Here is a 72,089-nt window from a genome sequence, read left to right as displayed (position 1 = left end):
AGATTACATAGACACACGTCTCATACATAACTGGGATCACAAGGTAGTTCAACATGTCCAGGGGGAATAGAGCACCCTTGCTCAATTCCTTTTTCCCCTTCCACCTAACTTTACAGGGGCCTGGAGCTGCAGTTCACTTACTAAATCTGACTGACTTAATACAAATTTAAAGATTGCCTCTTTTATTTTTTGGCTGTGAGTCCTCTTCTCCACTGGGATGTTCAGAAATTCCCAGGAACCTGCTAGCAGCTACTCATTACTTACTTTTTTTTCCAAATAAAGCTCTGGAAAGTAAGAATGTAAAGAATATTTATAATTTTGATGAAATTGAAACACGTAAAATTTCTTTCAGTATATTCTTAGTTAGAAACATACAATTTATTTCACATAGTGCCCATTTTTCAAGCAAAGTGAGTAGTTCAGTGAGCAAGAGAAATAATGATGACTGGTTTTCCATATTAGGAATAATTTTTTTAGATGGTATGTGACTGTTAAATAGGTACCAAGCAAGGCTTTTCTTGATGCTAGGTCATTCTCTGTGTCCTGCCCATGTAGGTTGTTGGTGTTTATTGAAGTGAAGGTTTCAGTATGAGCTCAGCCTCATTAATCTCTTTTCTGCTGGGCTAATTATAGCTATAAAGCCTGTAATACTCAGGCACCTCTTGCCCTTCTTGCTAATTTCAACCGACATAGTGGATGGACTCAAAACTGCAAGGAAGAAGATACCCAGAGACACAGAAAGAGAAAGCACTATTGCGTAAGCCTTATCTCCGTCTCCTTAGGGAGCCACATTAAAAAACATTTCTTGACTATGTGAATTTCAAGTGGAGGGATTTCTTCCCACAAATAGCTAGTTGGTTTTGTTCTTTTGCTATTTTTTACTGCCATGAAAAGGTTTGTTGATTAACATAGGAATACTCCAATGAGAAAATTTTACTCATGTGAATAAAAACGTGTTGGAACAGAATCTAAGAAAGCGTGCTAATTCCTTTGGGCACACCAATATTACCAACATCAGCATCCCTATCCTGAGGCAGAGCTTATTTGCTACTTAACATTCCTGAATGTGTTGTGCAACAGACTAGCACAAAGCGACTCTGTCCAGATGTTCAACATCAAGCAGTTGGAGCTGGCAGCATGCACTGTGCACAAGTAGTTTATGTATACACAAACCTGACCTACTTGAATATTATATAATAAACAAACCAGAATCAATGACCTAATTGGTCAATGCACTGAGAGCATGGCCATGAAATCACATGGCTGATATATTTTTGTCCATCTTCACATGAAAACGTTTGTGAAGGTCTAACTCAAATGGGGCTGTGATCAGCTTTTCATTACATACACGTTGCTTTTGTTAAGTATATGGGAAAGAGCACTGGATCAGAAAGCTGTGGAGTAGCTATTACAATTTTGTTTAAAATACAGTGTAAGCACTTAGCCGTTGTTGGATGATACCAATAAATTTAACAAATATACTTTTATATAAATTACTTCAGAGATGCAGATTCCAATAAATTGCTAAAGCACTATATAGAAAAAAACTTAACAAACAATATCAAGCCCATAAACAAGCCTGTTTATATCCTATATAAACAGAATAATATTTTTATATTTCAATGGATTATTTGTCTGAGTCATTACAAAGAGTCATTCAGTTTAGATTACAAAGTCTGAAGCTGGAGTTAAGGTTTTCAAAGCTACATTATTGTTGCTTTTAATTTTACCATATTCAAATGTCTCACTGCTGATTCAGACATCAAAATATTAATACAGAAATATATATTTTTGAAGAATTTTAGTACTTTGAGGGTCCCTGACATTCTTTGCTTGTCAGTTGCTGTGCTCAAAATCCTTTCCTCCAATTCCAAGCCAGGTGTTGATGTGAATCCCTGAAATATTTTGAAGAGAGTTTATATCATCCTTCTGCATCAGAATGAAGGGATCATTTTATCAGTTACAGCAGGGCATGTAACTGATAGAGATTTTATCAAATATTGAAGGTTTAAAATCCAGTTCAATTTTAGAGGAAGATTAGGGCAGTGGGTGCTTCAAATTATAACAGTCAGTAGGATATAAACACAAGTCAATTAAAGTAAAGAATTGAACCATTAGGCCATTTTTTCCCAAAGGTAATTAGCAAGTATACAGATATCTCTCATAGACATCTGTGGAGATATGGGTAAGAATGCAATTAGACTTGTCTTTGAACATGAAGTAGTCCTGAGCTTTCAACAAGTATCTGTGGCTGAACTAAGTAATTGATTAGTCTATTTGATATAATTTTGGAATCAGCAAAAAAAAGTACAAGGCAACAATGACGATAAATGGAAGATCAGAGGAGTTTTTCTGTTTGAGTACTTCTTTTAGCTGAGATGATAGTTGTTTGTCCCCTTCCCATTTCTAAAATAGTGTCAATTCCAAAAGGATGAAGAAGAGCCCAAATAAGAATAAAGCTAACAATATGTAAAAGTACTTATATCTCTATAAATTACAACAAGAAATGAATAATTGGATTTTCTTTGAGGATAAACAGGCTAGGAAAACAGGAATTCAGACCCTAAATTCTCCCTGTCCTGTTCCTCATACTGCTAAGATATTCTTCATGCTCTCAAAATTTCAACTACCCTTTTTAGGACAGATGCCCCTTTTCAAGTATAATCTAAGACAGAAAAGAAAAAAAAAAAATAAAATATATATATATATAAAAGAAAACAACCAACACACCCCCGCCTCAAGATTGTCCTCATTCTCTCAAATTAAACTTAAAAAAAAGCAGTTCTTGAAAATTTCCAACTGAGATAAAGCATTTTAAGTATGTCCCTATATGTCTAGGACCTAATAAATTGGAATGAACAAGGATTGAAGGGAGGAGAGCATGGCAATATTTTGGCAAAGATTTTTCAAATATTTTACATCAGCTCTGAACTTCCATTAGGAACCTTGGATTAGGCATGTGATCTGGGTGCAAAGAACTCAAGAACACAGATGAATTTAGATCTGCAATTCTAGTCAAGTTCAATTTAATATTAGAGTTAGGAAAAAGAAGATTTAAAGTCAATGAAGTTACAAGAGATGAAGTGTCTTGCTGTGCTAAAGAGGGAAAAGTGGGAGGATTACATTTTCAAAGCAATAATGATTTCTGTTTTTTTCAGTGTCCCCACAACTTGTTTCTTTTAAAAGTACAATATTCCTGTGTTACACCAGCACCAGGAATCTGAGATATTTCTGTGATTACTATTCCTACAGACTATGAAAAAAGGTGGAATTAGCTACTTTAAGCTGTGTTTGGTTTTTATGTCTATTTCCAAATTTTCAGTAAACTAAACTAAATAAGACACAAGGGAAAAGAACCAGATGTCCCCTTTAAAGACAAACCTCCACCAGGTAACTGGAATTCAAAACCACTTTCACAAAAGTGTCTAAATAGTTGCTATCAACAATCAAACATACAAATCCTAATAGAAGAAAGAAGGTCCAGCCAGCAAACTCTCCTATCTCTAGAGATGACAAATAGCAGACATGTAGACAAGAGTGTAAAGTACAGATAAGCAATACTCCCCCTCTGCACCCAGTGATGTGTGTTTCAATCAGCACATAAACCATGTAGTGAGTTTGTGCTAAATAGGTTTTGGTGAATTTTTCCTTCTACTTATTTGCCCAGTCCTTTCTGAAGCCACCTAAAACCTTAATATCCACTAAAACTTGAGAAACAGAAACAGTCCAGTCATAGTGAACATGATTTTTTTTCTTCACAAACTCATTAGCGAAAACCAGACAATATTCAGGAACACCAATAAATGACTAGTCAAAACAGGGACAACTCAAAACAGATTTCACTAGGCTGAAGAATTCATTGCCTCAACTTACCTGCACATCTAGTGCATTAGCAAAAGTGGAAAAAAAAAAAAGAAAGAATAAGCACACAGTTATAACAGTATTTAATAGCATACTACCTGACTGGACTTCTGCATTAATTAGATTTTCAGTGATTTCATTATCTTTTCCAGAAAAACCAAACAATTCTTTTATCTTTTTGTAATCTAAGTAAAGGGCAGCAAGAATGCATGCCCACTTCAGAAAAGTTTCAAACTTTCATTATACCTCTGTGAAAAAAGTACATTAACCCAAGAAAACTTCACAGCAAAACAGAATAATGCTCTCTTCACTATGAAAAACTCAGACAGTAATGTTTTATGTTTTCTTTTCATACCTACACTTTCTACTTAGTAAATTAAAACCATTGCATTCTAATTATTGAGTAATATCTTTCTCTTTGCAAAGTTATATTGGTTACCAAATAACAATGACTAAAATTGAAGGAAGAATAGGAAAATAAGACAGTAAGCTGGCTTCTATAAACCAATGTTTTATATCACACCTTTGACAACAAATGGTGATTTCTTATAAATAATACATTATTTTTAAGTTCTGCTTTATGAGAATATACAATGCATGTGGAAAAAAATTTTCAACAAAAATCTATATTTAAAAAACCCTAGTGATTTTATACCTAAGCATGTCAGATGTAGTACGAAAAGCAATTTATAAAGATTTGAAGTATATTTGTAATATATTGATAAAAGTGACTTTATAGGAACAAGAGAATTTTATATATATATCATATTGCAATGTAGAAATATTTGCGGAAGTGAGCCTTTTGGCAAAACTGTAATCTAAGAGGCACTAGATAATAGAGGAAGAACCACTGCATAGACTGTCAGTGTGACATGACTAAATGGTAATTAATCTAGAGACCATTAATAATCAGAAAGGCAATTATACTAGAGAGTCCATATTAAAAAGTAGTTGAGTGCCATTCACTGGCTAAATTGATAGTATTATTTATAGAGTAATTTAGCATTGTTATGTGTTGAATAATGTTATGAAGTATCTGCTATACATGTTATTCAAGTAATTCTTCCCCATTCTGATTAAATAGTATCTATTAAATATCAGTAAAAATAGAATGAGCTTCTTCCTGTCCTGACATATAGCTTTAAACCTATTATACTTTCCTCAAGTTTTTAAGTTATGCCTGTATAATAAACTATAACTGAAATAAAAAAAATAAAATATGTCTTTTCAGTGTCATTACTGTTTAACTGAAGACATTTACATATCCAAGAATATTATCTGCTTTTTCACCCAGGTGGTAAAGGATTTCAGGTTGTTACTGTGTTTGATTTCCATAGACAGTATAAGCTAAAGGGATATTGTCATTTCTTGTTTAATCTACTAACCATTCTGTGCAGGTAAGAGGGTTGCAATGGCCAAGTTGATCATTGGTGCACGACTACATACACCTGCACAATATTTATAGACGTGTATCTTCTATCTGTCTACAAACAAAGGCATGTCTCTGCAAAGAGACAGGCTCTCACTGGACTCAGACAGGGGTTACCCATTTCTCTGTTCTACAATATTTCACACACTTACCACTGGTAAGAAACAAACTACCAAGTCAACCATCTGTCTAAGGGTAGGATGTATTTGTAGTAATCTTAACTTCTTCACAAATTAACAACTTCATAGTACTATTTTATGCTACTACTACAATACATCACTTAAATATTTTTGAGCAGCATCCCAGCACACTGGCAGGATTTTATCCTTGTGTCTGCCTCCTCCCTTTCAGAAGGGTTCTTCAATCTTATGTAGTTCCCTGTCTTTGAAACAAGCACTGCTGAAGGAACTTCTCTGACTCTTGAAAGGGTGATAAGCCTACACGTCATCACTGTAATTGCTTCAGGGTACTTTGAATTATTTGTATTTTTTGAAAAATCAGTGAAAGACTTGTTACTTCTCTGCAGGTTTTCTGACTAGTTCCTCAATGAAGTTCCTTTTTCACTGGATTTGACCCCAAATTAAACATTGTATAATGTGTAACTGCAAAGCTCCTTATAAATGAATGCCCAGATATTGGAATCTCTGAGGTAACATACTGCATGGCTCAGAAAAAGACTTCATACCAAAAACTCTTACTATCACTAATAAGCAAGATACAGAAGCTTATTAGAAATAGTAAAACGTCATTGTGAGGTAAATATTTTTATATGTATATACAGCTACACACACAGACACATATAGAAAATATACACGCGTATATAGAAAATATACATACTTTTCCCCCTCGCCCGCTCCAACAAGAAAAAGAGAATCAGACACTGGTAGCTTATATATTAAAATAAGTAAGGTAGACTAAAAAAAAAAAAAAAAAAAAAAAAAAAGACGACTGAGGAACAGCCTCTAAGAAAGTCAAGGAAATGATAAAGCCTTTTCCAAATGCACTGGGACAAGAAAGCCTAGCAAAGAATCTGGAGGGTCAATAGATTACCAAAGGATAAAGAAAACATTCAGAGGAGGTAAGGCTACACCAGAATACTAAGGGAAATATGTGTCTCCTTATTTGCTGTGCTGAAATCTGGAGAGATTCCCCATGCCAGAAGCTTTTATTTCCAGGGGAGGTGCCGAACAGATCTGTGTCAGATTGAAATGTAAGTAGAAAAGGCTTTAAAGCAAACTCATAAAATGAACAGCAACAAGTCACTAGGGCTAGAAGGTATTCAGTTTAAAGAGTTCTTGACCAGCCCAGAAATGAAATAACCATTTGTGGAGTATAAAATTCACACTAAAAATGCCTTGGATCAAGAGGATTGCAAAGTGGTTAATGGAGCACAGTTCATCACCAAATGTGCTGAAATTTAATGCATACACATGTTTAAAAATTCAACCAGATTAATTTTTTATTTTTTTTTTAAAAAAAAGGAAGAGGAAAAAATGCTTCAAGGGGCTACCAAATGTAAAGAATTCTCTGTTGATGAAGCCCTTTAGCCCAAATTACCAAGGAGTGCAAAAGTACACCTTGGGTATAGACGGGGGCAGAGGCAGGATAGTAGGCTACATAGGTCTTGTTCTGACCCTATGCATGTAGGCTTGTTTTTTGGTTTGTTTAGTTTTTTACTGTTTCAGGAAATTTTACTAGCTTAAAAATGTTAGTCACTGAGTATTCTTACTGACTCTGTATTAAGTATAGCACAGAACTACTCATTTAGCCTACTGTGTCTCAAGCCATGTGTAATTCCTAATGTTAGGAATCTCTAATAATTTGCAGCTAAACTCCTAATAAATCGTTGAACTTTTCACAGATGTTCAAAGACATTTGGAAGATTTATTTTCAAAAGTCATATAATTACAATGGAGAAAATTTAATTAGAGACTCAAAGATGTTCTGTAATTGAACCCTGCAGCACAATCTTCCTTCCAAGAGAAAAGAAGCTTACTTTGCTTGACAGAGTTGAACCGGTATAAAAAGGTAAAACCAACTTCAGATGCAAAGGCTTAGAGATAGTTGTTTGTTACCTATAACAAATAATTGTATTTGAAACCCAATTTATTTTAACCTTTGTGCAGGCTTGGGACAGCTTACAGATGCAGCTCTCTGAGTGTTCAGTGCTGACTCAATATAAGCTCAACAATTCTCATGTAACGCATAAAATGAAGACTGGAGTGCTAATAACATATCTCTGGGCGTTCATTTATAAATGTCTTTGCAGTCTCAAGTTGAAATTTACAATTCAGGGTCAAATCCAGGTAAAAAAGGAAAGAGGAAAAGCCTAAGCTTCTTTGGCATCCATCCCTAAAGCCTGTATTTCACAAGAATGAAATACATATCAGATACAGGATGCTCGGTAGATTTTTTTCTACTTTCTAATCTTCTCCTAAGGCTGAGCTCTGACTCTCTTTCATCTATGTGCAGGTACATGTGAGAAGGCTGAGGAAATGCTGAAAGAAGTTAAAAAAAACCCAAACCAAACCCATACCCTATGTCAAATTGACATAAATAAACTTCTTATATATGTATGTATATTAAAACGTGTGGGCATGAAGAAAAACAGGAGAGTAGAGTCCACTTACCTCATCCCCACAGACATTTATGATTTTGCACTATTCACAAAACAACTTGTTATCTCCCACATAAATTTTTATTCCTTCTTTTAAATTTTTTTTTAATGAGGAGAATTATCTTGGAAACTTGAGCAGCATCTCTTGAGCTTAGATTTAAAGCTGAATAAAATTACATGGCATTCGATGGTCTTCAAGCAGTTTTACAAAACTGGTCAGGGTCTTGCTAATGAACAAGTTAGAGAATGGCAAACAGAAATATGCAATAAGTATTTGCCAAAATTCAGCTGCATTGTAATGTCCAGTTATTTCATGAAATATGATCCCTCTTAAATAACACCTGGAGTTGGTTCAAATTGCAGTAAATCAAAAACTAGCGTAACTAAGAAAAGAAGAAAAAATAGAGAGATGCAGCACATAGGCCTTTAAGGTTTAGACCTCAATGTTTTCTTGGAAATGAAACCTAAGAGGAGAGATTGAGAAAAACTGAATTCATCATACTTATATATTTGCTGATGAAGATTTAGATCTTCTCAGGTATATTCCTTACCTGCAACAAAGGAAGAGTTAGACAGATGACTGGTTCTATAAGTTTGAGGTGCAAATCTGGAATAATTTTAGAAAATATATGGAATTTCTCTAGTGTGAGACTGTTGTCAATTAGAGAGAAAGACATTACAGTTTGATCTCTAATTGCTGGTGGATCTCTGGACACAACAGCATTATCAGAACTTTTTAGCAGAATTTGACCTTCAACATCTATATTTCTTCATACTTGTCAGAAAACTTAAATTAACTACTGAAAATAGCTTCTCTGATCATTGTTATTTCAGCAAAGCAGGTCAGCAGCTTGTCAGGTCTCTCATGCAACCTTCCCCTTGTTACAATTCTAATCTATCAAGGTAACTTCAAGGATAGTTTCAAATTATTTTTCCCCATGGTAGCATTAGGTTGACACAACAAAAGCTCAGCATTCTCAAATGCTTCCCATCCTTTGTCATGAACAGATGGCACAATAAAGACAGAACCATTTCCTTACTCTGAAAACTTAGAGGAAGTGGAATTTGTTAGGAAAAACAAAATTGATGCTATAAATATTTCTGAAGCTGCTTATAGTTTAGTAGTCTAGAAGTACAGTAGCAGCAATATGCTTCTTGGCTTCTGGTACTACTGTCATCAATACATGATTGGAAGTTAAAAGAAAAGAAAATATTAGAAACAAACCCCTTTATGCCTCAACTCAAAACCTACCATTCCTTTTCTTAACTGGCTGAGAGTCTTAAAAAGCCCAGGTGGCCTTTGTACCACCATGCAGTGGGCAAAAGAACCGTTGAAAAGTGGATGGGTGATGAGCTCTGGAGTGGCAGACACCCCAACCAATATCAATCAATACACTTCTCATTGCCACTGTAAGATGGAACTTTTTAAAAAGCTAAAATATTCCTGATTCCTTGTAGGGTGGGCTTTAAGCTGCCTTTGCTTCCACTCCCTCTGGTACCTCCATGAGGCAGAGCACAGCAGTGCCTCTGCTTTCTAATTCCTGCTCTGCTACTCATTACAGTGACAAGGAGGCACAACTGCACAGGACACCCACAAGTTTTCACTCTCTCTAAAAAAACACATTAGGCTATCATCTCATCCACATTAGTAAGGAACCCTCCTTAGCCATGTAGCACAATGCCGGTATGTGTCCTGCTCCTCACTGACCCTTTTAACAGATGGCCAGGGCAGGAATCACAATTTAGCAAAGCCTAAATCCAGACTACCTAGAAGACTCTTGAGTGCTCAAAAAATATATAAATAAATAAATAAAAAAAATTAACCTATGTGTTTCCCTGGCACCATGGGACTCTTCATAACAAGAATGCTTTGTCAACAGGCAAAAGAAGACTTTCTTGCCTTTCTGAGTGCAAGACTAATTACCAACCTACCTAGAAATTAAGGACCATAAAACCTCATCACTTCCAGGGCAGAGCATCTCTCTCTCCTCCTTCCTTCTCCCAGCTAAATTTACTGAAATATCTGAAAAGGACACCCTCACTTCTAGAGCTGTACATAGTGCTTGCACTTACCTTTTTTACACAAGAGCATAAAGGAACAAATGTATAGATAATATACTTTTACACAGCTTAACATATTCCTGGAAAGACATCGGAGAATAGGGTGCTGAGTGTGATATGGTATCCAAAAGAGTTTCTCTCCACCTAGTAACTGAGACTCCTCAGTACTCAACTTTAGCTGAGACAGTGAGTCTTTAAAAAAAAAAAATCACATGGGAAATTCTTTATTCTTGCTATTTGACAGGAGAATGAATATATAGCACTTAACAGTGAATTATAGGATAAAACTAATAAAAAAGGCTGAGCTGACTAAAGGAAATACCATGCCAATCAATCTGCATTAAAAAATACTCTGACTTATGCAGTGCAAAATCCAGGCATACAAGACAAATATGCTTACACTGTATCACCTGGTCATTATACAGTGCTTTGTTTATGCATTCAGTTTTCTTTTGTGATTAAAATTTTGTGTAGAGAGGTTGCTGAAGAGAAAAAAGAAGGAAAGAAAGAAAAAAAGACAAGAAACAAAAAAGAAAGCATTGCTACCATACAGGAAAGAATAGGAACTAGATGGGATGAGTCTTTTTAATTTTTGTCAATAGCAATTAAAAACCATACAAGTAAATGATTAAAACAGGAAAATCATCATATTTTATATTTTTTGAAGCAAGATGAAAACCAAAATTAGATTAAAAAAAATGAGTCATTTTGATTATGGAAAACAGTACTATAAAAGCTCTTAAAGTCATGGTTACTAGGAGAAAAATCATCCATGTTAATTAGGATATTTTCTAACTTTGCATTTAAAAGAAAGATTACAACATATTTTATATTGATGTTCTTACACAGAACATTCTTCCATAGAGAATAGCTCCTATATTAATATTTATGATATGCATATTGGCTTTTTGAGTTGGCTACAGTTTGTTCTCCTGCAAAATACTTTAGAAATGCTACGTATCTCCAATTGCCCTGTAATTCCATCAATTATATTAAGACAGCTTTAGGGGTTAGTTCAAATCTTGGTGGCTTGAGGGCATTCTTTGATTTTAATAAAGAAGCCTATGCAAAGAGCAAGCCGTCAATCTAATTACAAGTAGGTCAGAGCTAAACTAGGCCATTTTTTCTCTTGGCCAAATCAGAAGCCAGAGGAAAAAGACTAGGCTAAAAGGGGTTTGCTACAAATGCCAAGCAGTAGTTACACAACCAAGGAAATAAATCAGCCAGTGGCTTTTACAGAGCAAAGCAATGGCTGCCTATGAGTATTTAGGATCACTTATGGGACCAGAGCCATTGCAAATGTCCAGTTCCCCACAAGGGAAAGGAATGCATGGGTAGAACTGGAGAGATTTCATTTTCCTGCAGATTGCACTATGTAAAGGAGGGGGAAAGGAACAAAGTGGCAAATTTGAGAACTTCCATACTATAATATACCATTAATTTATCTAGTATTGTGTTATACATTTCAGTCAATAATTATTACATAAAAGAAAGGATTGAATGCTGTATAATTTATCTAGCTATACTTTCACATTTCCTGTTCACATGTATCAGAAATCTCCCCCACACCAACAGTCATAGTACAACATAGCTTGAATCAAGAGCCTGAAGACTTCTGGCACAGGGAAGTTCCATCACTGCATAACTAAGCATGATTCTGAACGTTATTTGGCATCCCTTTTTTTTGACAGATAGTAATTTTTCTGATGCAAGTCACCATTATTTGGGCTATCACCTACACTACATTATTTATACAACCACCTGAATGCCTTAAAATCTCACTCAAAATGAGGATCTTGAAATAATAGACACTTCATGTGCAGCTATCAGGGAGGAATCTGTCCAAAAAGGCCTATTTTGGAACAAGGCAAAATAAATGAAGAAATGGAGAAAAAAAATGGGTAGACTTGCTCATAGGAATAAAGTAAAACAGAAAAAGAGCAAAAAAGAAAACCAGGTCAGTCTTCTGTTGTCTGAAGGGAACTTTTGATTGAAATCAAATAAACACTTCAACAATATGTGTTAGGATAGCAGTCATATATTCGATTTAATTATCAGGTCTTTCATAAAGCTAAATACCTCACAGGAGACCCTTAACATCCTCATTGACCTGATTCTGGCAGAGCTGGAAGACCAGTAGCATGATGGAGACCCATGCTCTGCCCTCTGATACAGTGTGCTTCTCGCACCCACTATGACTTGCTGATGCAGTTCCTCCTTGTGTTCTTGGTGTCATTTAACTATATCCTTACTACTAACACTGAGAAATAAGTAGTCAACCTCAAAACAGAGTGCATAAGAGTGGGAACAGTCTTATGGAATTGCTTCCTCCAGTGTATCTACAGCTGAATACTCTAAAGCTTTGCTTAGATCAGTAAATTAGCACTGCAGAGAACATTTCCAGGCACTAGGACTCAATCATCTATACTGTTAAGTTTTTAGGTTGCCCCAGACACAGTTTTTATCCAGATGAACCAGCACTCTCCAAGCAATTCCTGTACGTGATTTGGTACTTAGCAGGAATAAATTCAGAGGCAGTCACTGTGTTTTGAAAGCTAAAACAGGGTAACATCACTGTATTGGGTCTGGCTGAGATGGAGTTAGTACTCCCCATAGCAGCCCTCATAGCGCTGTGCTCTGCATCAGTAGCTAGAAAGATGTTGATAGCACACCAGTGTTTTGGCTACTGCTGAGCAGTGCTGGCACAGCATCAAGGCTGTCTCTCCAATATTTTTGCCCTCCCCTCAATGGCAGGCTGGGGCAGGGCAAGATCTTGGGACGGGACATAACCAGGACAGCTGACCTAAACTAACCAAACAGATACTCCATACCATACGACGTCAGCTCAGATATAAAAGCTAAGTGAAGGGAGACGGAAGGGGGGCATTTTTGTCTTCCGGAGCAACCACTACGCGTACTGGAGCCCTGCTTCCTGGGAAGTGGCTAGACATCGCCTGCTGATGGGAAGTAGAGAGTAACATAATTTGTTTTTTTTCTTTGCTTTCGCGCGCGACCTTTGCTATCATTTTATTAAACTGCCCTTATCTTGACCCACGAGCCTTTTGTTATATTTTCTCTCCCCCGTTCAGCTGAGGAGGGGGAGTGATAGAGCGGCTTTGGTAGGCACCTGGCATCCAACCAGGGTCAACCCACCACAGTCCTTTTTGGCGCCCGAACAGGGACCTGATGTACAAAATGTACTCTACACTGCAGCTGGGGAACATGGTCTCACGTGGAGCCTGTGGCAGAAAACACCAGGAGAAACCCGAGGTCGACCATTAGGGTTTTGGAGTCAGGGGTACCGAGGATCAGAAGCTCACTATACCGCAACTGAAAAAGAGATATTAGCAGCATATGAGGGGGTTCGAGACGCTTCAGAAGTTGTTGGTACAGAAACATATCTCCTCTTGGCACCACGATTGCCCGTGCTACACTGGATGTTCAAAGGAAACATCCCCTCTACACATCATGCAACCAGCGCTACGTGGAGTGAGTGGATAGCATTGATCATGCAACAGGCTCGACTGGGGAAATCTAACCGCCCAGGAGTTCTGGAAGAGATCATAGAATGGCCAGAAGGCAGAGATTTTGGAGCATCACCTGAGGAGGTGACTCGTGCCCAAGAGGCACCACCATATAATGAGTTATCAGAAGATGAAAGGTGTTATGCTTTGTTTACTGATGGATCCTGTCGTGTGGTAGGGAACCATTGGAAGTGGAAAGCTGCTGTGTGGAGTCCCACACGACAAGTCATTGAGGCCACTGAAGGAGAAGGCGAGTCAAGTCAGTTTGCAGAAGTGAAAGCCATCCAACTAGCCCTAGACATTGCTGAACGAGAAAAGTGGCCGGTACTCTACCTCTATACTGACTCCTGGATGGTGGCTAATGCCCTATGGGGGTGGCTACAGCAGTGGAAGAAGACCAATTGGCAACGCAGGGGTAAACCCATCTGGGCAGCAGCATTGTGGCAGGACATTGCTGCCCGTGCAAAGAAAATATAACAAAAGGCTTGCAGGTCGAGATAAGGACAGGAGAGATCATTCACTATTACCGTCACGGGCAAAACAGACTCAGTTTGGGAAAATTAACTCAATTTATTACAAATCAACCAGAGCAAGGTAATGAGAAATAAAACAAAATCTCAGAACACCTTCCCCCCTCCCTTCTTCCCGGGCACAACTACACTCCCGGATTTCACCACCAAGCCCCCCCAGTGGCACAGGGGGACAGGGATGGGGTTTATGGTGATCACACATTATTTTCTGCCGCTTCACCTCCTCAGGACGAGGGCTGATCACGCTCTTCCCCTGCTCCAGCGTGGGGTCCCTCCCACGGGAGACAGTCCTCCACGAACTCCTCCAACATGGGCCATTCCCACGGGCTGCAGTTCTTCACAAACTGCTCCAGCATGGGTCCATTCCACGGTGTGCAGTCCTTCAGGAGCACACTGCTCCAGCATGGGTCCCCCACGGGGTCACAAGTCCTGCCAGAAAACCTGCTCCAGCGTGGGCTCCTCTCTCCACAGATCCGCAGGTCCTGCCAGGAACCTGCTCCAGCGCGGGGTTCCCACGGGGTCACAGCCTCCTTCGGGAACCCACCTGCTCCGGTGTGGGGTCGTCCACGGGCTGCAGGTGGAGATCTGCTCCACTGTGGACCTCCCTGGACTTCAGGGGGACAGCCTGCCTCACCAGGGTCTTCCCCACGGGCTGCAGGGGAATCTCTGCTCCGGCGCCTGGAGCATCTCCTCCCCCTCCTTCTTCACTGACCTTGGTGTCCGCAGGCTTGTTTCTCTTACATGTTCTCACTCCTCACTCCAGCGGCAGTTTCTCTCCGTCCCAACTTTTTTCCTTCTTAAAAATGTTATCACAGAGGCGTTACCACTATCACTGATTGGCTCAGCCTTGGCCGGCGGCGGGTCCGTCTTAGTGCCGGCTGGTATGGGCTCGGTCTCTCTCGAACACAGGGGAAGCTTCCAGCAGCTTCTTACAGAAGCCACCCCTGTACCCCCCCCCCCCCCCCCCCCCCCGCTACCAAAACCTTGCCAGACAAAACCAATACAATCACAGACAAGGACACAGGACATTCTGGCAGTTGGCTTTAGGGCCACTGAACACTCCTAGAAATATTTGTGTCTACACTAGTAAACAGAGTTGCAGAAGAATACACAAATAGGTTAGACTAGACCATTCTAGACTATTTCAGTTGGAAGGGACCTACAACGATCATCTAGTCCAACTGCCTGACCACCTCAGGGCTGACCAAAAGTTAAAGCATGTTATTAAGGGCATCGTCAAAACGCCTCTTAAACACTGACAGTCTTGGGGCCTCTCTAGGAAGCCTATTCCAGTGTTTGACCACCCTCCCGGCAAAGAAATGCCTCCTAATGTCCAGTCTAAACCTCCCCTGATGCAGCTTTGAGCCATTCCCACACGTCCTGTCACCGGATCCCAGGGAGAAGAGCTCAGCACCTCCCTCTGCACTTCCCCTCCTCAGGAAACTGTAGAGAGCAATGAGACCACCCCAAGAGAAGTAGATCTAAAAGAGAAACAGTTGGTGAGGATTGCATGTTCACACTAAACCCTCCAAAATGCATAGACTACAAAACAGCTTCACTTTCATCAACTGAACAAGCCTTTGCTGTGAGAAGGTGTTACATACACTCTGGGAACATCTCTTCTGGGTTAGTTTAATTTGAAGAATTTGTACACCCCAAGATGATTCCTTTGTGTTAACTGAAGTGTGGTCAATCAGCTGGCTGGGGGGGTTTCTTCAGAAGTACACTCCTGATTCAACATAAAATATGACGTGGGCACACTTTAGGTTACAAGTATAAACCGCATACAAATACAAACCATTAGAAAATGAAAAATATTTAATGTTTCCTATTGTTGTGGTTTAATCCCAGCCAGCAACTAAGCACCACGCAGCCGCTCACTCACTCCCCTCCACCCAGTGGGATGGGGGAGGAAATCGGGAAAAAGAAGCAAAACTCATGGGTTGAGATAAGAACGGTTTAATAGAACAGAAAAGAAGAAACTAATAATGATAACACTAATAAAATGACAACAGTCATAATAAAAGGATTGGAATGTACAAATGATGCGCAGGGCAATAGCTCACCACCTGCCAACCGACACCCCGCCAGTGCCCGAGCGGTGATTCCCCGCCCCCACTTCCCAGTTCCTAAACTAGATGGGACGTCCCATGGTATGGAATACACCGTTGGCCAGTTTGGGTCAGGTGCCCTGGCTGTGTCCTGTGCCAACTTCTTGTGCCCTGGCTGGGCATGAAAAGCTGAAAAATCCTTGACTATAGTCTAAACACTACTGAGCAACTGAAAACATCAGTGTGTTCTCAACATTCTTCGCATACTGAACTCAAAACATAGCGCTGTACCAGCTACTAGGAAGACAGTTAACTCTATCCCAGCTGAAACTAGGACACCTATAAATGGGTAATACACTTGCAATTCTGACTTATGTACTTTCAGATATGATGCTAATTAAGAAATGATTGAGTATATCAGATGATATCTCAAGAATATATAATGTTCCTCAATTTTCTGTTAACAGGTAGATCCCTTTGCAAAAATCATATCAGAGAAGCAAAGATTGCAGTCTTTACACAAAACTACTTTGTGTTAGATGACCAGAAATCAAATATCCAACCTTTGTTTAAAAATAATTATAATAATAATCTAGGCTACAGTCAGTCAATTAAAAAAATAGTATTCTTGAGATAAAAATCAGTGCTCAAACTAACCTACCAGTGGGAACTCTGCAGTATAAAATCAAAACAAATTATCAGATCAAATAAACTGAACCTTAACTTTGTAGTATAAGGTTATCACAGATGGCTGTTTTGCGAGATTTACGAATGGAACAGACTGAAAAACTTCTGTGGAACATGATATGCAAAATAAGACTCAAATAGATGTCATTAAAAAAAAAAAAAGTCCAGTTACAGTGAAATAGGACAAGATGTTTTGCCAAAATCATGAGGCCATATTATTCTGTAAAGACAAATAAAAGACAATCATAAAAGTTTACATCAGGGATTTCTTCAGGTCCCGAAGTCTTTAGTTATTAAGCTAGGTGGTAGAAAGTTGTTACTGAGTTTTGGTAGACCTAGTTGTTTTCTGAATGCATAGCTAATACAATGTTAAGAACTTGCAAGTAATTTAAGAAAATAAGATATGATATGCTACTGCATTAGAATTTGTGCAAAATGTATCATTGCAATAGAAAATTTGAAAGTCTATGTTTATTTCATTTTTATTATAAATAAGTATTGAATTTAGAAGTTTAAACTTGAATACTTTGAAGACTCTTGTTTTATACCTCTTGAAATACTTTTTGAGGGTATTTGTTCTTTCACTCGAGACAAAGGTGTAGATAATGTTCTGAACATATATTTGCCTCTAGTCTCTCTTTCCCCATTTCAACTGGATTAATGGTATTTGTATGAATTAATTCCCAGAATTTCTAATTCTTGCCTTCTCCCAAAGTCTCCCAAAGCTTTATAACCCATTTTGTTCTTATTTGAAGTCTTTACAAAGCTCTGTGAGCAATTGCTAGAAATAAGCATTAGTATATTCCAGTTATTCCATCCCTTGTATGTGGTCCCTTTCTGTTGCATGTACAAAATACAAAAAGACTGCTTTCTTGATGGTAAATGGGTGATTCTTCCTCAGATTGCTTCTGCAGTAGGAAAGAACGCTGTACGTTGGAGAACAGGGCCTTTTGCTCGTCCTTCCATTTTACATTGTTTTCACTCATGCTCACTCCAGGCACTGCACTAAATCTGTGTTATAGTCTTTCCTCTAATGTTTGTATTCCTCTCTATCCAGAAAGTCTAGAAGGTTACGAATGCAGGCTATGCTATGTATTATGCATTAGATACCATATATAAAGAAAGGATGGCTGAATGCCTTTTTCCTATTAAATTATTAGATATTTTAAGATAGAAAATCCCCTAGGTATTATTATTAAATATGGATGTACTCTGTCATTCCATCATATCTGAACTCATTTTTCAATTATAGATTTAGCATGGTTTTTGCTGCATTTTTTTACAGACTTTTTGTTCTTACACATATTTTGTTATTCAAGCAGTGTTGGTGCTCTTAGAAATGGCAGCAAATAAAAACTTACAAAATACAGTTTCAAATACTGTAAAACTGACTTTTCATTACTCAGGGTTTATGCAAGTGTAATTGGCACCTGATTCTTCCATGCAGTCTTTAGCATTCATAAAAATCATCACAAGAAGGTCCCTGATGAAGCTGACAGAGAAGTTTCCTCTGCACTGATATTATCTAGGAAGGCTCATATGGACAGAACTATCATACAGAGTTGTATGCACCTACTGAGACAAGTGTTAGACAAGTGTTCACAATACCTTCCTTTTCTTACCAACTCTTTTCAATTTTTTCTTTTCTATTCACTTGGCCGGTTTTGTAGTTTAGGAGCTATTTACTCATATCAGATGTAGCAAACTCACTTCCAAAACTATATTGTGATATGCATGATTATAGCAGAAAAGATGAATTGAAGATGATTTTTTTTTTATTTAAACTCGTCCCTTTTGTCATCTCTTCCTCTGAACATTTACTTGGGCAATGAAATACTAATTGCTTTATAATTTCTGTCAAAAATTCCCTCACAAATTACCTGGAGTTGTCACTATTTTAAAAGCAATGTCTGACAGCTGATAAACATTATGTGTTATTTTGTTTATTTGAAATTCCATTGATTGGATTTTAATTTCAGAAGTAATTTGATAGTATATTAGTAGATTGTATGACTGTTAAGTTTATGAGTTACTGCTTGCAGCTGTTCTGCAGTTCTTCCTCAGGGTTAGCAGTTCAGTAGGAAACTATCACCTTTTAATTAAATCTAATAAGAAATAGAATGAAACTGTTGTGTTTGGTGGTTTTTTTTAAGTTTCAACATAGTTTTATCTTGATACTTATTTAGCAAGTTGTTCATGCAATAAGTGCATTTATAGCATTTTAAATGACAAGTTGTGTTGCACACCTTGAGCAGAACTCGTGCAAGTGCTTGAGAGACCTGAAACTCCTTACAGGAAATTTTAACATTTTAAAGTGGTCACAGACTTAGCTCTTAAAGAGACTGCAGTAGAAGCTGTGCTAGAGAAAGTTAACAGCATAGCTCCCAAACAGGTCTGTGAACAGGAACTTGGAACAGAACATAGACTTTCCAAAGCCAAACCAGCTTACCAGCATTTGTAGGAAAGCATCTTTATTCTTCAGAACCTTATTATTGGGCTATACCTCTTAGATGCAGGAGACTATTAGGCTATGCAGCCAACCATCCCAGTGTTTATGGTCTGTTTGATCCCATTCTGACTACAAAGATAGCCTAAGATTAACTTTTAGTGATCCCTTGCAAGTTTTGTCATTCATGATGCACTGATACTCCCACTCACATCTTATTTCACACTCTACTACAATACAATAGCTATTTCCATAATACAGGGCAACAGAATCACCAGTACCTTAGGATAGGGAAATGCCAGGAAGTCTTGTACTTTTAGAGGCATTCACATACAGATATTCGAGTGAAACAGGTTTTGAATTTCTTTTTTTGTTCTGGTCTAACAACTAGACAATTTATTCACTTACCACAAAACTGATCTAATTCCTGTAATTCTTCCCCACAGCTGAATTCTTTTATCTTGAACACAGACCGTTTTCATTCATGTGAATTCTTCTGTTTGGGTGTGATAACTGCCTCTAACATGTTGCAGTGATGCTAACTGGGAGACCATTGTACATCAAGGAGTTAATGACCCACACAGCAGTTAACCTGAGTAGCTCTAGGCCTGTGCTGGGCTGCACTGCCCCTGGCCTTCAGGCAGTGTTGTGAAGCCCATAGCCCCTGTCTGCAGGATGAGCTTGGCCAGCTCTTTGTAAAAGGAGCCTGCAGGTAGCTCCTACTTGGTACAGACAATCACGCCACCTGCATTTTGCTAAAAGTGCTTTTGTCTACAAGTGCAACAAGAAGTTCTTATATGAACATCCTTTCTGTTTGACACTAGAAGTGATGAACAGAGTTGTTTTCTTGTAAGAAAATCCTATAATAGCTCAAATGATCAAAATGGGGTAACCTTCTTTGTGGATAGGGTCTGCATGGTGTGCTGTGCCCTGATAGAGAGACCATTCAATGCTGCATAACTCAGTGTTCCCATTATTTAAAGAAGGGATGTAAAATTATCTATGTTATTCTGTCTTTATAGTGTTAGCTAGAAAAACTACCATTTTGAATGATACTTTACAGTCTGAATGCTTTTCATGCTGGGATCATAAGGAACCAGCACCTTATGGTCCAAAACACATGTCCAAAATATACTACTATTTCACAAGTATCACAAGGTGCAGGGAAATTGAAAGGCATCTCAGCAGCCAGTTAAATACAAAAATTTGAGTACAATTCCTGCAGGCATCTATGGATGTTATCTCAATATTGCCAGACAACTCATACCTGCTGCTTGTTTGCAAAATAATAACTTATTTGTTCAATAGATGTCAGTGGAAATTCTAGAGAAAAAAATTATTAAACACACCTTTATGTTTTTTGCATTGTAGTTTGCATGTTGCTTGTATTGCATTGATGGATTAATCTAATCTTAAGAAGCAACAAGAAACACGTTCCTTTAAATGATTGTAAGGTTTACTGTACTTAATTTCTCGTAACATTGAGCCATTATATTCAGAAACTGATTGATATTTTCCCTTCATGCTTCTGTCCCCAGCTGTTTCTACAACCTCTTTATTGATTGCACTTAACACAAGGGAAAAGGATCATGCAGTGGCATAGGCTGACAAGCACGTCCTGTTTATATCACACTGGAAACTTGGAAGGTGAGAAGATGGTGATTTATCAGAACCACAACTTTTCAGAGTGATAACTCCTTTTCAATAAATCCTCCAACAAAATAAATAGCGCGTGTTTTTCCTGCCATCTGATCTGCATGGTTCTTAATTGCTTATGTGAACATAAACGTATGGTTTACCAGGATTCCAGATTATTGGAGTTTTAAAAAAAGCATAATCTTGGGTTGAGAAAAAGAAAAATGTGTACTTTTGGTCTAACCTGGGATGGAAAGTTGAGATGAAAGATTAAGTCATTTCTATTATTTCTATTAGAAGTAACTGTTATTTCTTCTGGAGAATGGGTAAAGGAAATTCCCCATACTAAAACTTTTAAACTTCACATTTTGCAGGCTCAATTTTGCAGTCAGATTCTTCAGAAGATCCCTTTCTATCGATTTTCCTTTCTATCAATATCCACATCTTTATCTTTCTCCCTCTTTTTTTTTTTTTAGATTGCATCTATTTTCCCGCCTTCCCTCTAGAACTCTAGTTTCCAGGATAACCTCCTTCTCTTCTTTCAAGCCTCTTCACTAAGGAGACACAGAAGTTATTAGCTGATAGTTCCTGTATGTGTTGGGAAAGACAGGAAGATCATCTTCAGATAACTGCTTTATTTCCACTATCCATACAATCTAAACAAACAAAAAACCCTCTCAAGTATACATACATCATATCCTTAAAATGCCTCACTGAAACATGATTTAGGCAGAAGCAGAGCATTCTGTTCACAAATTTTAGGCTATGTCCTAAGCACAGTGAAAAGACTAGTTTGACAGGATTATCAGTTTTCAAAAGCACTGGCAGTCAAGCTCCTCAGAAAGACCTGAAGTCTATCAAAAACTATTTGTTGTAAAATTCTGTTTCCAGTTTTCTATGCATGTGTTGCTGTCTGTTTTCAATTAAAGATGGTGTGTTGGTTCCTTCAGGTTTACCCATACTGTGCACGTGGAATATAAAATAATACACATTCGAATTTTAAGCAACTAAAAATGATGAACATATTAAACATTAAATATGCAGCATTCACAAAACTATTGTTTAGAAAAGTCTCTAATGTTTAGAACCGTTGCAGAATATTGAGTCTAAACTGAATTTAGCCTATAAGAAACACTTTCATAGGGCAGAAATCATTCTTACATGGAAGTAACACGGGCAGAAAGAGCAGAGGTCAACTACAGGAGCAGTACTGAACCACAGGACTAAAAGGGACATCCTGTCCCACCATATAAATTCATCACTGTTACAAGAAACTGAAAATCGTTGTTCTTTTTTCAGAAATTCATGCCCAGGAGCAAGGTCAGGATGCAGCTGGATTATTTATTTATCTATTTCTCTAGAAAGACTTTACAACATTATCAGAAATGCATGGAATATCTAACAGTCTTAGGAAAAAAGTCACTATCACATTTCCAGATCAGTGATTTCAAAAGCCAGAGCCTGCAAATTCTGGGCATACAATGTTACATATAGGTAAGGATTTGCATAGAAAGGACTTTGCAAAAGGAGATCACAATTTCTTGTTCCGTTTTCAAAATTTCTATCATAATCCATTCCACGCTATCAGTTATAAAACCTGATTATTAAAATTGTAATTGTTTTAAGCTAAATTTACAATTACCTGCTTTGAAAAACCTTGTGCTTTTAATGTTTCAGCTAAAAATATGTCTGAGTTATTTCAATAGTTGCTTCTTGGAATCCAGAAGGAATTTCCTCTCTTTTCATATAATGCTTGATGCAAATATAATAAAAGTTATTAAAGTGGCAAATTATGACCATCTTCAATGCCAGCATAAGTTGTACATTTTCCAAAGAATTAATTATTTCCCACTTGTTAAAGCATTTCCTTTTTTATCTACTGTGAAATTCTTAAAAGTGCTTTTGAACACAGTCTTTGAGAGTGTCAGACGGTCACAGAAGCTCCATTCATAGCTTTGGCATTTCTTCTCATTGAAAGCACACAGCTTTTCTTCAGACAGTCTAGGCTACATCCTCCCAACACATGCCTCTCCATCACTCCAACAAGGCAAATCAGCCTGCGCTTAGTTTTCAGTGCTATAGATTTCACTGAAACCCCTGTCCTAAAACTATGACACTGAATAAAGTTAACCACTTTGGCTCTTAAAGCGCTCTGTTGTATATTTGGCAAGGGTGAAATATAAATGCTAACTGAAGTCTTCCTTAACACGTTACTTGAGAAAGAAAAGAGAAACTACAACCCCATTCTCCCATGCAAGCATTCCCCAGTTCCACCTGGGCATTCAATGCACTGTTCTTGCCCAGCTGAAGTAGAAACATCTGAGCTAGTGTAGCAGTTTGGGCTCAGAAGCACATCCTTTTCCATATGTACTGCATGACTTTACCAGCCCAGATTGGTGCAACCTAAGAAATTTTGAGCACCAGTTATTCATTTTTCTTCTCTTCACAAGTTAATTTTGGACAAGTGCAAGACTATATTTTGTATTAACCATGTTTTGACACATTAAGGTTCCTTCCCTCCAGTATAGTAATAATTTATCAGGTATTCCTAGTAATTTCTCACACTGTTAGTTACACAATGTTAGCTGAAAGTAAGACCCATGTACTAAACTAGTCACAAACCAGTAAAATCTTATTTCATGTTGGTGGAGACCTCAATACAAAATGCATTTCCAGAAAAATTATTCTCATAGAGATGTGCCATTGGGTATACACAAATGGAAAATTAAAGAGGGCTTGCACTAACTGTAATATGAACAATTTCAACTGAAAAATCAAGGATTTATAACATAACAATGTGGAATGCAGGCAATATGAAAAGGACAATTTTCTTTAGCAGTCTGACATCAGGATTCCATTTCAGTGCTATTCCTCCCCACAGCTGAAGAGCTAGAACAGAAGCCATGCATCTTCAGATACTGATTTGCCAGAGGAAAACAAGGGCAATAGAAAGGGACTGCAGTTCATCTCCCATAGTTGCATTACTCTGCAGGTGACAAGACAGCACATCTGCAAGCTCCACCGTTCAGACCAGGGATGCATTTTGCCTTTGTACCAACTTTGGTGACTGTAAGGTTCACAAGAATTGTGCAAAGGTAGAACTACTAATGTTTTTTACCACCTCCTTGTGGCCTTATTTATCTCTGATTCTGAGCCAGTCTTTTAGCCAGCAGTCAATAAGTAGAGAAAGACCTGTAAAGTGAAGTGTACCAAATTCCATTCACAGATTAAGTCGGGGCGATCTAACGAAGTCTTTCCAAAGCACTTGTTAATTTTACCCATAGTTAAAGCCAAGAGTTGTCATGGGGACATCATAAAAGATTTGTTCAAGTCAGTTTCACAAGTCATTAGCTATCAGCTGAAATCCCTATTTCCTTAACTCAAATTTAAGCCATTAAATCATACCACTGTCAGTTGAAAAAGATGACAAAGATAACCCCTCCAAAGCAGCAGCACATTCTTGCATTTTCATTAATATACATCCTTGCACTTAAGCCTCCCAAACTAAAGAGAACACAGAATATTGGGGAAGGTAGAGCTATAACTTCTTCCTCTGCAAGGGAAGCTTTAACTGAGAAAGCATAGCACTTAAATCTACTTTATTTTTAATATGTACAATTGTCGTTCTTTGCCCTCAAGGTTTACATGCACAAATCCAATACATGAACTATGTTCCATAACCAAGGGAAAAAAAACCCAAGTAAATAATCCCACAACTGTGGGAAGATATGAGAACTCATTTTTATTGAATATTATATGAATTGTTTCAAGTATCTGTGATATAAAAACATCAATAGAAATGGAAGCTTTTTTCATTTTGTTCATCTATTATTCACAAGTTATAACACATTGAGAAAAAAAACACACAACAATTTCCCCAAAAGGAATTAAGAAACTTGCATCAACAATTGTTACAAGTACTTCATACTGTATTTCTATAGAAGTGAAAAGGTAAAGGAGGGACTTAAGAGGTAGTTTCTATGTTTGTATTGAGTCATTCACACACACTGATAATTTAGTCATTTTTTCAGTGTATTAAAACCAGTTCAAATAACCCACTATTTTCTTTTCTTGAAGGAAATAGTTTATCTTTCTGCTGTCTGTGTAGGTACACAAGACAAAAGGGAGAGCCACTTGGGTTTTAGGTTTGGGGTTTTTTTCTGCTAGTGAGGCAGAAATGGGCAGCTCATCAATGCAGAAAATTAGAGAAGGAAACATCCTGATGGATGCAGAAGAAATGCAAGAGGCAAGCAACAAGGCTCGCCAGGGCAGACTGGAAATATCGATGGTGACATGTCAGGAACTATTAGGCAGATAGAAAGACATTGAAGCAGAGTTCAGCAGGTCACAAAAATATGCAGAAGAATTTCAACCCTGAAATCATAAACACTTGAGAGATATTTAAGGTAATACTTGGTAGGGCTTAAAGCCAGCAGCAAGGAAGAAAAAACCCCAAACAAGGTATTTGTTTATACAGTATAGCTGTATACCCACCTACCCCACAGTACTTTACAGGTTAAGTATAGCTATTTTAAATTGCAAAAGAAGGGCACAATGGAGGAATTCAAATTAGAGGTGGGAAGGGAGTTTCGTATTATAGTCAGGAAGGAGAAAAAGAAGAATAAGAAATCTAGAAATGCTGTATGGAGGGGGGGAATAGCATATTTTCCAAGGGAGTATTTCTAACTATTCCAGCAGCAGACAGTAAAGCGGGGTGGGGAGTGAATTAAAGATGACTCCTAGACCAAAAGCTTCAGAGGTATTGAACAAACACCACTTTTCAGATTAGGAGAGTTGAGGAATAATTGCCCCTGAACCCTCCACCCACACATTGCTATACGAGTATAGCATAAAAACTCACTAAACAAAAATACATAAAAAAAAAATATTGTAAGAAACAGAAGCATCAACTGGGAACAAGGTGAACTTGAAAGGGTGTCAAGCTTTGCAAACACCACCACCAAAGCAAGCAGTATCATACCAATGCCTGTAGTCTGTATTGATGATAACAAGCATGGCATTATCCAAAGATGGAAAGCCTATGTCTTTTCAAAAGAACGGACAAAAGAGCTGTGCCTTTGTTCTCGTACAACATACTGACTCTGAAATCCCAAGAACAAATTCAGTCACAAAACTGATATGCACACACATGACGATCACAAACATTTACATAATGTGAAGATACCAAAATACTTAATGTTGGGTAATGAAACCCTTCTGTGCATGTAGCAAAAGGCTGCAAGATCCCAAGTTTAAATGAGGAATTTTATGAAGAACTTGCATTTCCTGCAAGAAACTTTCTCTCAAGCATGAAATTAAAAAAAACAATCAATAGATTCTGTATATAAAGCAGCAAGTATCTCAAAGAGATAAATTGTCTTCTGTTCTTTGTGACCTTTGTAATAATATTACCACCTTTGGGACAGGAGCTCAAGAAAGTTGATGATCAGCTTGTGATGTCTGACCAGATGTAAACTGTGATGAACTGCACTAAAGAAATCAAGGTACAGGAACTTCAAGAACAGAGTGTTTGTTTATTGAACTCTCTAAACCTTCTTTTCTTTCCCTCTATGCTACAACCCACTCAATGAAAAAAAGCTTATTTCCCCTCTCAGCCCTTACTTTTAATGGTGGTTTTACAAAGTATTCCATTCTAGAGACAACCAGGAAGAGGTTTGTGAAGTACTTGTGAGCCAGAGAGCAGTGTCTGAGAACCACTATTCTGGGAATCGTGAACTTGATTCCTACTGCTGATTGTACAATATACTTTGCCAAAAAGCATCAGAGAGACAGAATATATTCCTTTATTTACAAATGCTCTGCACGGTGGTGCTCTTTAGAATGGTCAGAAATTAGTGGTCTTGATATGCAACTATTTTTTTTTAATAACATGAGTTATGAACATTTAGACAGTAATTTTGTGTGAAGTTAGAAGTGTGTATTTCAACAAACAGAGCAATACTTAAAGCATACAAAATTTTGTGGTCTTTAGGGGGATACAGCCAGACGCATGCTTGCCATACTAACATTTCATCAAGTATTATCAAGTATTATCAGCCCAAAGTCATATACATTTATAGAAAAACAGCCTTTCCAATAAAAGAAGAAAAAGAAAATCACATCTCTAAACATTTAATGTTTTCTATATAAGAACCAGGAATTTGAACTAATTGATTCTGATTGATAAGCAACCAAAAACATGGAGAGTAGAAAGAACAGTAATGCCTTTAATATCTTTAATATCTGTCACCTTTAATAGCTTCACTTCTGCTTAAGACAATCATCAAGCTTCAGATACCAGCTAACGACAAAATAGCAAGGTGAGCAGTTTCTTAATATCTAGCAGACTTTAGTTTGACCAGGTTTATTTAAAAACATTGTTGAAATGAATGAAATTATGTGAGGTTTTCCATGCTGCCGAAATCACAGGTAGCTACCTGAAACAAATGAGGAACAGTGTGGAACAGCATAGCGTACTTTCTCCAGGATGAAGTACAGTAGAAATCACGTTATCATCCTAAAAATGCTGCTGTTTGAAAACAGTGTCAAAACAGGGCCCAGAGCCGAATGGGCTTCAGTAGGCTTACTTTGAGGTGCCATCAGCAAGAGTAATTATGAGTAGATCTGTGCCAGGTAAGAAAAGGTAACATGATATTTAGCAAGTACAATAGGAAGGGCAGATGTGTACACTTCATAGGCAATGATGGATCTAGCGAAATGCCAAGATTTACTTCTTATAACTGTTGAAGTTTACAGAACAGCAAAGATATTGTTTCTTGAGTGATGGTGATTTAGGTGCAGTCTGGTTAACTATTTCAGCAGCTGTACTCAACTAGTTATTATGTAAAAGCACACATCATTGTGGAAGATCATTAGGGAGACTTTGGGTCTCATCCGATTTGAGAAATTCTTGCAGAGATAGAAAATAATTTGTTAAAAATAAACTCTAGGGTAACTAAACGGTGAGTCAGAAAAGTAGCTCTTTATTCACACCTGTTAGGAATAACATCTGTATCAGGAACAATGCTGTATTAAAGGCAGTGGGAAATCCTTTGAAAGCACAACTGCATTATCAACATAAGTAACATTATTTGTACAGATTTGGGAAGTCAAAAGGTCAAGAAAAGCAGAAAGAACTAGAAAATTCTGAAGTTGCTTTACTGCAATTATCTAATGGCCCAGTCTTAAAACATTAAAAATCAAGACAGGGGTTGATTCATTGAATTATCATTATTTTTAGTTTTTGCTAAAGGTAGATAATGTCCTACCAGATCTTTGGAGGAAGAGAAGAATTTACCTGGACGTGCAAATATTTCCAATATTATTATTGATAGATAATAGCTGTTGGTAAGATTTTACTAGAAGATCTGTCCAGGGGAATCCTCTCATTTGGCAATGTTAGCTCTTCTGTAAGGCACAGCTAAGTTTAGATCAATTGTATTCATAAAGGACAGCAGTAAACACTTCCCTCAGCCAGGCTTATTCATATTTAGGTTTAAAGTTTGCATTTTTGCACTGTTACCTGTGCATAGAGGTAGACTGAAAACCATTGGAGCTCTTCAAATTAGTGAAAACAGAAGGCCAAAGGTGAATGACAAAAATATCCATATGAAAGAAATTATCAACCAGCAAAAGAATATTTGATATCTCAAAAGCCTAGAATTATCTTTAAATATAAAGACTCATCATATATTATTTCCTATGCAAGGCATAATTTCTCTTTTTTATAATGGTCCAAAACCATTAGAACAGACATACAAACAAAGCACAAGACCAAGAGCATTACTTGAATTAAACAAGTGGATACAAAGTTAGCATCTGGGCAATGTAGTATAGCATTCATCCATGTTCTTCACAGAGCTGTTGTTTAAGATTAAGTCCCCACATTAAATATTCTAACATTTAGATCCTAAAGAGATTAAAGTTATAGATTATTTCTAACAAAACAAAAGGTTAGTGCAATATAACCCTTTAGTAATTCTACTGTGCTTTATGGTGTAAAAGTGACAGTGCTTACTCAGGACAGAGAAGTGTGGGCAAAGAAATTAGGAGAAAATAGGTTAAAAATAAAGTATGTGTAATTACACCTTCTCAGCTACTTCTTTTGGAAAGCACTCCACCTCACAAAAGATAAAATTTAGCAGTGAGTCACCTCATATAATTTTGTTCCAGAATAACTTGCTTTTTAAAACGGGAAGTAGTGATTTTGATATTAGGAACTAAAAATTACTTTGTGGAAAATACACTCTTTTACCTGCTATAAATAATTTGCACTGTCAGCTATTAAAGATTAAATTCATTATGAACAAAAAAAGTACAATAGATCAGAAGTGTGACTGAAAACTGACCTACTATCACTCAGGCAGGCTACGGAATAGCTTCCACAACTAAACTTTGGGGGTTCTTTGTATTTTATATTAAACTCTTGTTATGGAAAAATATATAGATTGGTATTTATCTGCTAGATCAAAGACTGATAATCTACTAAGACACAGTTGAGATAGTGCATTATACATAACATTCAGCAAATTTTATTTTACTCAATAAAATTAGGGACCAGAAGTCACATTAAAACCAAGATGGGAGTCAGACCTTAAGAATTGTTTCTGATGAAAATAAAGGTAAATAACATTAAATTATAGGTGCCAAAAATGTATATAAATAAAAATGTTACTTTTTAAACATGAAAAACTATCTTACGGAGAACGGCAAATGTATTTCCTTAAGCTATTGTAATATATAGTCAAATGTATTTATGACTGCTGTCATAATGTGATGAATTTTGTTTATATCAAGAAACACACACAAAACTTGGATGACAGCAGCAGACTTATGACCAAGGAAGGAGAAAGTATGGAGACAACTGTGGCAGTCCAACCTTCAAATATTATTTACTCTAGTTGCAAATTAATATCTTCATAGTGCTATTTCACTATAAATTTTAATTTTATGATAATTTTATGTATTTATGGTATACAAAAAGGGACGTATTTGGTTATGATCTTCATTTTAGAATTATGGAGCCAAGAAATGGAAGAAATGCAATCTGCAGGATCTCATCCTTCTTTAACCCTTAAAGAACTACTCTGATCAGTATTTTTTTTTTTAATAATTAAATAATCATTATCTCACAATTGCTGGCTGCATTGGCTAGCTCAATGCATTGGCAGAATTCTGAACAACAGAAAAAAAGGATTTTTAAAAAGGAGCTTTTAAACCTTATTGATGTAGATGACAGCTGGAACCAGTGCCTTTTTTTTTAATTCTTCATAATAATAGCATACACAGCATTGAAGAAATAAATTATCAGCTATAACATGATTTGTTATACCTACCATGAGTCATTATGTCTACCATGTTATGTGTCCTCATCTCCAAACAATGATGAAATTATTGAAGCAGCGAACATGTTCTGATATAGTTATTATATTTATGTTAGCTTCACTTGAGTTGCAAGGCAGTACTAGCATCCTCACTTTACAAATGAACTGGTACATGTATCTCCAAACAAATGATTTCTGAATCATAACAGCATATTTTTCATCAAATAATACTTAATATCACATCCTAAGTGACTGCTGATCACCAGTCATTCTTTTCCAGGATGGACAATTGAAATGGTTACATGGAGCTTATTCAATGTCCCTTCCCTTCCTTTTTTCATATTCATGATCTAATAATTAACAGCCATAATGCATTATAAATCCCAAGGTACTAAATTCTCCATATGATTTTACAAAAACTTGTGAAGCTCCTTCTACAGAACATTGATATCTTATAACAAACAGAAAGCACTGAGTGGAGATTTAGTTAAGAATAAAAATCTCAGGACACCTGAATGAAACTCCTTTGTCATACGTGGGCACTGGGTCAGTTAAGTATGTTGCCTTTTTTTTTTTCCAAGCAAGAGATTTCTCTGAAAGGCACTAGCTCATCCAAGGATGGTACAACATAGAAACAGCAGTCAGATCTGGTTAACTCTGGGAAGAAGAGTAAATTATGCCTGGAATATTCATCAAAACTCAGATAGATACCTGCCAAGTTGAAAGCAGGACTTCAATGGAAACCTCTATCAGTTGTTACAGGTACTCTCCTCTCATAGGGAGAATCCTCACCATTTTGAGGACTTTTGTCACAGACCTCCTTGGCAGTGGACTAGGGACCCCACAGATCTTGTCTTGAAGATAGCCAGCCATCCCTCTTTTTTCAGAGACAGACACTCAGTGATCCCAGCAAACTTCCCAGTAAAAGAGAAAAACATCTTGATTTCATAGAGTAGTACCATGACCTGGAGAGTGTATTTAGTAACAGAAATATTGGGTGCTAACGTTTCAAAAAATATTTTTCTTAGTAACTATTTCATGAAGGAAGTTTACAAAACTTTTATTCCCATTCATACAGAAAGGATTCTAACGTTTCCAGGAACAGAAACCTGAAATAGGTTGTTCATAAATTTGCAGCTTATTGGAAGCAACCTACAAAGATTCTCATTTACATCAATTAAAAAAAAAAATATTATGCACAAGTAATAGTGTACAGCTTGCTTATAAGCAACATTAGAAATTCAAGGCTTTAGCCAAGAAATATCATTATGAAAGATCTGACAGAGTCTAGCACAGATGTTAATTGTTTGCTGATGCTAAACTTAGAGGAGCAATTGAAACTTTATGCATAATGTTATCATATGCCCACCTAATTGGCAAAATCCTGTTTATCTTCTAGCTGTGTATATTGCTTTTACATAATGTTTTATTACTGTAATAAAATAACATTCAAATATGCCTTTAGAAGGACACTATAATAAAAATTCTTGAATAGCTTACTAAAATCTTACTGCTTAAATCTAAACCAATAATATTAAATAGTATTTATTGCAGCTAACATATCACTGTTTTGTACATTTTCTATAATGCATGCTACATAGTTTGGATAAAAATTGTACTATTTAACGCCTACTTCTGTTTATGATCAACTTCACTGCAATCAAATTTTCTTCGAGTGGCACAGTATTACTTACAACACCTACTTACAAGACCTATTATTACAGGTACGTTAATTTCAGAGAAGCTAAATAACACCTTTGTTGAAAATCATTGCTTTAGTAATCACAAGATTGTGAATTTGATTAATATTTACCAAATAGTTTTTATCAGAAAAAAAAGTTTCCCAAGATTGGAATGTCTTTCTTCCATTTGAGAGTTTGGTATACAGGAGTACCTGTATAGAAGGTAGAAAATCTGTATTCATTTTTCCATTCTTTATGAGTACGTGAACACATGGTCTACACTTCTCATAAGTGTGATAGTCATACTGGATACACTGGAGATGGTGTGGATGCTCTCAATCTCCTCTTCACCACATTACATTCTGTATAAATAATTAGATATTCCCTTAAGCAAAGGCTATAACCCATTTTTATCCATTTGCATTTACCAGCAACCAGACTACAGGATCCTTCTTTCTCCCATTCATTTTGCCTAAATTATTTAATTCATGGTAAAATACTTGCCAGGGGAAAGAATGAGAGAAAGGAATATTCTTTGGTGCTTAACTGTTGATTTCACTGACACCTGAGAAAAAAGACCATGAATAAAGAACTAGATTTATCCTATAACGTGTATTTGGCTTCAGAGTTCCACCTTAAGTTATTCAAAGTAATTTTTAAATACTGAAGTTTTTAGAAGTCTAAGACATTCACTACTGACCCTTCAAATTACTTGATAATTTCTTTCTGATTTGAAATCTGTTAATATCTTTTCATCATTTGTAGAAAAAGGGAAGAAGAAAACTGTTTCCTGATTCATTTTTAAGAAAACGGTGTGTTCAGTACTGGGACAGTGCAGGCTGATGCAGTGACCTTACTGCTCGGCCTCTTCATCCAGAATCATAAATCTTATCTCAGAGTTCACTCTTCCACGCAACAAGTGCATGCTCCAAGTGTTTCACACAGGCTAACGACAGTATGTCCTACATAGGCAACATGGGGAGAAAGGCTGTATCTGCTGATGAGAGGCACGTTGGTCTCATCAGGGAAATCAGCAGAAGCTTGCAGGAAGAGGTTCGTATCGTCCCACAAGTAATGTGTAAAGTCTTTCAGGAATAATAGCTCTCTTAGGGTGCTCATTTTGTTCCACTGAGTATAAAGGCAGTTTATACGATCAGTTTATTGCAGACTTTTCAAATAGAAGCAGATGGGTCCTAGTCTCATTCTCAGGCCTGAATTTCTTTTAGCCTAACATGTAGGATATATACTTGAGTACTGGTTTAAGTACACTGGGCCACCTCTCATTGAACAGATATTACCTTTCTTTTGAGGGGGCATTCAGCTGCCACAGATAGGGAAGGATTTTTCCTTGTTTTAAACTACTGAAAAAAATACTTTTCAGCTTCAATAAGTGAGTCATTCAGTTCCTTGCAAGGGGCAGTCAGACTAAGCTATTGACCAGGACATCTTCAAGTTCCAAGCTTCTGCTGAAAGATGAGGGCCCTCGTATCTCCCAAGTACAAAAAATAGCCTGTTTCCTTTTCTTTTGGTTTATATACATTAACCATAAATTGCACAGCAATAATTTGTATCCAAGTACTGCGTGTGTTGTGTGTAAGCCACTGCATAACATGGAGTTCTCGCTGAAGTGCTAGTGGGAGAGCATGCCTGTGGACTGGCAGAAAGGTAATCAATGCCTCCAGAAAAGAAAATGGGATTATTAAGAATTTACCTTCTAATTTTTTGGCTCCCAAAACCCATTGAGTTTTTTTGAATTTAAGGATTCATACACCATTTATGGTGGTGTTTAACTTGATGTTTGCTCTCAGTGTCATTCAGACTGATTCAGTAATACAGAATACAACTATTAAGAGTTTTAATCGGTTCTGCCCCTCTTTGCTCACACAGGAACAGACATGGCTATTTTCTTTTGGCAAACTGAAAGGTAGTTTTAAAAACCCCCAAAACTTCTAAAAAGGAGCTCTATTTCATTTCTTGGATACTTTATACAGTCTTTCTTATGCAATGTATTTACTGTGCTATCAAAAATATAGCTGTCCTTTCACTTTGTCTGGTTCAATGAAATGCTATACTTGGAATAATCTAAGTTTTAAACAGTAACAAGGATTATTGAACTTCTAGACTGTGAGAGAAAGTCAATAAGGTATAATAAGAGGACAGCAATGTTGACAATATAACAAATCCTTAATACAACAGTGAAGAAATGCAGACAAGATAAATTCAATATGCTTCTGTATGACACAATTATGTCTATTGAATTCATTGGGGAAAAAAAAAAAAAAAAAAGGAAAGGAAAAAAAGGTCACTCAAACATTCTGAAATCACAGGCAAAGCCTACATATAGTAGAGATATGCATCTTTGCCAGTGATTTATAAGGATTTAAGGGTGATTTACTTCTCAGTACTTTAGTGAGATGCTGATGAACCCATTTGGGATCTTTGGGATAGGAGATATCATGAGAAAGTTTGTAATTTCAAGGATCTTTCATGATCCTGAAGAGGCAGAAACAAGTAGTGATAATGAGCTTCAGACGTGAGCTCACTTGCTCAAAGGAGTTACTGAGTTAGGTTCCATACAGCTACGTTAGAAGATGAGGCCTGCTTTTAGAGGAGTCTCTACCCTCTTTCTTGATCAGCTTGAATTAGGAGAGGGAAGAAGAGAAGATGTGAAATGTCATTAACCTTTCATCTGAAGAGTGACTGCAAGGAAAGGTGATTATTTAGGCTGCTAGGAGAAAACAAGATTACAAACAAACTCCTAGTCAAAAGAAGTGACTGGCAGAACTTGAAAGCCTCACATAGCTTTGGTTGCAGCCAAAGTTTAGCCAAACCTTGCTATCAGCAAGCTATGCTATATGGAAAATAGCCAGACTTTAGCAAAGTGTAGATTACTCAGGTGGTGATAAGTCACAATAAGAATGTGTAAAAGTACACTTTGTAATATATATCTTTAGATGGACAAAGACCAGTAGTTTGTACATTGTTTGATAGCCGTCAACTCCTTTGACATACATATTTTCTAATTTTTGCTTTTCAACCTACTGCAGCACAAATTTTGCCTTTTCATGCTGCTGCAGTCGAGTGTTTTTCCTTACTTGTAGAGATTTCTGTTGTTTTAGATAACCAATAGGTTTAGTTGTAACTATAATTAACATCAGTCTGTGAAAGTGAGCTGTAACAGTTGCCTGGGTATCCCTTGAAAAATATGGCACACTGGAGAAAATGGGAAAATTATATTAAAAAAAAAAATAAAAGGACAGAGAACTTTACTTTCAAGATGTTTTTTCAGTTGTGTAGCGGTTCTTCAGGAGTGGAAATATAAGGAGAATCTTAATTACCACAATGAGGTGGCCTGCTGTTGTTTTATTTTACTGCTAAAAGGAAGTTTCTTGAAAAAAAATCACTTCAACCATACTGGCACATGGCTACAGCTAGAACACAGCAGTTTAAATGCACAGAGCATTACCCACTAATATGGAAAGAAGTTTCTATTTAATGCTGCACCCAGCTGAGCCCACAGGAAAGATTTTAGGTAGGAAACTCATCTTTTCCTAGATGTCATGGTTTAACCCCAGCCAGCAACTAAGCACCATGCAACCACTCCCTCCCTCCTCTCCACCCAGTCGGATGGGGGAGAAAATCGGGAAAAAGAAGCAAAACCTGCGGGTTGAGATACGAACGGTTTAATAGAACAGAAAAGAAACTAATAATGATAATGATAACACCAATAAAGTCACAACAGCAATAATAAAAAGATTGGAATGTACAAATGATGCGCAGGGCAATTGCTCACCACCCACCAACCAACACCCAGCTAGTCCCCGAGAGGCGATTCCCCACCCCCACTTCCCAGTTCCTAAACTAGATGGGACATCACATTTGGGTCAGCTGTCCTGGCTGTGTCCTGTGCCAACTTCTTGTGCCCCTCCAGCTTTCTCGCTGGCTGGGGATGAGCAGCTGAAAAATCCTTGACTTTAGTGTAAACACTACTTAGCAACAACTGAAAACATCCGTGTGTTATCAACATTCTTCTCATACTGAACTCAAAACATAGCGCTGTACCAGCTACTAGGAAGACAGTTAACTCTATCCCAGCTGAAACCAGGACACTAGATTAAAATGTTGGTGAACTAGCTGAATTAACATCAAATATTAAGAAGTTTGGGAATGCAAAAAAGAGAGGTATCATTAAAGAAGAGATGCTTATCTGTCACAGGTTACCTCTCAGCTAAAGGGAAGGGATTAATGAGAACTGCATCCCCTTGCACAGTGTACTAAGTAATTGCTTGGTTTAAGATTTTCTGGACACCTAGGTTTCAGTTAGGTTTCCTATGTACACCATGTCCAGAACAAATCCTGTACAGTTTCTGTCTCTAGAAGTAAGATGTAGTCATTTCCAACAGCAGAAATGTATCCATTTTCAGTTATCCTGGTTTTAGAGACTTTGTTTGAAATAGATGAGTATTAATATAGTAGATTTACAGTATACTATACAACAAGGTGCTCTTAATTTCTAGGTTAAGAGTCAAGTTATACCTTAATGAGATTATGGGCAACCACAATAAACCTAATGGTTTTAGAATGGTCTAATATACTCAAACAAATTATGTGTCTGATTAGATAACAGCCATTACAGTGACAGTAGGTGACCATTCTGCAATCATCATTGTATAGGATTTATGACTTTACTACCTTTAAATTTTCAGAATTGTCATTAATGCCAGTAATACACTCTGAATCAGGTATTATTCTGAGATCGACTATCATGACAATAATTCATTTCTGAAGATGGCTACCTCCTCATAGTGAAATTATTTCCAGAATAGTAATTTTCCCAGCGAGTGCATCCTTTTCTACTCAATCCAGCCTCCATGCAGTAAAAACAGCTTTACAGCTTTTATGCTACGTTATTCTGGCTGAAGGGGCATGAGATTCCCAACAGTGCTCCACTCTCCCACAGCCTCACTATTTCTTGGAAGATTAAGTGAGATTCTGCATTTATGTACCCTTGCCCTTCTCTGTTCCCAACTAGGAAAGAACAGACTCAGCCACAGAACTGGTGACGTAACAGCCAATATGCTTCAAAGTTCAATGATTAAACAACATTGCATCATGGGAACGGGAACGCAGCTACTCTTTTCTGATTATGTCCTGCATGTAAGATCTTATACCTGAACGAGGGCTAACATATAATTCTACCTTCTGGTAATAATGTATCTATTACTCTTTTACACTTACATTATCTGTTCAGGTGGGGCTGGAAGTTAAGGAAAGGAAAAATCAGCTCTTATTATAAAGAACTTGTTTTATAACAAGACACGCCAAAAGAACTGGGTTTGTACCACGCAACACTGAAGAATACAAGACTGAAGACTCCTAGAGCAGAAGGTGGCTTCCTGACAAGCAATACTTACGCTTGGAGAAGTCCTAACATAGGGGACATCCCAAAGGACCATCGTCTTCTAGATTTGTAATCACTGTGCAAAAACCTTGGGCAGCCTCACCAGAACAAGGACTTTCCTTCCACAGAGTGGAAGGCTTAAAAGTCTAAGCACTAGAGACCTGACATCCAGGTGGGCAGCAGGGAACCCACAGACACAGAAAGCTCACCTCAAGGCTTTACCAGCCTCTGCCTGGTTTTCTCCAAGGCAGTGCAGGCACATTAGAAACCCTGCTAGCTGAAGCCTGCATATGACGTTTCTCTGGAGTTATAGATCCCGACAGCCTCAGTAGCTATATGAAGCTAGCGGTAACAAACCGAGGCTGGCGTTTCACTAAATTCACGTTATACTTTTTTCCCCCCTCTGCCAGCAATATTGGGGCTCCTTTCTCTATATGAGGAGCTCTTGGTGAACCCCAGTCTATGGAACCCAACTTATAGTGTTTTTTATAAATATTCGTAAGGATTCACATTCACAAGGATTTCTTAACATGTAAATTTTTTATTTTTATTTTTTAAAAATCACACCAGTTATGCATTTAATGTATGTTAATTCTGGAGTTTTGTTTGTTTGTTTGTGTTAATCTTCATGGATGACTATTTTAGAACAAGAGTAGCTTAATTTAAAATTGTATAAAACATAAGTTTCTGATTTTAAATGGAAGCTAGAGATAAAAATGTGAAACAAAGCTAAATAATCTTAGAACTGCTAGAACTGTAAATGACCTAAAGGTGCTGTAAGATAAATAGTGCTACTGATTCTCCACGAAGTGTTAAACACTGTAAATCATTAAGATATTTTTTCCCTAATGGAAATATTTAATTCAGTTTTTTCAGCTGGCTGGTAATTTTTCTGTAGAATTTAATATAGTTCCATGAAACAGAGAAACAACAGGAAGGAATTAATTTTCCAACTACAGAGGTTTATGAAATAATTTATTTGGAAAACCATTAACTTAAAATTCTTACCATGTTCCCCAGAATTCTTACACTATGGCTTCCTCTCTAAATCACCTTTTGCCTGCAATTATTTCTAACACCTGTTAGTTAAGTATTTACTCAATGTTCATTTGTAAAGCAGACAATTTAAGGAATATGCTGGTGTATAGACTGAGTAACGTGTGAGCTGAAAACCAATAAAGAATCCAGGCACCTAATCTAAATATATGGCTTTAAACCATATTTCTTGTATGATTAAAGCTAAATTAATTTACTTTTTATATTAGCTTAGTAATGCATTGTTAAACCGCAACAAAACCTTGCATGGACATTGTGATTCGATCTATATCTAGGTCGTATCAATACAATTTAGTTTAATTCAAGTTGAAATCAATATCATAAATCTTTCTTAAACACCTGCAGGGCTTTGCAGGTTTTTAACAAAATTACTTTAAAATGTCTCTTATCAAGCTAACAGGTCTTCCAAATACAGTCAAGGTGAAGTAAAGATGCTTGAAACTCAAAGTAACTCACAGGGTTTCAGAGCTCTGGGATGAAAATCAAGTCAGATTCAAGATTTGTAGCCACAGGGAATTAAAAAACAGGGGAGAAGTAATTGATGTTGTAATAGCATCAGCTTTGATACCAGTGTCTGCTGCTTTCCTGACAGGGTGGTACAAGGAAGCCTGTGCAAGGAGAGAATTACCCTGAGTTCTCATAGCACTGAAGTACCAGAATCCATCTTCCGCCATTCCTCGTCTACCTCCCCTGCATCACAGGAGGGGGGAAAAGCATTCAAAAGTGCAGAAAAAGCTAGGTTAATACATTCACTGAGATATTGGGAAGCTCTAAAAAACTTGTTCAGAAACTGTTCAAATTTGTTACCAAGAAAATCCATACAGGTCCATTTCAGGAAGGGCAGAGAGAGCAGATCATATGCAGTTGTTTGAGTGATATTTATTTAAAAAAAAAAAAAAAAAAAAAAAAAAAAAGTAGTGCTACACCTGCTCAAGAAATGAGTAATACATTATGTCTAAGATGTTTTCAGGCACAGCATATTCTACTGAAGTGTCAAGTATAAACATTAGCAGCTGATCAGCTGGAATTCATGGCGAGAGAGTAATGCAACGTCCAATGTGGTTAAGCCACAAAGAACAGTAACTACTAAATTGTAACATGAGGCTTGCCTGTGCTCAGAGCTCAGTGGGGAATCCAGAAGCAAGTTCTGTCTCTGTGATTATGCACCATTTAGAGCTCTTCTTTAGTAGCTTTGCTCATAAAGCATTGCGGGATCCTTAATGGACCCTTTATCAGCTGACTGACAGATTTCCCAGTGCTAAGAAGGGTTGAGAAACATCGCAGCAACTCACCCCCGCACATGCACACTACGCCACCCCACCCCTTCAAGGGTCCTGGAGGCACTAGTAGTCTGCCTTAGGTCAGGGATCTTTGCTTACAGTCTGTATCTACATCTCACCCACTGATGATCGATCACCTGGGTGGCATAAAGGGACCACGTCTAGGTTAGTGAATCTGGCCCTTAATCTCTGAATAATTCCAGGCTGTCACCTGGTTTGGCTTCCTACAGCCGCATTGATATGATTTAAACTGCTCCAAAATCTCTAGCTTTGCTAGTTCACACTTTTGGAATTGTTCATAAAGAAATTACTCTTTCAAAAATCTGGTTCTTTCACTCTGCTCCTTTTAATAACTCTGGGAAGACTTCTTTGAAAGTTTGACTTCATACTATTGTTTCTGATGAGATAGCTCTAAATTGAAGTCAGCGTACCTTTTGCACCTAATACTTATTATACAATAGCTCACCTACTGATACACAGTGATTACAGACAGATAATATCTACATCTCCTTGCCATGAGTTTGAATGCAGAACTTTACAAAGGTAAATAGAAGTTAATTACCTGAAGATTAGTTGAATAATCCCACTGTAAGAAAAGCTAATGAAAAAGGTTCAATAATAGTCTACAATAATAGACTACAAAATAGTCTTCTAATGATAAGTGATATACTGCACTAACCTGAACGGTAGATACCTGGGAATTATTTTTTTTTTTTTTTAATTTCAAACAGGAAACTTTCAAAAAAGAACACATTCCCTTACATGAGTTACTAGCTCCTATTATTCTCTTTCTGAGACTATCTTCAATGTACCTCAGTACGTACTGCACCTAATTCTCCAATAAAAGAGCTCACCATAGCTCACAATGTGTTTGCAATTAATTATTAGTTTCTAGAGTAATATAATGTTAATATCAAAGTACATATAAATAGTATTGTTTCCTTCTAGGAAATTAAAATTACATTCTGCTTTTAAATAGGACATGGAAGTTTAAATTTATAGTTTCTACGCTGAGCAAATTTGTTTGGGGTATGTTATTGGTTTTCTTCATTTTTTTTACTACTTTTCTAACAATCTTCTTATCCTGGGCAGATCAAATTGATAAGGCATGAGTGTGGTATAACATTTCTTTTTCCATTTTAGAATTTAGCTGACTGAGGAACTGTGTCCATCTGAGGCATTTTCATCCAATAGTATTATATCTCTTCTAGCATTGTATCTCTTCAATGAAACACATTTAAGATCTGACTAGAATACGCTTTGCTTTGGCTACAAAAGCAGCATCCTCTTCAGAATTGCAGGAGACGATTCCTGGCCCACATGGACATCTTTTGATCATTACACTGAGAGGCTACATACAAGAGTCTTTCTTTAAACAGACCACTCATGCTGTTCTCTAAATACTTTATCTGAGCATTTGGATAAATCATTTTACAAAGGATACCCACACATAGTTTGTATTTAGAAAAGCTGTTGCACATTTGGCATATGAACACCAGTAACAAAGTGCCTACACAGAAGGTAATTTTGTGTGTATGTAGTAAAAAAGTTTCGGTGTACCTTTACACAAATACATATACATACAAAATGATGGTATAAAGTAAAGGAGATTTTAAAGCAAGTTGTTTGTTTGGGTTTTTTTCCTGTGTTGACAAGAGGCTGAGCAGTATCTTTTCAAATATTTCATGGTTTGGTTTGGTTTCTTTTCTTGCATGAGATTTTATGAGTACTTTCATTAATTTCATTAATTCCTAACATATTCTGTGTTTAAAATTCTCTAGTCAAGCTCCATAATTAGCCAGCAAATAATATGCTGACTGGACTGTAGCCTTTACACACAAGATTGGGATTAAAGTACCTCAATTATTATGTCCTTTTTGAGGACATAACAGCAGTCAGCTGTAATTTACACCCTCCCAGCTGAGTTCTAGCTCTAGCTGGGTTCCAGTTCAAAACAAAGCAAATATCTGAACTTGCTTAATTTAAACAAGGGCTGTAGAGAGCTCAAACTAGTCAATTAGATTTTGTCCTAAAATACACTAAGAGCAATCATTTCATCAATAATAGCTGAGCACCTCTTTAGGAGATTAAAACATTTCATCTGAGGCAGCAACAAAACACAGCATAATGGACGACTTTAATTACTTGTTGCCTGCACAGAATGATGGTTAGCTTTGAAAAATGCAAATACAGTACTATTTACATCAGTATAGTTAAGTTAGGCTAGAGCAATCCTAAAAAGTTCTTACTCTATATACTCCTATCCTGAGTACATGGATGCGTGAGTTTGCGAAGTTATGACTGTTTGCTGAGCCAGCAGAAAAGCAAAGCCAAATCAAGGGTGCCTTACGTCTTTCTGAAACCACTGTTAAATCTGTTACCAAATGTTTTCGTGGGACTAAAGCCTGTATAGTTAACATTGAACTTTTTTTGCATGAGGAGATATTTGCAAGATACTGTAAAGTAATTTGGATTTTTTGCTCATTACAATAATTACAAAACAGCTGGGATAGAAAATTACATTCCCTAACGGATTTCTTCTCTTCTGCACACCTTCAGGACTATAACCCTGCCCCCTCGCTGCTTTCCCTCCCTGAAAACCTTCTAGCTACAGTACACAGTTACCCGTTAGCGCTTTTTACGATACACAAGTTGAGTGAAAGAACCCAAAGGTTCATAGTTATGCCTTTATGCTTAACCAGAAATAGAAATATTTTACTTAAAACTGCCTTTGTCTGCAAATCTGAAAAAAACAACTTTCCTCAGTAGAAAGTAAGAATACCTACAGATTTGGGTCATTGTTCCCTGTTATGAACCCATATCACTATTGGAAGTAGCTAAAACAGCATGGAATATGTACTCCCAACAAGGATCTCTGGGCAACAAATCCCAGAGGAGGCAATCTGGAGGATAGCAAGAAGAAAAGTGCTAGAAGAAAAGTGCATCAGGGGATGCAAAATTCTTCCTACTGTTGCTATACAGTAAAGGTACATAAAAGTGGTCATTGAATAAAAGCAGCAGAATCCGCCACCTGAAGTGGCAAATTCTAGCAATAATTTTCAAATGTAGCAGTGCCTAAACAAAACTCTGTGCCTACTATGAAAATGTTAATGATGGGAAGTTTAGTAGTGGTAGCTGTATTTTTAGTGAGAGCACCCCCCTTCCCTCCCAGTCTGAGTATGAATACACTTTTGCATTATAGAACATTTCACTTCATTATTGTTCATAAAGGAATTAATAGAAGTACAGCCTCATCAATTATCTCAGTATACCATGACCTGAATACCTTCATATTTTTCTTTCTAATGCACTCATGTTCAGCGTTACATTGCCTTAATACAGTAAATGTATATTTCAGACTTCAAAATTCATCTCCAACTTTTCATCAAATTAAAATTGCACACCATTTTGCTATTTATCAGTCTTTTGATTGACACAGATTGTTGGCTTTCACATAGTAAGACTTGAGCACACGCCAAATGCATATCATACATTCCCTGACTTGGCAGGAACACAACTGCATTTCTTGAAGCCTGGGCCAGTTTTGGGAGCTGATAATCCAGTCTTGGACCCCAGTGCCTAAATTTCCTTTTAACATCTGTTATTCAGCAGTAAATTTACTGGACTGTGAACAACAGGTTCATATTGCATGAATGTTCTTGAAACCTCTGCTTGGGAATTTGCATGCGGTGCATAGCTGAATCCATGGCTGAAGCTGGCTGGAATCAGTTTCATCCTTTGATGCAGACAAGTTGAAAAATGCATTCAATGATATCAGCTGTTCCTTTTATACAGGTATGCAGATGGCTTGTATTTCAAGAGTCCTTTAGAACAGCTCTGGCAAAAGCTTCCACGTTTTTTTGTAACTAAATCTGTTGATTTGCAAAGAGAATACATACAAGTTTTCATCTTTCTCTAATGTGAAAAATGTCAAGTGCCACACATTAAAATGGTATGTAGGCCAGCAGCCCTGAAGAGATCATCCTATTATTTCCCTGAGCCAGTGAATCCAATTTGAACTTGTATTTCAGATAAATTGTGCAAAATATCCCAGTTTGATCCTGAGTTTGATCACAGTTTTCAGCATCTTTGACAAGTATTGTGATTATTTGTACCTATTAATTTGAAGCATGAAAAATATGCAAACCCAATGTATCTTTGTCTCCTAATGATACAATCTGACAATCTAGATTTTGTCATAGCAAGTTAATATACTCTGTAATTACTAACGTGTAAATTTTGAATTTCCTCTCTCTCCATTTGTTGTACAAGAATTTTCAGGCTTGGCTTGCAGAGATGACTTTACAGAAATGTTCTCACTTTTGCATTTTAAAAATACAGCTGTACATCTTCCCCCTCACACCATTTATTGCTATCTCTTGGTAACAAGCAATACAAAATACCTAAAGTTGATGGCACCTTCAGGTGGTATAAGGTTGGAATTATACAGTTGTATGAAGACTGAAGGACATGATACATTTGCTTTAGTTCTGTTTTCAGTATCTACCAACACGACTGAGATTAAATCATTTTGTAACTTTTGAAATCCAAATGTCTTTAAGCCATGTATCCAACTTCTTCTTTTGCTCCTCTCTTCAGTAACAGAGGTACACCATAAAAAAATGCCCAATTTGTGAAAAGGTACAAAGGTCTTGGCTCATATTAATACATTATAAATGCACCTCAGTGCCTCTCCCAAATGAGCAGCATCAGCAGCGTAGGTATCCTGCAGTGAAACATCTACAAAATATCTCTTGTGACTTTCTTGAACCAAACAGATAATGGCTATGTGGAAGTTTCAGCTTGAGAACCTTGGAAGAGCTATATATGCGCAGAAGTTCTCTCACATGAACTGTCCAAAGCAGAGTGGACGACACTGACTGCATGAGGCTCTGATGCAGAGTAGGAAAGGGTAATTTAGATGCACTTTACAATCACCACTCTTCATTGCTCTGCGTTCCCTGAAATCTAACATACAGAACACAGCCTGCAATTTAGTTCTTGTTAAACATCCCTGAGCAGGCAGATTCAGGTGCTCTCTTTCACCAGAAAGTTGCTGAAATATAGTTCACCAGCTACAGACTGTACTGTTGAATTATGGGGAAAAAAAAAAAAACCCAAAAAACTAAAAAGAGACAATAATAATCTAGAATATGAGGCTAGAATGACAAAAGAAAATCGTTGTCTCATATTACTATAAGCTATTCTTTAGTAGGTAATTAAAAAAAAAAAAAAAGCTCTGAAGTAAAAGAAACCAATGATATATTTCTATGGGAAAACAACATATGACCCAGAAGATACCTGCATTTGTATTTATTAGAAGTTATTTCCAAGTTTTAATTCGAGTTTTCTTTACTGAAATCTTAAGCTCTGACAAATGGTGAAGCTGAACATTTCAAACCACAGTACTCAGTGAAATAGTTTGCCTTCAGAATGTAACATGAGGGCAAAAGATAGCATATGATAAGAATAGAATAAAGAGATAGAATAAAAAACTATGATTTTTATTACTGCTGCTATACTGGTAAGTGACTTACTGGAGACCGGAAAGCGACAGTCCCTCGTAGAAGTAGAATATACATAAAAGTGATGGCACTGAACAATTCATGGCCCCATTTTATGTGATGTATGAATTTAGATGTAAAGTAAAAATACAAATTACCTCCTTCAGAGAGGTTGCGGAGAAAAGCCATTATTGCTAAAAGAGGAAAACATGGGGTTCATTAATGTGGAAATTCACAATATTCTTTAAGAAGTGAGATATATTTTTTCCCAGACAATTCAGATCTCTTCAAGTATAAGGGACTGACTTTTCCCTCTCTAGTGAGCTTACCAAACTCCTTTTTATTACCCCACAAGGGTAGTTTTCACTTAGTATGCACATAATTCCTATTAAACTTTACAGGAGTTACGCACATGCATCAAGGATGGAATAAATATCCTTGATCTTATGTCTACAAATCCCTGGTAGAGAGACTGTAAAACCAGGTAGAGGATAAACTTTGCTAGCTCTGTAGTTTATTCTCTGAATCTTAAGTGTGGCAAGTGCAAAGATGTGTACATGGCGAAAAGATGAAACCACAGAAAAGTGAAAGCAAGACAGTTCAATGTCTTACAAGTAAGGCTGAGATATTACAGATTTTGATTGTTAACAGAATAAAAGCCTAGTTCCAAAACACTGTTTGTTTTCCTGAGAAATAAAACTTTTCAAATATTTTTGCTTCTGATTTTTTTAGCCACATTTTTCATTGTGGGTTTATATCTAATGGTTTTGGTCAAACTGAATATGCATTCCTTCATGAACATAATGTTCAACCAAGTTTTGCACTGCTTCACTTGTGGTACAAAATGTTTATACAAAGTAAACCAAAACAGAGTGCACTGAAACATTGCAAAGCTGCACTCAAGGAACTTTGACAACTCAGAACAAAAAAGAGTATAATATATGGCTGCTCTATGTTGTTATAACAACTATATTGCAGTTAATAAGTAAATCTTAGCGGATAAATGACCAAAAAAAATAAAGACTATAAACCAAAAACCTCTTAGAAGGTGAATGGGGATTTAAGATTAAATCCAGCAAAGAAGTGGGTGCTGAGAAGCAATTTCTTCACCTTTCCCTTCCAAACAGGCAATTCTAAAACATATTCATGCCAAGACAGTTCTTGTAAGATTGTCTGTTGCTTTCTTTCATTACAGGGAATGTTACGCCCCTTTTCTCCAAAGACTGAAAGAAATATCTTGCACACGTTTGTTATTCTAACTAGACTGCAGGAGACAGTCCTCCTTCAAAGGAAAAATCCAGTAGCAAAAACATGGGTCATCAAGAACAAGTGTATTGCATCAGGTACTACTGTTATGGCAGGAAAACAATAAGAAGTGACGAAGTGAAACACTGTCATAAAGAGTGAGTGGGATTCACATTGGGGTAAAGACATACGCTATATCGTGGGCTCTCACTTAGCATTACTACTTAAAGATCCAGTATGTAACAATAAGGTAAGACATACAATAATAGGAGAGAAAAGTCCAGTCCTGCTCAAAGAGTGGGACAATGATGTTTCCTATGAACAAATATGTTGAGTCTAAATGCTCAAAACAGTATATATTTCATTAAAAGCACACTTGATTTAATTTGCAGGTAACCAAATGTTACCTAGTATCTGAGGTACTGGGCAAGCAACCTAATCACTGCTGGTATTAGGAAAGAGAGGCTGAAAGGAATTTAAAAATTATTAATTAATACATTTTGCTTTTTGGATTTGAACTTCCAGAGTTTCTGCTATATGCTGTTTTGCACTGACATTGACTCAATTTACATTATGTACATGACAATCAGGTTTTTAACCTGCCATTTCTTCCATGCACAGGATAACAAGTTTTTGCCACTTAAGCAACAGAACCTGAAGAACGTCACATACTTAATGTATTTACATAATTTATTACTCAAGGGTTTACTATTTACAGTGATTGATTAAGCCCTAACAAGTTAACAGTGTGCTTACTCTTACAGCTTTGATCTCTGTGAATAAGTAAATGACTGTTCTGACAGCTTTGCCTCAGTAGTCCAAGATTTTAATTTGTGCTAAGAAGGACCTGCTCAAAGTTAAGACAAATTTTTGAAACAGTAAGTTTACTTTTATTTCCATGCTAGTGTGGTATTTTTCTTCCTCTGTTATCTGCACATCAGTTGGGAAGAGTTCAGGTTTATTCCTGCATATGACTGACAGATCTTGTAATTCAGAGACAAGGTTACAGAATAACCCAAATTAATGACTGTAGGGTATCATATTTAAAATTATTTTAAAAGTCTCCAGACACACTGTGTTGCTTCATCTGTTCTTGAGCAACATTTTCCAAAAGCCATGGAGTTGGATGACTCTGAAAGCTGTCAACTTCAATATTAAATGTTATCAAATCAATGCTGATGGCTGAAGAAAGTGAAGCATGCTATATACTAGCACTCTGCCTTTACAGGCAAAAGCTAACCTGCGTGAACCAGAAAAGCTGTTATCTGGACAGTTAAGTTATGCTTGTCAAACAATTAAAAGGTGATCAAGCTTTGTCAAAGACAATGACACATTTATGTCCTCCTTAGACTCTTTTTTTTCCTGCTACGCATTAATCCCTATTTCTGCTTGAGTACAGCCTTTCTGATGCAACAAAGCTATTTTGCTTAATTGATTTCTATGGAATCCCCAAGCTACTCTAGTAGATTTGGATGCCGACTTACAGTTTAGTAAAGGACTAAAGTGTGTAATGTTACTAACAAAACATCAGAAAGTTTTCTTTTATATAGACAGATTGAATGTAGAGGAAAAATCATAAAAACATAGTTTCTTTGAAAGTACACTCTTTTGCTTTTTAAATGTTTTTGCCGTCAGCATAAGGAGCTTAATTACAATCAGGAAGAATTTTATTTACATTGTTGTAAATCAGCGTTAATGGAACTACTCCTGTACACAGCAGAAAGGCCAGAGTAGAAGCTGATAACTTGATGGTTCTTCTAACTTCCTTCACCTTTTCCTGCTGTGGTTTTTTTTTTTTTTTTTTTTTTTTTTGTATAGGTAGACTAAGGAAGCAAACAGTTTTAGCACAGGCATTTAAGCTCACCTACTCATTCTCATAATTACTGATCAACATTAACAACAGGAGATTAAAATCCAAGTTACAGAGTAACCTTTGTTGAAAGTACATTTCTTAGGTTCTTTAGTCCGACACATTTCAATACAAAAAAGGGAAGCAACAGGATGTCAATGGTGGTTTTTTGTGATAATCAAGAGAAGTGTTTTTCTCTGTTAGGGATAACCAGTTTAGGGAAAGACTTTCAGAACTGCATTACTTCTAAGTAACCTCAATGAAGGAAATTTAGCTAGTTGGAAGCAGTAGTTATTTCAAACAGATAATCCTCTGTAGAATATATAAACACTTTAATAACATTATATATCAATTTTTATCTACTAAGCAAGCATACAGAAAAAGGAGTTGAGGTTTTCAGTATTTCAGCGTATGTGATATAACAATATGCTATATATACATAGGGCAAAGATATAAACTTTATGTGAAGTTTGTCAAAAAACTTTCCACTCTTTCTAGATTATTCTCTAGTCTCCTAGTTGAGTATTGGAGCTCTTCCTGTGTTTAGTATTTACTGAGAGAAGAGCATGGCACATCCTGTCATGGTGCAGCTCATAAAAAAATATTGCTCACAGTTTTACAAAAATGTTCCGTATTTTTTGAAATAGTAGCATGCTAACTTGTTTAAATAAATATGGAAACCTGAAACAATAAGTTATTTTTTAGTTTAAAAAAATATTTATTATTTTTATATGTAATAAGAGTTATTTTTAATTGGCCTGCGGAAGTCTACTGGTAGAGAGGAAGTCCAGCAACTGGTAATGGAAAGGGATTGTAAATGAGCTACTGCTTCTTTTTTTCAAAAAATGCTTACAGATTGAAACATGTCCATTACCACTTATTTTTGATAAAATAGTGAGCAAACCTCTTTTCCAAACACTCCAGTGAAATATGATCTGGTATATACATCTTATTTTACTTTACTTACAGATTAGCAGGGGACACTTACTTTGACAATAGCTTCCAAACACTTAATTGTTTTCAAAATTATTTATTTTCAGAATATCTAAACCCAAAGCTGTGATTAAAGTCATATTTTCGAGATTCATCATACTTAGATGGGTAAGCAGTAAAGAGAAGCTCTAAAGTGAGTATAATTTTGAAACATTGAAAAATATAGATATGATTTATAATTGCCTTTTCTGTGTGTCACCCAATGGGAGAAAGAAATGATTGCATGAAAAAGCACAGTAATATGGCTAATGTGACTGGATTTCCAACCATCTTGGGAAAATAATTCCTAAAAATGCAGGTTTATGGTAGGATCAATGACAGCTAAGGGTTCTCCATTTAGTTAGTTAAATAATTTGTTTAAATTAAACTAAAATTTCACATATTGTGAAAAAAATCCTCTCTTCATGGATTTTGTCAGCTATCATTGTTTTTTCCTGCAAGGTTTTACCAAAGAAAAACTAAGGGAAGAAAAAGGGACAGTCAGGCTATTTACAGCACTAGATACATTAAGTGGCTCAAATTAGCATCATCTTCTTCAGCAGCACTCCTAAAAGTCACAGAGAGTCATGCATCATGTTGAATCTTCAAATACTGGCAGAAATAGAAGCAGGGGTAGACATAAATTAATCATACCAACAATCTCCTATTACTCTAAATAAGATTATGTAAGGGATTTGACTCTTATCTAAAATAACTTGATGTGTTAAAAATCATCATCCTTTAAAAAAAAATCTAATAGCATTTGATACAAATTACATTAACATGGATGTTCCACTGCAAGACTTGGCTGTACTGAAGACAGTGAAGGAAATGGCAGGGAAGTGAGAATTTTAATTTTAATTTCTCTACAGCTTCAAAGTTAGCTATAAGTAATGTACCTAAACTGATTTGGTCTTTGCAGCATTCGGTAAATTTCTTTTCAGTTAGGTGTAAATTTAAGAAGCAGAAATCAGAAGGGTTTTTCCAGGGAAAATATTTCTCTGATGATTTAAAAGAAAATCACTAGTTTTTCAGTTTAACCTTGTGATGAACAGTAACAATTTTACTATTTTGTTTGGAGACATGTTAGATTGCATAAGTGGTGTGGATGGATGGGCAGCCAGCTTCCCTCACCCTATGTTGAGCAGCACCATCCATAGAGCAGCAGATGAGAACTACCTTCTTGCCCTCGCAGTCACGTACTCCCTAGGGAAGAAGTCTTCCTGTGTACAGCAAAGAAGCAGACAGAAAGAAAGAGTTCATTGGGACATAAGGAACTGTAGTTTGTTGCAACTCAGAAGTTGGTAAGACTGGGAATAAACTCCTGAGAAAGAACATGCACAAAAGGAGGACACAGTTTGGAGAGATTTATTTGCAAAGTCTTTTATTCCTGTTCTGTTTCACCTTGAGTTCTCTTTTCACAGGTATTTTAAAAGTGAGCTTCTTGGAAGAATTACTCATGTCTGTTTCTGTTCCAATAAAACCTGGGTTTTGTGGGCAAGAGCTCCTTTCTCTTCAGCACTTGCTCGTTAAAAAAAAAAAATGGGGAGGAGGGGGTGCTAAGCTATTCCAACTTGCTTTTTCCAAATATCACCACAGATTTTAACAATATCCAGAATGTGTGGTTCATTTGGGTTTCCTTGTCTCCAAGGAACTTTGTTTGTTCTGGGTTTTAATTATAGAAGGGAAAAATATACTCTTTTGTAGTAAGACAAGTTTTATCTGTTTCTGCTAGAGATACGTTGACACATTAACAGCCAGACTCCAAAAAGCCAGAAGAGAAGGAAATATTTTATAGAAAAACAACCTCATCATCTTTTCAATCTTAGGCTAAATACAATTTGATCAGGTTTTAGACACTTACATATAAGAGCAGATAAGATTATTATTTTTTAGTGTATTGAAGAAAATGTACTATGGAGGTCAAACTCCAAATGCTCTGGCTTAAGAAGTCATATATTCTAGTTATGTAAATGTTTACCTGACTCACCTTCTGTATCTATCAGACTATAGACAAGACAGGAAATTTTCCTGATTGACATAGGTCTATAGAGAAGAATGATTAAAGTGAAGTTAGCATTAATCACTGTTATGTTTAGTATGTAATTTACTAGTATGCTAAGAGAAGTTTATGGGGGAAAGTAAAAAGGACTTATAGCAGTAGTGGGAACTACTGCAGTAGTTATATTATATATATATAACTATATATATATATTATATAGTTATATTATATATATATATATATTATAGCAGTAGTGGGAACTTATAGCAGTAACATTGGACTGTCTGAATTGCCTCTAAAATCAGTACATTAGAAGCTGTAAACAAAAGATTACTACAGCAGAGCTATTTCTTCTTTGTTGGAACCCCAGGAGAATTAAGGAAAGAGATAAAATTAGTCATTAAGCCCTCAATTAACCAATCTATTATTTTAATTCAATCTTGGAAGCTGAGTAAAGGCAGAATTGGATGATTGACTTCTAAAGTTTTTATAGACTCAATGAAAGGACAAAAAAGGTTTCAGTTTTATGAGATGAGAATTGGTTTGGCTCATTAGAGGTAGCTGAGGGTATTGGCAGGACTGTTTTAAACCATCTCTGGTTACATCTACAGTCACTGCATACAGCAGTGCCAAAAAGGACAAGCATGCTCCTTGCTCAGCTCCATTAAATCCATATGGTCATTTGGAGAGGCCTCAGCTGCAAATGTATCACTGTCCACAGGTTCAAGCAATGTTAGAGCTACCTGCAAGCTCATGGTACAGATAATGACTGCCTTTCTAAAAGTAATATTGTCAAAAACTATGTCATGGAACCAGGAGGTTACCAAGTTAGATAAACTTGTTAGAGTGAGAGCAAACTCAGAAGCAAGCCTGTACTCTGAAAAGATAATGGGCAGGGGGAAGAGATTTGGTTTTACACATTTTCTTTCAGTCTAAATAATATAGCTGAATTTTATTTACTTAAAATCTAGGTGGTTGTAGTGTATATGCTGATAGAAAAAATAGCCTGGCCAATTAAATTCCTTTTTTCTTAGAGCAAGTACAGCAAAAGAAAGCAAAACTACCTCTGAGCTTTGGACATCCCTGGATCCCATCCCAACAAGAAAAATACCAGATGTTCCATGGTCCCAAACCTTCCGTCACCTTCTGCACTGTCAAAGACACTTTTACTACCATGGCTGCCTGAAGAATAGGCAAACTTAGAGCAAACTTAGAGTCAGTGCTATGCAATTAGGAATCCATGATGGTAATATATCACCTATTACTTTTTGTAATATAATTTTAATAGCTCCTATTTATGGAATTCAAACTCAGAATTCAGTCAGGAATAGAAATATATTGTAATGAGTCAATATTTACCTCTTCTATATCAAAGAATAAATTCATTTAGAATATGAAGCTCCACGAAAATGGGATTAGATGGGTGTTAGCCTACGTCTTAGGTCTTGAGGACAGATGGAGAAGAAACCACAGTCCTTTCTTGCACTATTTAAAATCCAATAAAATTCCTCAAGGACTCTGTTTCATACTAAATTTTGCAGAAGTCGCTGTCCTTTATAGTGAACTGCATTTTAGGAAGGGGTGTTTCAATTCTATAATGGATTTGTTTTTTAAAGGACAATAATCATAGAATCATAGAATTGTTTAGGTTGGAAAAGACCTTTAAGATCATCGACTCTGGCTGTTAACTTAGCACTGCCAAGTCCACTGCTAAGCGGTGTCCATAAGCACCACATCTACGTATCTTTTAAATACCTCCAGGGATGGTGACTTAACCACTTCCCTGGGCAGCCTGTTTCAGTGCTTGACAACCCTTTCGGTGAAGAAGTTTTTCCTAATATCCAATCTAAGCCTCCCCTGGCACAGCTTGACATTTCCTCTTGTCCTGTCACTTGTTACCTGGGAACAGAGACCAGCACCCACCTCACTCCAACCTCCTTCCAGGTAGTTGTAGAGAGCGATAAGGTCTCCCCTCAGCCTCCTCTTCTCCAGACTAAACAGCCCCAGTTCCCTCAGCCGCTCCTCATAAGACTTGTGCTCCAGGCTCCTCACCAACTTGGTTGCCCTTCTCTGGACACGCTCCAGCACCTCAATGTCTTTCCTGCAGTGAGGGGCCCAAAACTGAACACAGGACTCGAGGTGCGGCCTCACCAGTGCCCAGTACAGGGGGACGATCACTTCCTTCGTCCTACGGGCCACACTATTTCTGATGCATGCCAGGATGCTATTGGACTTCTTGGCCACCTGGGCACACTGCTGGCTCCTACTCAGCCGGCTGTCCACCACCACCCCCAAGTCCTTTTCTGCCAGGCAGCTTTCCAGCCACTCTTCCCCAAGCCTGTAGCGCTGCATGGGGTTGTTGTGACCAAAGTGCAGGACCTGGCACTTACCCTTGTTGAACCTCATACAGTTGTCCTCGGCACATTGATCCAGCCTGTCCAGATCCCTCTGTAGACTCTTCCTTCCCTCAAGTAGATCAAGCCTCCCACCCAACTTGGTGTCATCTGCAAACTTACTGAGGGTGCACTCGATCCCCTCGTCCAGATCATTGATAAGGATATTAAGCAGAATTGGCCCAAGTACTGAGCCTTGGGGAACACCACTTGGGACCGTCTGCCAACTCGATTTAACTCCATTCACCACACCTCTTTGGGCTTCGCCATCCAGACAGTTTTTTACCCAGCAAAGAGTATGCCCATCCAAGCCATGAGCAGCCACTTTCTCCAGGAGAATGCTGTGGGAAATGGTGTCAGAGGCTTTACTAAAGTCTAGGTAGGTAACATCCACAGCCTTTCCCTCATCCACTAAGCGGGTCACCTTGTCCTAGAAGGAGATCAGGTTAGTGAAGCAGGACCTTCCTTTCATAAATCCATGCTGACTGGTCTTGATCACCTGGTTGTCCTGTACGTGCTTTGTCATGGCCCTCAAGATGCTCTGCTTCATAACCTTCCCTGGCACCGAGGTCAGACTGACAGGCTTGCAGTTCCCTGGATCCTCCTCCTGGCCCCTTTTGTAGATGGGTGTCGCACTTGTTAACTTCCAGTCAACTGGGACCTCCCCGGTTTGCCAGGATGGCTGATAGATGATTGCAAGTGGCTTGGTGAGCACTCAGCTCCCTCAGTACCCTTGGGTGGGTCCCATCCAGCCCCATAGATTTGTGTGTGTCCAAGTGGTGTAGCAGGTCACTACTCATTTCCCCTTGGACTATGGGGGCTTCATTCTGCTCCCCCTCCCTGTCTTCCAGCTCAGGGGGCTGGGTACCCAGAGAACAGCTGGTCTTACTATTAAAGACTGAGGCAAAGATGGCATTAAGTACCCCAGCCTTTTCCTCATCCTTTGCCACTATGTTTCCCCCACATCCAATAAAGAATGGAGATTCTCATTAGCCCTCCTTTTGTTGCTAATGTTTTTATAGAAACATTTTTATTGTCTTTTATGGCAGTAGCCAGATTAAGTTCCAGCTGGGCTTTGGCCCTTCTAATTTTCTCCCTGCGTAACCTCACAACATCCTTGTAGTCCTCCTGAGTTGCCTGCCCCTGCTTCCAAAGGTCATAAACTCTATTTTTCCCCCCCCCGAGTTCCAGACAAAGCTCTCTGTTCAGCCAGGCCGGTCTTCCTCCCCGCTGGCTTGTCTTTTGGCACATGGGGACAGCCTGCTCTTGTGCCTCTACAGTTTCCTTCCTGAAGAATGTCCAGCCTTCCTGGACTCCTTTGACCTTCAGGACTGTCTCTCAAGGGACTCTGTCAACCAGGCCCCTAAACAGGCCAAAGTCTGCGCTTCAGGAGTCCAGGGTGGCAGATCTGCTGACCCCCCCTCCTTACTTCTCTAAGAATCAAAAGATCTATCATTTCATGATCACTGTGCCCAAGATGGCCTCCAACCATCACATCACTCACAAGTCCTTCTCTGTTTGCAAACTTCACGTCCAGCAGGGTGCCTTCCATAGCTGGCTCCCTCACCAACTGTGTCAGGAAGTTATCTTCCACACACTCCAGGAGCCGCCTAGACTGTTTCCTCTGCTCTGTACTGTATTTCCAGCAGACATCTGGTAAGTTGAAGTCCCCCATGAGAACAAGGGCTAGTGACTGTGAGACTTCTCCCAGCTGCTTATAGAATATTTTGTCTGCCTCTTCACCATGGTTGGGTGGTCTGTATCAGACTCTCACCATGATATCTGCCTTGTTGGCCTTCCCCCTGATTCTTACCCATACACACTCAACCCTATCATCACCATCATTAAATTCTAGATAATCAAAACACTCCCTAGCATACAGGGCTGCCCCACTGCCTCTCCTTCCTTGCTTATCTCTTCTGAAGAGTTTATAGCCATCCATTGCAGCACTCCAGTTGTGTGAGTCACCCCACCACGTTTCCGTAATGGCAAGCATATCACAGTTTTCCTGCTGCACAATGGCTTCCAGCTCCTCCTGTTTGTTGCCCATGCTGTGTGCACTAGTGTAGATGCACTTCAGTTGGGCTAATGATCCCACCACCTTTTTGTGGGGAGAAGCCCTAATTCCTACATGACCGTTCTCAGGCGCTTCTGTGTTTTCTAACACATCAATAACCCTTACGTCTTTGCTGCCGCATGGATCTCCATCCCCTGTCTCCACCAAGACAGCAGACCAAAGGACCTCACTAGCACACTGCCCCTCAAACTTTGACGTGCTGTCCCCAGGCTTATCTCTAGTGAGCCTGGCTTTATTCCTTTCCCCCTTCAAAACTAGTTTAAAGCTAGTTTAATATCCAGAGGTGGGAGCCCTGGAATATTTTGCCTCATTCAAAAGAGAGTTGAACCTGCAGAAGTACTCCATGACCTTTTACGATGTTGTTTTGTGGACAATTAATTCCTGTAGCTAAATGGGGAGAAAATCATATAAATATATAGCCCTATGACATCATCATTTTTAGGAGCTTTGGCAGCATGTGTTGCCAAAAAATGGAAAATAGAAACAAAAAATACAATTAACATCTACAAATGTTTCTTATCTACTTAAGTTGATATGTGTTTTTAGCATGACAGTCATTACACATATGATGTGGCAAGACTTAGAGAGGTTAGTAGGTTCCATTATTCATAGTGGATCGAAAGAAGATGAATATGAACTCAAACCAAAGTGCAATTCATTTTATTGTCAAGAATGTTTTCACTTAATACATTTTATCCTTAACCATTTGAACGGTACATTTGCTTTATTAAAGAATTTTGAATGCTCTAATCATAATTTTGCCTTGGCCAAATCTTTATATTTTTCATTACTTAACAAAGAAGATATATTTCTGCATATTCAAAATGTTATGGTAATTGAGGCCTTTATAAAAATATAATAGATTGTAAGATTTCACACGAAGTATTCTATCGCATCTATCAAGAATTCAAATATGCTATTTTTAAAGCTACGCTTGTCAACTGCAGGTAAACTTTCTACTGTAGTAATTTTAGCTGTCTAGATAATATTCCTCTTGTTCCACATTTAGGTATTTCAAGGAAGCAATGACAAGTAGTAATACAAAAGAACCTCTGTCCAAGTGCATGTATTTATCCATATCTGTGGAATTCATCCTATGCTATGTATATAGTTACACACAATAGTACTTCAGAGAACACAAAGTTTTTTAAATTAACTACTCAGAAAGTGTGCAGTCATGACCTCATTCCCTTCTCCATAAGCATTAGGATGCAAATTTTATTCCATAACCGCAGTGGTCCTGTACACCAAAAGGATAGTGCTCAGTTAATAGTGACTTTATTGATTTTTCTCCTTCTTCAGTTTGCAAGCCTCAGATCTTACTACTCTCTATATGTTGTTAAATCATGTCATTCACCACCCCCCCCCCCAAAAAAAAAAAAAATTCTTTTCCAGTTGAGTGCTTTTGTGAGATGATGTAACACAATGATGTCCATTTTGCAGATGGGTCCGAAGGCACAGGTCCTTTTAAAAGTAAGGAATTTAAGCATTGTTCTACTTCATTGTTTGCTGCCAAAATATGTTTAAGGATCTAGGCATGAGAGATTAGGCCACCAATCATTTGAAGGATCTGTATTTCAGAGCACTGAGTAGTGTATAAAAGGTTAAACACTGATTTTACTTGCACAGCTATAAGCATACAAAATTTCCACAAGCCCAGCTAGGCTAACAGGCTGTGAACTGCAGAAAACAGGTGATGACATGCAGAAGGCTTTTCCAGCATAATATGCAAGTATAGAACCCTATCCTTTGTGGTGGCATTCACATGATTTTTTCCTTATCACTCTATCAGAGACCAGATCTTTTATCCTTTCAAAGTTGTTTCCTCGTAGGTCATGAAAATTTCTGTGTACAATGAGGGCCAGCAAATGTAGGAAAGGGTCTATTCATCCAGAGCCATCTGAATAGAATATGTTTAACATAGGTTGGAGTTTCTCAAGTTTTCTTGTTAAACTCTGATCAGCACATGCAACAGGAAATCTCTTTCAGTCTTAGAACTCATATTTTTAGCAGTAAGTCCATAAGCTGAATCTTGCTTGTTTCAAATCCTGGGTCCAAAGTGTAAATCCCCTACAGCTTCCCCGTGCCTGGAGATTTGTAATACTTTCCTCAAATGATCCTGCTCACAGAAAAAACAGAACCATTTTTGGTGAAGCTTTCCCCAGAAACTTTTAATGCAAGGCCACCATCTCAAGTAAGAGGTTTGAGGCAAAACGTTTTTATAAGCAACTAATGTTACAGGCCTTAAGTGCACACAAGAATACCAACTCTGTCCAGCGTCGTCGTGGCTAGAAGGGAGACAAAACCCACAGATTTAGATATTGAAGTGCTAACTTCAAAAAGATTTATGCAAATATCATCAATAATCTGATTCAGAATTAAGTAGTTTGGAAAAGTGTTCTGAATGTGACAGTCTGGAGGAAACTGAGAAAGAAATGCCATTGCCTTATGTGGAATAATTCCCTTCAGTATGACAGAATGTGAAGGTCACTGTGACAGAAAGCTTTATAGCACAGTGTTAGGCACATAATGTATAACAATGCATATGAACTCCTCCCCTTCTTCACACTATCCCTGATTCAATCCTTTAGTATTAACTTTACATCTCTGATAACTAAAAAAAATAATTAAATTTGTAATTAAATAGCATTCACACTTAGAGCAGCTTGCACTGTAATCAGTAAAGGAAGTTTTGCCCAGAAATTGAAGACTTGCACTGCAACAGAAACAGCAATCAGTTACTTCTCATTTAAAAAAATTAGTATTAGATAAACAAAGGAGAGGACATTCTTATATTGGTATGTTGCATCAGATACTTTAAAATTATTCCCATAGAGCTAGTCAAAAGTTTTGGTAATATAGAATCTTCAGAAGCCATAAGTATAACTGCAGGTGAGAAGAGAATAAAATCAGGTCTTAAAAATTGCTGGTACTTGTTGCCCAGCTGATTATTTATTTAAAATTATATTTGTAAAACACTCTTGGCTCAAAACCAAACTTGTCAGTACCAAGGCTGGCACTACTGCTCACAGGTTAATATAAGTGGATGAGACAACCTTATCTGAGGCACCTGAATTTGGGGAATATCAGTGTACTCTAAAACATATGTGTATATGTAGATATTTATATTTGTGTGTATATAATATATGTACACATATTATATGCACTATAATATATATTGTGTACATTATTATATGTATATAGTATATAAAGTATACATATCACATGTAACATAGTGCATAAAAATTATTAGCTATATATTAGGTATATAATGTAATAACATTACATATGTGATTCTGAAGGATATGCTATAGGTATATAAAATATTTGTTTTATAAACAGTATGTATGTCATATATATATGTAAAAAAATTTTCAGAAGACATAAGAGATGATCAGGCTCTAAAAATGCTCTTTAAAGAGATTGTTCTCAAATATTGATACAGTCATCTGTAGTCATATGTGTTGGTGTTGCAATTTGACAGAATCAGGTGTACAGATCCCACTCTCTTTCAGAGGACTTTTTGTTTAATAGTAGAACAGGAAGGTGAACAAAAGATAAAGACCTTTCATAGCTCTGAGCATTAACTCAAGCAACAACTATCCATACTAGAAAATTAGTCTTTTATTTTCATTTCCAGTGTAAAAATTTCACCTGATTTTGCTTATTCCACTTGTGATGTTTAAGTAGATCTTTTCTCTGTTATTTTATGTACAGCAAATATGGTCACTCAGCTTTACCTTGATATATGACACAAACCATATTCAGCAACTAAAGTACCGGTTTACAACAAGTTTTATTTTTATTATTCCAAAACAGCCTGACGTTACACTGTATAATAATAAACTTAATCCAGTTTAGTTCTCAAGGTCTTACAGTCTGAATGGACAATGCTTGCCAACTCCTACATCTAAGAATGCCACAAACTTGAACTAGGAAGAGGCAGTTGGCCCTACTGAAATACCTGGGTTTAAAGTTTCTCTTTTCGTTCCCAACTTCTTGTAATTACTTCTCCTTTCTCATTTCAATGTGGATCTATGAAAACAAGTTGCACATTTAAGCTGCCTTATTTGCCCCTGATTTAGTTCTTCAGGCAGAATGCTTTTTGTGTTTTTATCTCTACCACTAAATCCACTAAAGCATTTCTATAGGTCTGTGGTTTTGTTAATCTTTCTGGAATGTCTGTGTGGTACCAGTCAGTCCCTCCAAATTTTTAAAGAATAAGAGAATATCAATCATATTTTCTGAAAGGGTATAAACCCAAAAGAAATCAACCAAAGCCAACCACTACTTCCTTTTGTAAATGTATGTTAAATGAAATCTTCTATGTAGAAAGTTGAGCCAACAAATAAAACTGTTCAGGTTTCAAAAGAACTAGAAGGGGACTACATTCTCAGCCCAGTTCCAAGCTACATTTTATCTTATATAATGATTTCAAACTGTCCAAAAAAAGGCATAAACCCATCAAATTAGATTAGCAGCCTTTAAATTTACTGTAGCCAATTATCAATATTTCCTTGAATCACCTTATTTAAATGGCAACAAGTTCTTTGTTCAGGCCATACCAGATTCCTCTGCATAAAAAAACCTCCTTTCATAACATGCTCCATTTCAGTTGTTTATAGAACTAAACACAGTAGAGACATGTAATACTGATTATTTTTTTTTTAAGAGAAAGCTCTTTATGTGGGTATTTCCTCATAAACATTAAAAGATGCAGGTTTTAAAAGAAAGAAAACTATAACTCATTAGAATATGCACTCCAACAATATAGGCTGTAGCAGCAACATGTAGGCAATCTGCGTGCAATACATAAATAAATAAATAGGAAAAATAGCCTTTATAGCTAAAGCCCTAATGCAGAAAAAATCAGTAGATTAAATTGTTCCCACATGCTATGCTAATGTGATTCACCTGTTAAGCAAATCAACTGATTAATACCTGCTGGTTTTGAATAAAACATAGCTCTAATGATTAGCACAGCTAGCTTTAATTTCTTAGAATTATCTTAAGGTAGTGGTGTTGTAAGTCTTGGGGAGAGCTGGGAGCTTTCAAAAATGTGGTCCATGCAGTCTATTTAACACATTTTTAATCAAAAGATGAGGGGGAGAAAACCCTTATTTTTCTCTTCTTTAGTAGAACCTTTACTGTATCTCATCACTATGAAGAGTTTGAAAATATGCTGCTTAATGCATTTATCATGCTGTCAGACCCATCTAGTTCACTTTTTTCCCATTATTTAACCATAAACTAAGCATTACATATGTAGACCTCGGTTTCTAAGCTGGATATTTTCCAGCCAGATACAGTTGTCTGAGGGAAATCTAAGGGTAACTTTCAACAGAAGGGGTGGTAGATAGGTGAGAGGTGTGGAAAGACTGAGGGTACATGCTCCAAATATGTTACTCCTTTTGCTCCTCGGCAAGTCCATTATCCCAGAAGACACAGTTGAAAGTACTTTATAGTATCAAATGAGTGGATGGGTAAATAGGGTAGGGACTGGTGGATTAGCGGCAAATTCTTTTATCTGTTTAGCAGAGTAGTGTAATGATGTTACTCCCAATAACAGTGAGTATTCTAATTACAAATACACTTGTATTGGGTTTGTGTGGCAAAGTTTTGGTAGCAAGAGGGCTACAGGGGTGGCTTCTGTGAGGAGCTGCTAGAAGTTTCCTCTGCGTCTGGCAGAGCCAATGCCAGCCGGCTCCAAGATGGACCTGCTGCTGGCCAAGGCTGAGCCTGTCAGCGATGGTGGTGGTGCCTCTGGGATAATGTATTTAAGAAGGGCAGGTGGAGGGGAACTGCTGTGGAACAGCAGCCAGAGAGAGGAGTAAGAATACATGAGAGAAACAGCCTTGCAGACCCCAAGGTCAGTGAAGAAGGAGGGGGAGGAGATGCTCCAGGCGCCGGAGCAGAGATTCCCCAGCAGCCCGTGGGGAAGACCATGGTGAGGCAGGCTGTCCCCCTGCAGCCCAGGGAGGTCCAGGGTGGAGCAGATCTCCACCTGCAGCCCGGGGAGGACCCCACACCGGAGCAGGGGGATGCCCAAAGGAGGCTGTGACCCCATGGGAAGCCCACACTGCAGCAGGCTCCTGGCAGGACTTGTGGACCTGTGGAGAGAGGAGCCCACGGAGCAGGTTTTCTGGCAGGACTTGTGACCCTGTGGGGGACCCGCACTGGAGCAGTCTGTGCCTGAAGGACTGCAGCCCATAGAAGGGACCCACACTGGAGCAGTTCGTGAAGAACTGCAGCCCGTGGGAAGGACCCACGTTGGAGAAGTTTGTGGAGGACTGCCTCCTGTGGGAGGGACCCCACGCTGGAGCAGGGGAAGAGTGTGAGGAGTCCTGCCTCTGGGGAGGAAGGACTGGCAGAGGCAATGTGTAATGAACTGACCCCAACCCCCATTCCCTGTCCCCCTGCGCTGCTGCTAGGGAGGAGGTAGAGAAAATCGGGAGTGAAGCTGTGACTACGAAGAAGCGAGGGGTGGGGACAAGGTGTTTTAGGCTTTGGTTTTATTTCTCATTATCTTACTCTGTTTGGATTGGGAATAAATGAAACTAATTTCCCCAAGTCAAGTCTGTTTTGCCTGTGATGGTAATTGCTGAGTCATATCTCCCTGTCCTTATCTTGACTCATGAGTTTTTAATTATATTTCCTCTCCCCTGCCCAGCTGAGGAGGGGAGTGATAGAGCAGCTTTGGTGGGCACCTGGTGTCCAGGCTGTAAGGGAGAAGCCCCATGTGATTGTGCTGTGAGCCCGGACAACACCCCGAGAGAAGGATCCAAAAGTGCCAAAATGGAAGTCATGGATAGGGGCCTGGTGTCACTTCTCTTGACTGATGGGTGTCTCAATCTGTCCTGGAACTGTGACAAGAGAAGGTTCCAGAAGCCCAGGAACTGGGGCCAATAAATAGGGGACATACACTCTCTCTTGGGCTCTATACCTAATACTCCCATGTTGGCAGGTCCAACGCTGGATCCAGGAGTGGTAAGCACACTCTCTCTTTTCCTCTCTTTCTCTCTCTTCCTCTCCCTTTCTCTCTCTCCCCTTTCTCTCAAACGCAAGGCCTACCTTGGTTTCCCATAAAGCTGCATAACTTAGGTAGATATAAGTGTGAGAGGGCCAATGTTTACAGAATATTTGTTTTATAGAAATCTCCCATTAGAGTTGATGTTTAGGTATGGACCTTGATTGTTACCTCATCTTAATCCACATTGAGGGGGTCTGCAACTCCTAGTTGCTCCCCCCTCCCCACAGATGGGACGTGACACAGCCAGGGTTAAACCATCACAACACTCTATTTTATAATGCATATATGCCTGTGCAAATATGCATACAGTTTGAGCATGCAATTTTGACTCATTTTTATAACACTGTAATCATCTCAATGTGACTTGAATTGAGGCATGGACAAGTAGGATATCCATTCTGGCCTCTAGAAAAAAGCTTGATTTTCTTCACACATTATTCTGTGGATGCACCTGTACAATCATGTGAGAAATACAGAAACTTCCTTTGTTTTGGAGGTAGTCCAAATTTACAGTATTAAAACCCCTGAGTCACTGCAAACATTCACTTAAAGGATGCCTAAAGGGATTGAACTTATCTTTGCCTTATAGTTGCAGCTATCTCACACAGTTAACTTTAATGGAAATTTAATTTAACTAATTTGTATATAGTGATACATTCATTATGATGTACTTGGCCTTCTATTTATTAATTTTTTTCCTGACAATGGGTCAGAGAGCTCTATGTGGAACCACTGCCACATGGTGACTTCTTTTTTTGGTCTATACTCTGAATCTTTATCAACATAGCTTTAAGTTCCTGGAATTAAAAATAATTTTAAAATATAAATAAGTAAAAATAATAAAAGCAGCTACTGTTTATCCATCAGACTTCCCAAAATTTTCATCTCCCATGCACTTCATAATGTTAAAGGATCTATTAAATGCATGGCAAGTACAATCAACATGTAGTGAAGAATAAGGATTTTCTATGTGCTCTTCACTCTTGTTTGCCTTATCCTATTATTTCTTGCCTAACAGTTAGATAGTAACCTCTGTGTGTTTATACAGCAATAAACAAAAGTCAACTCTCATTCATTAGTCATCTCTGTAAGATGAATTATAAAGTAGCAATATTCAAATGATCCCCCTTTCCTTCCTTATGCAGGTGGTCTGTTTTATACTCTGTGTTTATTGATAATATTTTGTGGGAAAATTTTTTAACAAATCCAACCCAGCCCCGGTCTTGGTTAGTCAAGAAAAAACATATTTAAGCAAGCATGTACCAGATATACACAAATATTACATTTTTATCCATCTACAGGGTATTTGGTTATTAACCTACATAAATAATATCTAGGTAAATTATATCTATAAATGGAGATTTGGAATGCTTGACTGTATTAAAAGAGGACATGAAGAAGAAGAGACTACTGTTTATGTTGCAGAGGCCAACACCTGATTAGGGCAAGAGGAGGTCAGAAAAAAGTGCAGAGGGAAATTACTGGAGCTTGGCAATATAAACAAGCTTTATTTTGCAGGTGGACATACGCTGTTCTTGTGAAAAAAACTAACTTTAAGAAATTTCACTGTGAAAACATTTTAAGATTTCCTGTCCTACTATTTTGCATGATTTCTCTCCTTGGACTCTTCAAAATGATGATGAATTAGCTTCACATGGGAGGTGGTTTTCATCAGATGATTATAGTTTTTATTCCATTAGTAAAAGCTGCAATGCATCATTAACAATCAAATGTTTGTTAGTAGATTTTGCATTTATTGCAAATAACTGTAGGGACAGAATAGAAAATACAAGTTTATACTTAGACAATTTGCACTGCGATTCCCAGTTAGAGAAAATATGCTACTGAAGAGATTACATACCTCTGTATTTAATAGATCTGGGGCACTATTTGAATTCAAAAGTTTGTGCTCATTATTTCTCTTTGTAATCCTGAGCAAGGGATGTTCTGCTTCTCAGGTGACATTGTCAGAAAATGTTTGAAATGATCTTTTGCTATAAAGTTGGTCTGCTGGATGGTAGCTCAGGACTCCATTACAAAGTTCTCTGAAGTGTCTGACATGGGCAGGTAAACCCACTTTTCCGTTCCCCCTCCTGAAGATAAACAACTGCTCTGAGGAATGTAGCATCATGCCTCCACAGCTAATGCTTACAAGCCATTTCTATATCTATTTCTGTTCAGCTGCAACACACATTTCTTTACTGGCATCATTCCTTGCTCATTTGTGTCCTCAGGTGGAAATAGCCAATTTTAGAGCCCAAAGCTTTCTGAATGCCATGCGGTCATGACTAATTTATTCTTGTAGATAAGTATGCTTCACTACAAAGTAAAAATCATGACTGAAAATCTACAGGCATTTGGAAAAGTTGTCCCTAATTTTTTATGAAGATTTCCAGCACAGTTTAATCAAAACAAAAGATCATTAGAAAAGCAGCTGTTAAGTAAAATTATTCCAACAATTTAGTAACATTTAGTCATTACATATTTTCATTTTTTATACTATATTTGATGAATAATCTGATGGTTGGAATATAGACACCTACCCACATGTACACAATTTAATATACATATATATGCACACAGATAGACATACACACCCACATATATCTAATATATAAAAAAGGGTGGGTGTTTTATATAAAAATTATGCAGAAATCACTTTCTACAGCTTCGGGTTTGAGATAGTTTTCAATGTAGAGACTGAGCAAAACATAGTTCAAGAAAGCTGAGCTACACTTATAAGAAAGTGACTGTGAGTCCTTTCGTGAATGTCTGCTTCAAATTGCAGTCGTCATAGTTCATCTTCCTGCAGAAGTTTACTCTTTTTTTTTTCTTTTTTTTTTTAAATATCTGCATGGAGAACAGTTATGTTTATTTACTGAACTTAACATCAGTTATGATGTTGTGATATACATCAACCTCTCATACCTTAGCTATGATATTCCACATATTTTTTAATATATAAGTATTCTTATTCACATGAGGTATAGAAATATGCAACATTCTATGTAGGAAGAGTATTCAGAGTATGTAGGAAGGGTATTCAGAGTACATAGAAGAATATCGAGGAAGACAATTTGCTCATTGCTTTTCTTGAGAAATTTGTTCTCAAAAACAGAGCACCATTGCCAGTTTTCTATTCCTGGAAAAGAATATTGTATAGTGCATTGTTTGACCACCTCATTTTACATTTGGTATATGTTCAAATATGTTTGAATGTTCAATCCACGATGGTTTTTTTATCAGCACAGAAAGCAAAGCGAAACAGAGGGGAAGGGAAGGAAAGTGGAAAGGGAAAAGAAAGAAAAGGAAAGAATATGTTATACTGAGATTGAAGCTAACAATCACTAGTATCACTAACAAGTAAAAAAAAAGTTGAGAAAATAAAGCATAATAAAAATTACCCATATCTGAGCTAAAATCATATTACAAATGTGATAATCTTGATCAGCACAGCATATTAACAAAAGAAGTTATGATCTTCATATTGGCAAAGACAAATTTAGTCTTGCATACAGGCATGGTCATCTCTAATACTCACTAGTGTTTGGGATGTGAATGCAGACAAAACGTGTTTTCTGTTTGTTCCAGGATAGCTTTTATTTTTTTATTGCTAAATTTCCTCCATAGCAACACAATGTTCCAAGGTGCCTGTTCATACAGCTTCCCAGCAACATTATGAGACCAAATACACACATATTTCTTTAAATAAAAACAGGATTGCACATACAGTTTTATGAAAATGTAAATATATTTTTAAAAGTTAACAGCATGTAGCTTGCTGTATTTATTTTGTTAAATATTTTTGCTTTTTTTTTTTAATTTCTTTTGCTTTTTTTCAGTGAGATGGGTTGACCCTGGCTGAACACCAGGTGCCCACCAAAGCCGTTCTATCATTCCCCCATCCTCAGCTGGACAGGAGAGAGAAAAATATAACAAAAAGCTTGCGGGTCGAGATAAGGACAGGAAAGATCATTCACTAATTATCGTCACAGGAAAAACAGACTCCATTTGGGAAAATTAACTCAATTTATTACAAATCAACCAGAGCAAGGTAATGAGAAATAAAATGAAGTCTCAGAACACCTTCCCTCCACCCCTCCCTTCTTCCCGGGCACAACTTCACTCCCGGATTTCACCACCAACCCCCCCCCAGCGGCACAGGGGGACAGGGATGGGGTTTATGGTCATCACACGTTATTTTCTGCCGCTTCACCTCCTCAGGGCGAGGGCTCATCACACTCTTCCCCTGCTCCAGCGTGGGGTCCCTCCCACGGGAAACAGTCCTCCACAAACTCCTCCAACTTGGGCCATTCCCACGGGCTGCAGTTCTTCACAAACTGCTCCAGCGTGGGTCCATTCTATGGGGTGCAGTCCTTCAGGAGCACACTGCTCCAGCGTGAGTCCCCCACGGGGTCACAAGTCCTGCCAGAAAACCTGCTCCAGCGTGGGCTCCTCTCTCCACAGATCCGCAGGTCCTGCCAGGAACCTGCTCCAGCGCGGGGTTCCCACGGGGTCACAGCCTCCTTCAGGAATCCACCTGCTCCGGCGTGGGGTCGTCCACAGGCTGCAGGTGGATATCTGCTCCACCGTGGACCTCCCTGGGCTGCAGGGGGACAGCCTGCCTCACCAGGGTCTTCCCCACGGGCTGCAGAGGAATCTTCGCTCCGGCGCCTGGAGCATCTCCTCCCCCTCCTTCTTCACTGACCTTGGTGTCCGCAGGGTTGTTTCTCTTACATGTTCTCACTCCTCACTCCAGCGGCTGTTTCTCTCTGTCTCAACCTTTTTTTTCCTTCTTAAAAATGTTATCCCAGAGGCATTACCACTATCACTGATTGGCTTGGCCTTGGCCGGCGGCGGGTCTGTCTTAGAGCCGGCTGGTATGGGCTCGCTCTCAAACACAGGGGAAGCTTCCAGCAGCTTCTTACAGAAGCCACCCCTGTAACCACCCCCACCCCACCGCTACCGAAACCTTGCCACACAAAACCAATACATTCAGATAATGAATATCTAAATTCTGTAGTGGTTGATTGTGACTGGTCAGACAGGTTATATGCTTCAATTTTTTTCTGCTGATTTGGTAAATACTTTAAAGCTTTTGGTTGAACATACAAAAAATCTGTTCTCTATACAGAAATACTGTGCATGCTCTGGACTTTATGTAAAAGTATCTGTGACATGCTCCTTGTGCTTTTCAGGGTTCAAGTATGGTGTGTTTTCCAATACCTTACTGCATGCCAGAAAACATTCCAGGGTGACAATGGATTGCAGGAGTTTGATGCAACAGCTTCAGTATGCTGTAATAGTATTAATCTGTGGAGAGAATTTCTGTTGGTGGAAATATGAACACAGTGGAAAAGATGAAAATAAAGGAAATAAACAGTAGCTGTGCAGATTATGACAGCTCTTGCATGTTGATTTACTCATAAGGATTGGTGGGGCCTCAGATCCTCCCTTGGGTCACAGAAGCAATGCAGTGTATTGGTTTCGCAAGGTAAGGATGAGGCTGCAGTTCCCTTCTGCTCTGGCAGTCTGGCTGGAGAAAGAGCAGAATGAAGGATTCGGGCTCCTAATTCAGCACACAAAGATGACTTCCCTTGAGTGTGTGTATTACCTGCATAATGGCAAGGCAGAGTTACGGTCACTATTACGGTCAGCATGTGCAGAGGCAACACCACTCTCAGTACGCACAGCCTACATACAGAGACTGAAGGGAACAGAGCAGGTAAAATACAAGGCATTTCACTAGAAAATACAGAAGGATAAATGCTTCCCTCTGCACTGAGACAAACCGCTTTCCTCTCAGGGCTGATTGCCTCCTACTTCTTCCTTTTGAGCCGCAGGATACTACACTGCACCCCACTTGCATGATGTTCTTTTACATCTGTTCTTAGTTTTAGGCTATATGCAGAATTACAGAATAATCAGTCTGGCTTCGAGCGAATAAACAGAAATGCAATGTCAAAGAACTTGCCTGCATACATTCAAACCCTAGTGAAAACCAAGAGACTGGAATAGCTGTTCCCTGCACGCTTCCTGCACTGTGAGACTTGTCTATATGATTGGTCTTGCTCATTTTGATTGTCATATCATGTTAATACAATCCAAGCTGGTTTTGAACTTACAGCTAATATGAATGAGTGAGCCAGGACACTGATACCTTTGTGATTATTTCAGGAAGAAGACGTTCAAGTTATGACTTCAAGGGCTAGATGGTGACTGGTATGAACTGTGCCAATAAAAGAAATAGAAAGGTAGGACCTGAATAGAGGTTAAAGAGGAAAGGTTTGGATGTTTGACTGTCTGGAAGTGTGTCTCAGGATTTTACAATCTGCATAACCTGTCAGGAAGTGTCTGGGGAGAAGGGAGAGAGAACCAGTCACTCCAGTTCTGTCTTACATCTAAACTTGCTGAGTCTCCAGTCCATCCTCCTCATGCTGCACAGATGTTGTAAGAAGATGATTGGAGTGCCATGTAACTATACAGCATTTTTTCTCTGGTCAAGGAATGATGAAGAAGGACTGAGAGTGAAACTCTGGGTTCAGGTTTCCATCTTACCTAACACGCCAGCCTACAGAGTTGCAATACCTGAAAGATCTACAAGAGATAAATCACCCCATGTCCTTCCATCTCCCCATCCAGAGCAAGCAAGCACCATAAAAGCATCGATCCTCAACCTGCAAGCCCTTCTCCTTGCAGAAATGCAACCATTATGCTTGTTTGTGAAACACAAAATCTACATTTCAGGTTTTTGGGCAAACTGGGATTTCAGTGTTCTTCAAGTTAACAAAATGGATGTCTATGTGGATTGTGAACAGTTTATATTTTCATTAATAAGAAACTGCAGCTATGCAACAGAAGACATCACAAGGCATCAATCTGCTGCAACAGCAAGACAAGTAAGGAAAGTTTATATGAAAATATAAAGAACACATATCAAGATAATGGGGATATGAATGCAGCCAGAATGACTGTTCAGGGAAATTTCTGTTAAATTTACAGACTGATATGTGTCTTTATTCAGAGTTTTAAGAAGAGGATAAGCAACATAACTAAGTTCTGAACAAGTAGTTTTAATTAATTTGTTGTTGTTGAAAGGCATTAGCTCATTTGTCTCCAGCAATTATTTCAGTAGCTTCGAAACTATTTGCAACATATCAAATAACCTTTTATCGACACCACTTAGCAAACCGTAGTACCATGATGTGGCTTAGGACTGTAAGTTTAATGTAAAGAACCAGCTATGTGATGACTATGGGACCTGGGGAATCCTGGCCAGCTCTGTGTCTGTGTGGGTGTGTGTGCATGCATACAGACTGGTGAGATGGTCTGCACTGGCAGCTGGAGCAGGGCTGCAAACTCAGGGGCTTGTATGTCCAGTTGTCAGCAACTGGGGACACTGGGATCCAGGGACAGCTGCTGGGCAGAGTGCTGCAGTGTCTGAGCCCAGCTCCTGATGGCTTCCACACTGTACATGTGTATATATATTATATACTTATACATATGTATATAATATATGTGTACGTACACATATATATACACACACGTGTATATAGTGGACTCACTAGTGGACGTCCACCCTGCTCAGCCAGAGACGGGAGCAGGATGAGGCCATTGGTGCTGTCTGTTCATATGAGTGCCTTGTGTGTCTGCCTGTGACCTGTGTGGCCAGTCGTGTATATATGTATACATGTATATGCAGGGTGTATCTCGCTGCATGTGCCTACCAGGAATATGTCTTCAGCCTCACTACTGGTTGAACCCCGGGGGGCATGGAACTGCAGCAGCCTCGCCTCTCTCATGCTGTCAGATCTGGCATGAAATGTTTTCTACTAACAGTTAATTATATATAAATATGATCAAGCTTTCAGCAATATACACTGGCAGCTATTGTATCAGAGAGAGTCTGAGCTGTGCAGCAAGTACCTATTGGCAATGGCTACATTAGTAGTTTTGCAATTTCATTATCCCTGCTGTTAGAGAGGACCATTAGCCAAAAATGTGGAAAGCCTGCCTTTTTAGTTCCAAATAATGTCTGTATGATAATGAAATTGCATCAGCTTCTTTGTACTTTTGCTCACTCTAGTGATTTTAATATACTATTGTGAGCATTTCAGGTAGTTTGAATAAGCAAACATTTGTGTAGAATACAGAGACAAAACAATTTTGGTTTCATTGCTGCAAGGGCGATTATGAATGTATTGAATTCCAACACCCTCCTCTCCCCCATATTTTCTTCTCCATGGCTGAATCTTTATGACTGCATTTTTTTTGTTTTGATTTTTTTTTTCCCCACAGACATATTGAATGCTCTTCAGCCTAGTTGGACTCAGTTGACTTTTTATTTCATATATCAAATCTATAAATTGCCATTCTGTAGAAGAGTTCTAAAGGATGGTGCCTCTGGTTTTGCTGTAAAATTATGTCTGGTCTACCGTAGCCTAACCTATGAGCTTAGCTCTTAAAAGCTTGTTGTATTTTTTCTGTATTGTTAGCATTTTTTCACAATTTGGTAATGAAATAAGTTTCACTGATTTTTTTTTTATGTTACATAACCTAACCTGAGGATGTCAAAGAAGCTTTAGATTCCTAAATATATGATTGTTTATTATTGGCCATGCAAAGGATAGTCTCCTGTCTTTAATTCATTATGTCAGTACTGTTCTTATTTCTCTGAAACATCTCTGCTGTACAGGTTGCACAAAGCCAACCCAAGTATTTTAAAGAATGTCTAAGTATATTTTCTACTTCACAGCTTTGAACAGATTGAGGAAAGAAGATATTCTAAGTCTCCTGAGCAGAAGAATATACTGTTGTTTTGACTGAACACTGTAACACTTCAAAGCTGCTGTAACACTTCAAAGCTTCTGCACCTCCACTTGGCAAAATGGTTCAAGATACCCTCTTTTATAGACTTTTTGAGACAGGAGCAGTGATAAAGAATGTGTTATAGACAGCTTCCTACTTTATTAAAGAAGCAGAAGTTACCAGAAGCACTTCTGCTCTTTAGTAGACACTGACTCACTGTTACAGCGTGTAGAAAAGCAATGCAAGCAAACAATGGAGTGCACAAGATGCAATGGAGGGGAAAAGCATCTTTACCCTTAGCATCTCTCACAATACACAGCCACTCAGTGTTGACAGTTAAAGAAATGGTCTTGTACAGGTAGACTTAGGCATATTTTAGGCTGAAGAGAAAACTGATAGTTCTTGCTGTAATTCTCTCATACAAAGCAGAAATCAGATATTCAAAAAGTTTCATTTCAATAGTTTCAAAAAGGTAAGAAAAAGGGAGTTAGCAAAGCAATAGGAATACATCTACAGTATCCTTATTTACTGAAAACATGGAAGCAAGGTGATTAATGGAAACACAAGAAATATAGGAATGACACAATTGCCACCTCCCAGCAGGATCCATGCGGAGGTACAAGTGG

Source organism: Accipiter gentilis, chromosome 2, assembly GCF_929443795.1.
Source record: "Accipiter gentilis chromosome 2, bAccGen1.1, whole genome shotgun sequence".
NCBI lineage: Eukaryota > Metazoa > Chordata > Aves > Accipitriformes > Accipitridae > Astur > Astur gentilis.
This window is presented reverse-complemented; position numbering follows the sequence as displayed.